The sequence below is a fragment of the Phodopus roborovskii genome, unplaced genomic scaffold (genome assembly GCF_943737965.1).
Source record: "Phodopus roborovskii unplaced genomic scaffold, PHOROB, whole genome shotgun sequence".
Classification (NCBI taxonomy): domain Eukaryota; kingdom Metazoa; phylum Chordata; class Mammalia; order Rodentia; family Cricetidae; genus Phodopus; species Phodopus roborovskii.
This window is the reverse complement of record NW_026125545.1, coordinates 3,304,178-3,376,018: the sequence shown is the minus strand read 5'-3', so window position 1 is coordinate 3,376,018 and position 71,841 is coordinate 3,304,178. Positions and strand designations below refer to the sequence as shown.

Here is a 71,841-nt window from a genome sequence, read left to right as displayed (position 1 = left end):
ATGAAATAACAAAAGATTTTTAAATTAAAATGTATTTATTAGTATTGACTATTTTGTGTGATGATTATGGGTGCATGTGTCCCTGTGTTCCACTTGTGTAAGGCAAGGAACAAATTGATTTTCTTCTCCCATGGTGGTATCAAATTGAGCTTGTCAAGTTTGGGTGGAAAATGATTTTTTTTTTTTTTTTTTTTTTTTTTTTTTTTTTTACTGCTTGAGCCATCTCACCTGCCCAAGAAGGAAGGAAGTATCTAGAGAGATTTATGAAGGATAAAGGTGTATATGTTCTGATTCCACCAGGACTCAACTTTCTCTGTAAGGCAGATCCTGCTACAAGGTTCCGTCCCTGTACCCACCTGCCTCAAGGTGTCACTTTCCTCCTCCTTACTCTGATTACATTCTATGATCCACCCATTATCATCTCCCCAGGCTCCTCCAATCCCTTTGCTCTCCTCTCACTGAACTGTGGGACTGGCAAAAAGTATCTATCCTTCCTGGCTAAATTAGGTAGAACAACCACCTGCCCCTTCCACAAGCAAATGTGACTAGAGAAACAATTCTGCTGGCTGGCCTGTTGCTGAAGGCATGCTTGCTACAGTTCCTACCCGCAAGCCTTCAAGCTGCCTGCATTGTGATGTGGCAGCTGTGGAGCTCGGTGGTAGAGCACCTTCCTATCAAGGCTAGTCCTGAGTTTAAGCCCCAGTCCCACGAAGTAAAATAAATGTTACTTATACAAAAAAGCAAAGACCAGGGAGTAAGGCTTTCATCTTGGACTCTATTCCTCTCTTGTTTACACTCTTCCACAACTCCTTACTTCTCCTCCTCTCTAGTTTCCTCGACATGCTGACTTTTTATCGTTCAGTTGCTTTCCGTTTCATCCAAACAGCGAAGCACTTTCAAACCCACAATCTCCTTCCCTCACTTCCCTACTCACCAGTACCAGTGTTCATTCTTTCCTTAATTGGACTTTGGATGGACTGCTGGACTGGAGCCCAGGCCAGTCTTCCCCCTGCCCTGTTTCATAAGTTCTCTCCTTTTTCTGAGCCGTTGCTAACTAGCATCGTATAAGGGCTGGAGAGTTGGCTCACTGGTTAAGAGCACTTGTTTTAGTGAAAGACCCAGGTTTGATTCCCAGCACCCACATGGAGGCTTACCACTTCCTCAAGTACCAAGCATGCAAGTGGTACACAGACATACATGCAGGCAAAGCACTCATTCATGACCAAAATAAATCTAATACATAATATATACATATATATTTCTTCACACAGTGAACCCCTTTATCCATTCATTTTTACATGCAGGCCTTCATCACAAAGAATCACTGGGCTGGTCCAAGGCCCCTGGCCTCTGCCACTAGGCCCTCACTGAGACTTTTCCTGGAAATCCCATTGCTTACCCTATGCCGTGGAGATCCTGTAGCCCTGTGAGTCCCCACCCCCATCCCCATGCTCCAGCAGATCACAGCTAGGGTGGGCTAACCCATAACCCTAGGTTCTGGGCCTGGGTAGTAGTAGTGTTGGTCATTCTGCCAGCTCTCCCCTGTCTTCACCCCAGGGTGAGCTCTTCAGTATTGCCCTAGCTAGTTCACCACTGCAGCGATAAACAAGGGGTGGGGCCATTTGTCTTGCATTCATATCCCTGGGGTGGGTTCTTCCACACCTATATGTTCAGGGTCAACTCTACTGTGCTGCCTAGGCATGGTGCCCTGGTGAGGGGCAGGTGTAAGGGGGAGGGCCAGCTTCCTCTCCCACAGGTGGCAGGGTAAGGGGAGGGAGGGCATCTTTCCCTCAACCTCACACCTCACTACCACATGGCAATGTGTGTGTGTGTGTGTGTGTGTGTGTGTGTGTGTGTGTGGTGCGTAGAAACATTTACCACTAAAGCCCAAAGACCTGAGTTTAATCCCTGGAACTCACAGCAGGAGAGAACTCACCCTGAGACTTGTTTTCTGAGTGTCATGCATTCTGTGGTGTGTATGTTAAGCTTCAAACCCAAGACAAATGTCTGAGATGCCTCTTTAACATATCAAAGGGGACCTGGCCTCCAGGTCCTCCCAGCATCCCTCAGTCCCTACCTGATATAGGGTGTGGTGGGCTTGTATGCTCTGCCCTCTACCCAGAACTCTCCAGCCCAGAGTCTCTTCACTATGTGATCCAGACCTGTTGATTACCCATCTCTTTTTGTACCTTTTGGTCTCCTGGCTGCTGCACCTGGTTCCCTCTCTCCTTTTCCCCTTCCCCTCTCCCCACATGGCCTAGCTTAGTATAGTCATGTCCACTCTGGACTCTGCCAGATGTCCCTGCCTCTTCCTATGCCTTCCCATATATCTACAATAAATTTTCTCCTCCACCATACCTAGGAGCAGTCATGTGTGCCTCTTGCTAACAAAATTCCTTGAAGAGGTTGTAGCTATGAATATCTGGTTATGTTGTGGTTGTGAAAATCTCCTTTCTATGAACACTCCATCAAAACTTTCCTGTTAAGGACAACCAAGGACCTCACCATGACAGTGTCAGTCTGATGTGTTAGAACTGTTTCCCTGTCTGTGGCGGTGCCTCTCCATCTCCAGCCTCATCCTAGAACACCTCGGGGCATAGGGCTCAGACCTTTTCTTTCTCCAACTCTCTGGTCACCTGTCATTCAAGTGACTTTGTTTATTTATTCATTCTGTGTTTTGTGAGATAAGGTCTTTCTCTGTAGCCCTGGCTATCCTGGCTGGAATTCTTGATGTAGACCAGACTGGTCTCAAACTCATAGAGATCCTTCTGCCCCTGCCTCATGATTGCTGAAATTACAGGTGTATGCCCCCAAATGTGGGAATTAAAGGTTCACCATCCCTGTCAGTCCAGGTTGGCATCTCCAGGCCACATGGTTCCTACCCTGAATTCCCATGTTGAAGCAAGAAGCTAGACTCCCTATTCCACTCTAGTTATGCTAAGTGGGTTTCTCTCTTATATCCTTACTTAATATCACAGTCTCCTTTAGGCCTGAAACCCTATATTGTTTTTGTTGGATGCTGAACCTTTAAATCACTAATTTCAAGTAAGAAATGACATCTGGCTGGGCAGTGGTGGTGCACACCTTTAATCCCAGCACTTGGGAGGCAGAGGCAGGAGGATCTCTGTGAGTTCGAGGCCAGCCTGATCTACAAAGAATTGCAGGACAGCCAGGGCTGTTACAAAGAGAAGCCCTGTGTCATAAAACCAAAAAACAAATAAAAGCACAGAAATAAACTTGATTGAGCAAAACCCCCTAAGTCTAGGAGATGGGTGCACTTCTCCTTTTCATCAGACATGTGGGAAGCAAAAGCCAAGCTTTAGAATCCTTCCCACCAAGCCAGAGCAATTTTCTTCAAAGCAAACATCTGAGCAAGTCACGCCGTTAAAACCACACATTGTTCTTATGAGACAAAATCCTCAACCTTCAGCCTCTGCCTTCCGTAGGAGAATCTGATAAGTAGGGACAAACTTCCATGGCTCAGATACTCCTCTACTTCCCACCTCTGCGGATTTATTCACTTGTATGTGCCATAGTTTCCTCTTCAGTCAAAAAGGAATAAAGATAGTGCTTATCTTATAGGATGAAAATTAGAGTCACCTGCTTCCAGTGGTGTTAGGCAACTACAGAGAACTCAATAAACATTATCTATTACTATCTGCAACCACTCGGGGCCAGCCACACCAGCTTCTTTCCATCCCTTAAATAGGCTACAACCCGAGATCTTGCCAGCATGGCTTCCAGACTGCACAATTATCCTGTCTGAAGTATTCCCCCTATCCGTTGTGCATCCTGCCTCTCAGCCCCGGGACTACTTACTCTGAGCCATAAGCCTGCATCTAAATTCTTCCTCTGCTTTGTATTTGCTTAAGCCATTCTTCTTATAGATCATCTATACTCTGGGGTACATTGACCCAGAGCAATGTAGGCCTTAGGTACCCCACCCTGATTTGCTCAAATGAACATTTAATTGTTGCTAGACTCAGCCTGGAGAGCCCTCAGCCAGGTCCCATACTCTGAGGACAAAGCTAGGAGAAAGTGACTCTCTCAACATGCCAGGGCTGACCAACCCCCTTCTGATTAACACATTCTTCATTCTTTCCTTGCATGTGCTAATGAGGCTGCCCAGGTTTCTAGGGCCGTAAGAAAACGTTGTGGGCTATGCTCCATTTCAGTCTATTGTTTCTTAGATTTTGCTCTCAAAGGGCCTCTGGTTTCACTTCTTCCTGGTTCGAGCAGGACTGGGGGTGCCTAAGGGTAGTTCCATTGTGTCTCTGTTGTTGACTTGCACCTGGACCAGCATTCTACCTGACAGTGGAGACACCTGGGGTTTGGGGTTTTGTATTTAGGTATTTGCTCACTTTTAAACTCCACTTTGCACTCTGAACTTCTATTTCAGTCTGAGTGGCATCTGGCTTCCCCCATAGGCCTCTCCTAGTCCTGTCAGGGTCCTCACAAAGACCCAACACAACTTTTAAAAATGCATTTTATTATTTTATGTGTATGGCTGGTTTATTTTATTTTATTGCCTGCCTGCTTGCCTGTTTGTCTGTGTGCTAAATGCATGAAGTGATCCAGGAGGTTAAGAAGAGGGTGTTGGGGGCTGGAGAGATGGCTCAGCCGTTAAAGGCTAGGCTCACAACCAAAAACATAAGAAGAGGGTGTTGGATCTCCTGGAGCAGGAGTTACAGATGGTTGTGAGCTTCCATGTGGGTGCTGGGAATCAAACCAAGCCCTCTGGAAGAGTATCCAGTGCTCTTCACCACTTAGCCATCTCCAGTAGCCACAAACATTCGTGTTTTGCCTATGATTCATTAAATAAATGCACAGCATTGCCCCCCCCCCCCGCCCCACCGTGAGGCGGGGCAGTATCAGTTTACCTGACAGAGAAAATTCAAACTGGTCCACAGATGAGAGTCCTAAACACAGAAAGTTATTCTTCAACAGTGTGGTGAGAGGCCTCTGATTCTTCCAAGTGAGTGACTTCTAGAGGTCCAATACTGCCTGCCCCTCTCTCAAAGGCTGGGTATCAGCAAGTAGAATCACACACCCTGCACGCATGGAAGTCTGCAAAAACATTGCTCAGGGCTTTCGTGCTGTTTTCTCCGTAGTGAAGACCAATAGTTTGGGCCAGAGATGTGTGAAGGTTCCGCAACCACATGGACAGTTCAACAGAAGGTAGTAGGAATACAAACTATGGGTGAAGAAAGTCTCTTCCTGGGGTATTTCTTGTTCTTTATTTTTACCCAGATCCCAGACTTGTGGTGACTTCAGATAAGCTCCTGACCTTTGTGGGTGATTATCCAAAGTCAACCTTCCTGTGTCTGGGGGGTCACCTGGAACTTATTAATCTCAGCCCAGTACTTTTTTGCAGGGATGTCTGTCCCATTTAAGATAGAAAACACCTATGCAGATAACATGGTGGGCTACCCACCTTCCATTCCTTGATTGCCAAGTTCAAATCAAACTCAATTCTGTGTGAGTCCGGATTACATTTTGATACATACCCTCTTCCCAGGAGCCCTTTGTCTAAGGGGCTTGAAATCTTAAAAGGATGTTGCAAACATCAGCATCCACCTCAGGGCCTATACAGGAGATGACAGGAAATAGAATGGACCGAAGGTTACTGGGTCAGGACTGGAGAGTAAAGGACTATTTGGGGAATATTCCTGAATGCATGTTTCTGAAGGTGTGAATAGGGTTTTTGCCATGGTCAGTACTCCTGAGAAGTACTAGGCTGATCTCACTCTTCCAAGGTGACAAGTTGCTTTGCTTGAAACCTTCCATGGTCATACTGTGCTGTTGGCATGGGGGTCAGAGTAGTGGTGCTAGCAAAGGGGGTGCAAACTGGACGAATATCTGTTTTGTGCTGTGGGTAGAGAGAACTAGGGCTGTCCAACTGCTCTATTTTATACTTGTAAGGGGCCTAACTATGGGCTTTGTGTGTGCTGTACCACAACCCCTTTAAATTTTTCATTTTTAAATTTTGTGTGTGTGTGTGTGTGTGTGTGTGTGTGTGTGTCGGTGAGTGTCTGTGTGTCTGTGTGAGTACATGTATGTGAGCACAGATGCCAGAAAGGCCAAAGGCCTGGAGCTGGGGTTAAGGAGGCAACAAGTACTCGAAACAGAATTGGGGTCCTTTGTGAGAACAGTACACGTTCTCCCTGCCCCCCCCCCCCCCTTGGTTTTTCAAGACAGAGTTTCTCTGTGTAGTCCTGGCTGTCCTGGAACTCACTCTGTAGACCAGGCTGGTTTTGAACTCACTGAGATCTGCCTACCTCTGCCCCCCCCCCAAGTACTGGGATTAAAGGTGCATGCCACCACTGTGGTTGCAGTACAGGTTCTTAACTGAACCATCTCTTGGGCCTCTTGTTTTATTTTTATTTATACTTCTAAGAATTATTTTATTTATATTAAATTTCACTTCCTCTTCAGTCAAGAACTACAAATGTACACCATCCAAGCAAGCAATCTGAAACATGGATTCTAGAAGATGATAACCAGACTTTTGAACCAACAAGGCTTAGCCTAACAGAGAGCACACTAGCTCTGGACTCAGGCTGAGCGAGGTTCTGAGCCTTCTGCCTTCTTAACCACTCCCAGCTTCTGTTTCAACAGCTGCAAGAGGGAAATAAGGAATTCACCCCCGCTGAGTTATGATAAGCAGTAGATGGGAAGAGGAGATGTAAACTGCACTGAACAGCGGCTGCTGGCACATTACAGGGACTCAAGAGGTGTCATTGGTTACGTCATTTCTCTGATTTATGCTATAAAAACCAGATGTATTAAAACCAAACAAAACCAGAAAGCTCTCTAGGGAACCCAGAGGAACACGTTGTTAGACGGAGACAGGCTGGTTCACCAACTTCCTACCCTTTCTTCTTGTTCAGATGCCACCTTTCCCTGCTGCTTCTAAATCCCAACAGCCAAAGTACTAGGATGGCTAGAGCAAGGACAGGACAGGACAGTGTGGATAAACACGCCTGGCCTAATTGTTTTATCCAACACCTCCGTTGGCATTGCTGCCAATGGCTCACTTGTCGATATTCAGTGCTAGCAGGGAAATCAATGCACAGAGAGAGCTGTTTCTTCTTTGTGAGGGAAGTACCCAAATGTTTACATCAACCATGTCCATGCTCTCTGGACCCATCGCCTGTGCTTTCACCACATTCTTGGGGTCTAAGAACCATTTCCAGAAGTCTTGTAGCCCCCACACCCCAAAGCAGTGTAAGAGTATTCACGGTAGTGAGGAGGCAGACTGAGAGATCTAAAGCCAACAACAACATCTGAGTCACACTGTGAAGCCGTGCCCGTGCGTGCCTTGCACTGCCAGCTTGCAATCCATTCTTTTAGAACTTGGGAATGACACGGATGCTCTGCCACTGTCCAGTTGGGAGGGCTTTAAAGAATTTGCACTCACTTCCTAGCTGGACTGCCTAGCAGAAAGGCCTTGGACGGGAGACAGCCCTGACCTCAAGTCTATCTGCTGTTGGTGTTGGTATCTATTGGGACTGATTTGTAAGGTTGAGGGTTTTTCCTTTTCTTAAGTTTTTTTTTTTTTTTTTTTTTTTTTTTAAAGCTGTGTGGTGATGCACACCTTTAACCCCAATACTCGGGAGGCAGAGGCAGGGGGATCTCTGAGCTTGAAACTAGCCCAGTCTACAGAAGGAGTTCCAGAACAGAATTTTTATTTTAACCGAAATAGAATAACATAGAAATTAAGTTACATTTATTCATTTGCATTTGTGGAGCCAGGACCTATGTGCTATGGGGGTGTGTTCTCACCTCCCACCAGGTGGGTCCTGACCACTGAATTCAGATTTTCAGGCTTTGACTAGACCCATGGAACCATCTTGCCAGTCCTAAGAAATTTTTTTCCTTCTTTGGTTTTGAAGGGTTTTGTTCTGTTTTTTTTTTTTTTTTTTTTTTTTTTTTTTGTTTTTTTTTGTTTTTGAGACAGGATTTTACTGTGTAACAGCTCTGGCTACCCTGGAATTCTCTTAGTAGACCAGGACCCATCCTCTGCGTTTGTAGGACACTGTGGCCCAGCCTAGCCCAAATTCCTTATTTAGCCAAGGATGGCCTTGAACTTCTACTCATTCTGTTTATGCCTCCTCCTAAATGCTGGGATTCTAGGCATGCACTACCATGCCTGGTTAGTTTTTTACAATTTCAAATAAGGGGGAAAAAATCAAAAGAAGGCTTACTTTCATACTACAAAAAATTACATGAAGTTCAAATTTCAGTGTTCAGGAATAAAATTATGAACAAGTGTTCATTAAAATAGTATTCATTCATCAGCCAGAGTTGACTAGACACAAGGTAACATACTATAATTTTTTTTTAAACAGAAAAGACTTTCCAACGTGTTCTGTAGCATCCTTTTAAAGTCTAAGGGACAGATAGAGGTGCAGGGTTTGAATTGGTTCTCCTTAGTTCGCTTTGACACTTCAAATTCCACAGTTCCAATCACGTATTTAAGAGCTTTCTCACATAGCTTGATTTCAATCAAGAAAAATATCCCATAACCAGGTGGTGGTGGCTCACAGCATACCTTTAGTCCCAGCACTCGGGAGGCAGAGGCAGGCAGAGCTCTGTGAGTTCGAGACCAGCCTGGTCTACATGAGCTAGTTCCAGGACAGCCTCCAAAACCATAGAGAAACCCAGTCTCAAAAAACTAATAAATAAATAAATAAATAAATAAATAAATAAATAATGAGGAGGAGGAAAAGGAGAAGGAAGAGAAGGAGGAGGAGGAGATCCCATTCATGGACAAAAAGAGCTGGGTGGTAATGGAGAGGTTGTGTTGCTGATGTTTCTGTGAATGTCTTCACAGCTGTATTTTCAATTGCAGCCCCTTGCTTCAACTCACTGCATGTGCTAATTGTAGACCAAGTTCCCTTTCCTAAAGCAGACTTTGTCTTTCCCCCAGCTTTTAGAGACAGTTCTTCCTATGGCCCAGACTGGCCTCAAACTCACCAGAAGCCAAGGGTGCACTTGAACCCCTGATCCTTTTGCCTCCACCTCCCAAATGCTGGGATGGCAGGCATGTACCACCACGTGCAGCTCTGCCTCCATCTTTCTGTGTCCTTTGCCCTCAGTCCATAGTTCAGTCCCCTGGTGTTTCCACACTAGACTTGTGCAGTCATGTCTGTCTTGTTTTCCTGCCTCCATACTCTTCCTTTCCCACCTCTTCTCATTAAAACAACATCTAAAAGCTAAGTAATTAAAAACTACATAGTTGATTCTAGTATTTAATTACATGGCTTTGTATTTGGAAGAAAACGGCAAGGGAAAAAAAAAAAAAAGGCAGTCACATGCAGGCAGTTTCTATGGCCCAAAGAACAAGTATGCAAACGTTGTAAGAGTGGTATTCTGTCTTTTGTAGAAGGAAAAGAACTTCATCAAAAAAAAAAAAAAAAAAGGAAGAGCATCAGTGATAATGCTTTGTTTTGTTTCTCTGTGTTTTTAAATTTGTTTTCTTATAGTATGGTGAATGTATGTCTGGTGTGTGTATGTGTGATGTGTGCATGTGTGTGGTGTGGGTACTTGCATGTGTTTCTTGTGTATCATGTGTTGGATGTGCTCCAATGCTCGAGTGCATTAGATGTATGTGTGATACATGCATGTGATGTGTGGATATATGTCATTTGTGCATGTGTATATGGTGTGTGTGTGTGTTATATGTGTGATGTGTGTCTATGTGAGGCAGGAATGTGGTAGGTGTGAGTGCCTGTGGCATCCCTGTAGAGATCAGAGGTCAACTTGTAGGAATCAGTTCTCTCCTTTAACCCCTTGGTCCCTGAGAACAAAATTCAGATCGCCTGTCTTTGAGGCAAGTGCTTCCACACACAGAGCCATCTTGCTAGCCCATTTTTGTCTTTTGTTTTTCAGTCAAAGCACATGAGCTTTATTTAAATCCTATTTCAAACAATTATGGAGGGATAATTGGCAAAAGCTGTGCATATTCCAGTTGTACATGGTGATGTTTCCATGCATGTGCACAGATGTTGTAAAATGACTTCACAGGAGGATTAATTAACATGACAACACCAGACCTAGCTGCCACTGAGGGTGACACTTAAGATCCACTCTCTTCCAAATTTCTAGTATACCATAAAGATTGCAACTACAGTCTTCATACTGTATGCATTAGTCAGGGTTATCTAGAGAAACAAAAGTTACAGCATGAATCTTTCTCTCTTTCTCTCCTTCTTTCTCTCTCTCCAGGTAGATAGATAGATAGATAGATAGATAGATAGATAGATAGATGTTTATAGGCTGTGGTCCAGCCAGTTCAATAATGGCTGACTACAAATGGAAGGTTCAAGAATCCAGAAGTTGCTCAGTCTACAAGGCTAGATGTCTCAGCTGGTCTTCAGTATATGGTGGGATCCTAACAAAGTAGGCTGTGATGCCAGTGAAGGAATTGACTTGCTAGCAAGTGGAGAACATACAGGCAAAGAGCAAATACTTCCTTCTTCCCTGTACTTAACATAGGCTTTCAGCAGAGGATGTGGCCCAGATCAAAGGTCTGTGTCCTCAAAGGTCTAGACTAGAAATAGATCCACCTACTCCAAGCCAAGCAGAAAATCCCTCATAGGTATGCCCTCCATTTCTGGATTCGAGTTAATTCCAGATAAAGTCAAGTTGACAACCAAGAGCCATCACATTGTGCATTAGGCTTTCCTGCAGAATTTAATCTGGTTATAACAAAAAACTTGCCCTCCTGCAGTCCTGCTCCTGTCTGTATGAATTCAAACTTTTTCCTTCCTTCCTTCTTTCCTTTCTTTCTTCTTTTTCTCTTTTACTTAGAAACACTTTATAGAACTCACTCTATCGTTGAAGATGATCTTGAACCTCTGATTCTCCCATCTTTACCTCTTCAAAACCAGGATTAACACATCCAGTTATGTGGAGCTAGAGATCGAACCCAGGGCTTTGTGCATTCCAGATACACACTCTACCAACTGAGCTACAGTCCCATCCCTGCTCCTATTTTTTTTTTTTTTTAATTTGTCCATTGATGGACAGCTGGTACAATGGACAATTGTACCTTGGTTAATATGAGCAATGCTGATGTCTCTTGCAGTTGACTCTCCCCTTTCCACTGGATGTACACCCCAAAGTTACATGGTAGTTTTTCCTTCTGTGTAATGCTGGAGGTCAAACTATTTTTAATTTTTGCTTTGTTTTGTTGAAATAGGATATTGCAGCTGGGTGTTGAACACCTTTAATCCCAACACTCCGGAGGCAGAGCCTGGTCTTACAGAGTGAGTTCCAGAACAGCCAAGGCTACAAAGAGAAACCCTATTTCAAAAGAAAGAAGGGAAGGAAGGAACAAAGGAAGGAAGGAAGGAAGGAAGGATCTCATGGTGAAGTAACCTAGAACTCAGGATCTCCTGACTTTGCCTACAAAGTGCTGACATTACAGGTATGAGCCACCTGGCATGGCTAGCCTCACTTTTTCTAGAAAACTCAGGAGAATTTCCCATGCTAATGTAACAATTAGCATGCCCACTGCCAGTGTGCAGGGTCCCTTTTCCCCATCCTCTTTGGCTTTTACCTCTTTTCTTTTCTACAGTAGCCATCTTGTGAGCCGTGAGGTAATAACTCATACAGTTTTGACCTTTCATTTCCTGATTGATGATGCTTAACATCTTTTAATCTGTTGGATACTTGTTTATCTTCTTTGGAAAATACCTATCCAGGGCTGTTTATCTTCTTTGGAAAATACCTATTCAGGGCTAGCAAGATGGCTGCCGAGTGTCTACAGGTGCTTGCTGCTAGATCTGACATCCTGAGTTCAACCCCCAGATCCTATATATTAGTAAAGAACCCACTCTGGTTGTCATCTGGCCTTCACATGTATGCTGTATCACACACAGACATGCAGACACACACTTAACTAATTAATTAAATGTAAAATAATTTGAGAGAGAAATATTTAATATTGTGATCCATTTCTCTTTTGAGGCATTTGATACATAATAAATTTAATACATATAAATAAAACAACATAAATATTCAAAGGGCCTGGGGTTGTAGCTCAGTGGTAGAATATTCATCTAGCATTTGTGAGACTGTAGGATTGATGCCCTGTGTAGAAAAGTAAAATAATAAATGAGAGAAAAACAAACAAAAGCCACCCAGATTCCAGAACAGAATCCAGACATGTAGTTTCCTAAAATTCTTCTAATGAATTTTATTTTCAAGCAGCTTGTTTGATAGTACTCAAGAAGTCACTGCACCTAAATAGGGAAGAACTATTTCCCTTGAAAGAAGGAAGAAATGGCAAGGAAATATTCATTAACAATCAAAGAACTGGGGCTGAGGAGATGACTCAGTGTTTAAGAGCACTGACAGCTCTTCCAGAGGACTGAGGTTCAATTCCCAGCACCCACATGGCATCTCACAACTGTCTGTAACTCCATTTCCAGGGGACCTGACACCCATGGCAAAACACCAATGCACATACAATAAAACAACAAGACAACTAAAAAAACGGTCATCAGCCTGCAGAGCTCAGTGGGAGAGTGCTTGTCTTCAAGGTGCAGTGCTCTGGGTCCTGTCTCCAGCCTGCAGAGCCTGAGGAAGGGGGAGATGGAACAGAGAAGAAACAAAATGGCCTGCACTAATTTGCACTTTCTAACTGGTAGAACCTGTTTCAAAGTCATGCAGATGGGAGAGTCCCATTGAGCTTGGCACAGGTCCTGCCAGTGCTGGAAATAAAAACAAACAACAACAAAAATAAACAAATATAAAAAAATTCAACTCCTCTTGATCCAATATTTTCACTTCTAGGAATTTATGGGAAAAATTATTCAACCAAATTATCGACAAATTTGCATGAAATAGGACATACAGGACATGTCTGAAAGCAAAAAGATTTCCACCCATCGGGATAAGCCTTATTGAGTCTAATTACAGCTTGCAGGTGCTAAGGCTATTTAAAACCACAGAAAAATATGTACTAGTTATTCAACTGTGTGCAGAGGTCAGAGGACAATTTTGGGCAGTTGGTCATATCATTCAACTGTGGAATCTGGTCACCAAACTCAGATTGTTATTCTAGAAGACATTCTTCAAATATTGAAGTAATTCCAAATTATACTCCTCAACTAAGATTTTATGTCTCACATTTCAGACCAAGGTGGGGGTTTTCTTTTTCCTTTTCTTTTTTCCCCCCATTTCTGTACAAACGTTCAAAAGAAAAACAAATGCTTTCCCACAACCTGGGACAGAATAGTGATGTCAGCCATGTTCAAAATATGTACTTTTATTTTTACATGGCATGCAGAATAATTATCGGGGGTTGGGACCAGAAGGTAATGTGTCTGTTGCATTTCATAATCCACAAAAAGAAAAAGAAGCTTACCTAGTGAGTTACACACACCCTAAGGCAATGGCAATGGCATGCAATGGCATCCAGGTTATTTAGCAAAGGTAACATCTTTTTTCAAAGATTTTATGTATTTATTTATTTATTTATTTATTTATTTATTTATCACACAGTGTTCTACCTGCATGCTAGAAGAAAACACTGGATCTCATTATAGATGGTTATGGCTCACCATGTGGTTGCTGGGACTTGAACTCTGAACCTCTGCAAGAGCAGCCAGTGCTCTTAACCATTGGGCCATCTCTCCAGCCCCCAAAGGGGACATCTTAAAAAAAAGAGCATTGTCAGGCATTGGAGTTGAGTACTGGGGTGTGAGGGTGACATATGCACAACTCTCTGCCTAACATACAGGCTTACAATGTGTTTCACCACTGATTTCAGGCCTTTTTCGCCTCATCATATTTGAGTGTGACTTTGAGCGTATGGGTAGACTGTCAACGAATGCATCCATTCTTAGGCACAGGGTTCTGGAAACCCCTCAGTCACAAACTCTCAACAGGTCAACAGGATGGACACCATCTGAACTCAGGGACATTCTGCTTCTTTCTAGATATAAACTCCAAGATTTCCTTTCATCTTCACCACAGGTTATTTCAAGATCCTGCAGACCCTTGCATCTCTTTACATATAGAAGAATTCTTCAACCAGGAGCTGACCAGAGAAGTAACCTGCTTGTGTAGATGTATTTTAGTGTACAAGGAGGCCTTGTACACTTAAAAGTTTAAATAATACTATATTCATTGCCATGCTTTGTTTTGTCTTGTTTTTTTAAACTTCAGCTACTGTAAGCTGTCAAATAAGTTTAAATGTGGATCTTTATCTGTGCTCAATGTCAAAGAAAGATATAATGCTTCAGTTGGATATTCAGACTCATACCTGTAACCTCAGCACTGGGAAAGCTGAGACAGGAGGATTGCTATGAGTCTGAGGCCAATCTTAGCTAAGGCCTGTTCAAAACAAAAGAAAACACACAAACAAAAGAGAGAGCCTGTTAATGTGTCTCTGTGCAGAGTGCTTACCTAGCAAGCGAAAAGCAGTAAGTCAAGATTCACACGGTTGCATAAAGTAGCCCTGGCTACAATTCTAGCACTGGGAAGGTAGAGCAGAAGACTCAGAAGGTCAAGGACATCTTCAGAAACAGTGAATTTGAAGTTAATTGGGGCTACATGAAAACCTAACTGAATACATAAAAAGATGCCTCAAAGCCAGTAATCAAGGGGTTGGGGTAGAGCACTTGCTTAGCACACGTGTCCCTGGGACTGAGTCCCTAACACCATAAAATAAGTAAGTAAATAAATAAATAAGAATAAAACCCAGTAAACAGGAATTTACCTCCAGGCATCATAATTAACAAGGCAGTAGGGTTAAAGCTCCCTATTATGGAAAAAGAGGGGTGGGGAGTGCTATACTCCTTTTGGACTAAATGGGGCATGTGGGGAGAGTGCACACCCCAATACTCTCCTCTTTAAAGTGAATGTCACTCAGATTACAAATTAAAATAATAACCTATTCCACCCAGGTGGATAATTGTTCTCACAGTTGTACTTCTCATTTGGTGTTTATGGGAAGCACTTTAGAATTACTTAATATGATTTTAATGGTGGTGGGAAAAGATGTTAGAACGCTCAAAGAAAGGAACAAAGGCAGAAGGAGGCCAGGAGCCACAGACACTGCTTCGAGTGGTGCTGAGCTCCTCTGCAGGTGCATGCAATGTGGCCAGAGGCTGAGACAGCCCTGCATGGGCTGGGAGTCACTCTTAGTGCCCTGCTTTTCAAAGGTGACTCAGAATGTGCCTTTCCCAACCCCTGTGTTTAAGCTATTTAAACAACCACATATACAGGGCTTGCAGAAATCAGAGTGAGAAAGGACTTACAACAAGCAGTCATCAAAAGTGTAAGGGGCAAGCCCAGGATTATGGGGTGTGCTTGTAATCCCAACAGTTGGGAGGTAAAGGCTGGAGGATGGGGAGTTCAAGGTCTTCTTCAGCTGTACAGCAAGTTCCCTACAAGAGACCCTGCCTCAAAACCAAATAGACAAAAAAAAAAAAAAAAAAAAAAAAAAAAAGTAAGTAGCTACTTAATATACTCTAACATTAAGAAGGAGCTGGGCATGGTAGCATTTGCATTTGCTTTTCATATCAGCACTTGGGAGGCAGAGGCAGGTGGATCTTTGAGTTTGAGGCCAGACTGGTCTACAGAGCAAGTCCAAGGACAGCCAGAGCTACAGAGAGAAACCCTGTCCCCAAACAAACAAAAACAAAACAAAATTAAAAAAAAAAAAAAAAGAGGAGGAGGAGAATAAAGAAGGGATCACTACCCCCAAGCACACTCATTTATTAATATACCAACATTTATGCAGTAGATATTGTATTGTTTGTATTGTAGCTCTGAGCCAGACATTAAACAAAGCTGGGATTATTTCAGTGAACAATGAACAGGCCCTGTCTCCACAGTGGGACTGTAAAAAAAAAACAGATTGTGAAGGTCAGTATAATTGACCATCCTACACACAGTTTTGAAGCACTGTAAACATATAGACCATCTCTTCATTTTTATGGCTTCCTCATTTGATTAAGATGGTTAGCAACGTCCTGCTATGAATTCATCCATATGCTTTAGAGGAGTGTACATCATTTGCCTCTTTTCAAATCTAGATGAGCTGTACACTGACTCACATGCTCCATAATTGGTGTTTGAGACTAGATCATTGCCAGAAAGTATCTTTCATTGCTATTGTCTAGACTGTGATCAATACTCAAAAAATGTTTTTATTTTTGTTTTCTCTGTTTGTTCTTTGACATAGGATTTCTGTATGTTGTACAAGGTAGCCTCAAATTTCTGAGCTTGTATGACTTTCCCACAGTCTAGAGCAGTTGGAACTACAGTGTACTCCTTTGACTGATAACCAAACATTCATTAAATTAATATTAACGAATTGATTGATTAATTCTAGGAATTTCCTCTGGATGTCACTCATGTTAGGCAATTATTATACTACTGAGCTACATGCCCAACCCTTTTTATTTTGACTTTTTGTCAATAAGTTGCTCTAGAACTCAGGGAGGTTTTGAACTTGCAATACACTTGCCTCAGTCTCTTGAGTAGCTGGAGTCACAGGCTTGCACCAACAGGCTCATGTTGAATGCATTTTTAAAATGAATGAACACACTTTAAGAATTACACATTCAGCACTCAGGATGCAGAGCCAGGGAAATCTCTGTGAGTTTGAGACCAGCTTACTCTACAGAGAAAATTCCAGGACAACCAGGGATACACAGAGAAGAGAAACCCTGTCTCAAAAAACAAACAAATAACAACAAAGAATTACACATTCTAGGCCACTCCTTTGGGGAAAAAAATCATTGCTTGTATGTGTGTGTGGCGGGGGGGGGGGGGGGGGGGGGGGGGGGGAGGTGTACACATGCCTTATGTGTAGAGGGGTTCTCTCCATCTACCATGTAGGTTCTAGGAATCAAACTCAGATCGTCCAGCTTGAGAGCAAGAGCATCCTTACCTTCTGTATCATCTTACAGGCCTTTTTGAACCCCAAATACCATCTGTTTTGGCACCTGGGCTGTTTTGAAGTTGCTTAAATATTTTGTGTGAACATCAAATGAAAGTAGATCGAGTTATATACTACCATTGCAGAACATACAATATGCAGTTAGCACTCCACAAAAACACTCAATAAAGAATTTCACAGGTGGATGAACACCGCAGTTCTCACTCAGGGTCCTAGGCATCTCCATCTCCGTGCCTGTCTAGGTTGTGTTCAGCCAATCAGATGAGGCCCCTCTGCTGCACTGTGTACTCCTCTGCCCATGCCCCTATTCCTGCTTTCTTCCTTGCTGTCCTCTCTGTCCTTCATAGCTCTCTGTGCTAATTTAGTTCATACTCATTAAGGCCCAACAAAGGAATTCCTTCTTCCTAGGAGTCACCCATCAAGGACAACACTTGTCATTTGGTACTGACATCTTTGGTATCAACCTACTTTGTGGCTAACTTCTTTCCATAAATGTTTCAAGACGGTGTTCTGGGAATGTCTTTTACCCTTTGAGGGCCATCCTTTATCTTTCTCCACTCTGCCCCATATGGTGGGATGCTGACCTTGTTAGATTCTGCCACTAGGTTCCCTTGCCACTGGCTGAACTTGGTCAGTGAAAACCACAAGCAAGGGTGTGAGAGTATGGGAGGAAGGCAATGCAGTGTTCACTCACCTCTGTGTCTGCCAGGACAAGCAGGGTCAGCCTCTATCCATGCAGCCATGGGCCCTGTCATGTCTTTTCCCTATTGCACAGCTGAAACTAGCTAGTCATGTTTCATTTTGACTTCCCTTAACTTCTTCAGTTTTTGGATTATAGTGTGTGTGTGTGTGTGTGTGTGTGTGCGCGCGTGTGTGTGTGTGTGTTTGTGTGCGTGCGCGCACGTGTGTTGGGGGGGTTGGCTCCCCAATGTTGCAGGCCCATTGTATTTCCCCATTCTCCATGCCTCCCCTTATCCTTGCCAACACATTTATAAGGAGTCTCTTCATTAAACTCTCCTTAATTACCATGCTGGACAGCACCTTATTCCTTGCCAGGACCCTGGCCGATAAAAGGCAGCAACTATAGGGTTGCCTCTATGTGTCCTCCCTTTGTAGCCCCCACAAATGTCTGGCTCTCTGTGGGTGCCCAGCAAACACTTGCTGGGGCAGGGTACAAAGCCAAGTATGAGCATCAGTACCTGAATTAACATTTTATAATTACCAAGAGGAGGAAATCTTTATGCACTCAATTAATAAGAAAATTCACCTTACTTGAAGTGATGGCTCATGCCTGTGATTCCAGTACTAAGAAGTTATGGGGAGGGGGTTCAAGGTCAGCCTGGGCTACATAGTGAAGCCCCATCTTAATACAAAATCAAATAAACCAAATACATACATACATACACACATACATATATGTATATATTAGAAGAACTAAGTAAAAGATTCATCTCTTCAGTACTTATAACAATACTTACAAATAATCAAATATGATACTGATAATTTCCCTATTCCCACACTCTCCAGTAACAGTAGTAACTGGGCTGCCTTTACAAGGCTCATATGTCTAAACACATTTATTCTTTTGGGTAAACTCAGTTAATTGAATTTGTTGCACTGAAACTTTTACTGTCTTCTTCATTCTCTTCTTTCAATTGTTTCTTAAAAGCCTTTCTTTGCTAATGGCTCCAGTACAACGTATGTGCCCCTCCTCACTCCCGGTTCTTTCTTTAGACTTTTTGGCTTTGCATATTTCAATCTGATTGGTAACAATTAAAGAAATCTGTTAAGTAGACAAGTGTCAATGCTTTGGAGATCTCTTTGTAGTGTGTATTTACCTCAAATACTGCCTGACATATGTGTATCACACATGGTTGAGAATAGAAGTGTGTTAATGCCATGAACTTCATAAAGACAGGTGTAACCAGAGAACACCACGAATAGCATAACCAACTCCCTGAGCAATGGTTTTCTCAGTGATGGAGTTCCCCTACACTTCCTGAGGGAAACACAGACACATTCATTCCCCATGGTCTGCTGTAACTTACGCCCAGGTTCTTCTGCCACCCCTAGAGTAATGGGATGGCCGCTGACTGTGGAGGGGAGCCATGCCATTCTCTGTGTGCATCCCCTTAGCATTTACTGTCCACTAAGATTAATGCCACAGTCTGTGAGTATTCACTAGCTATCCTTGAAGAAGTACTGTTTCAAAGTTACTAATCAATGAGGAGTAACAGCAGGCCGCTGGTACTGGGAATGGCAGCATCCTTCTATCTAAACTCCAAACAACAGTGGGTGTAGCTAGATTAAGAGTCAGATCAGTAACACTGATTGGAAAAAGGCAAATTTGTTTCAGCCAAATGAGTCATCATTTTCTTTCTTTTGGTGGTGGGGGAGTGGGTAAGAAGAGAATTGAAAATATTTTAATTAATTAACTAATTTATTGATTTATTTTTACATCCTGGCTGCAGTTTCCTTTCTCCTCTCCTTTCATCCCCATTAGTCATTATTTTAATCACTGTAGAAGTAAACCTATCAGGAAGACTCAGGCATCTACTTTTTTTTAATCTAAAAATTCAGAGAGAATGGGGGGAAGTGTATTATTGAACTAGTTCTAAATGTTTAATTTATTAAGAGAGATGTGGCTAGAGAGATAGATATCTTAGTAAAGTGCCTGTTGTGCTTGCACAGGAACTTCTAACACTTATGTTAAAAAAAAAAAAAAAAAACAAAAAACAAAAAACAAAAAGATATGACCAATCTAGAATCTGGCAATGAGAGATTCTGCTCCGCCCCCAACATGACACCCAAGGTTGACCTCTGTCTTCTTCATACACACATATGAAAGTGCACAGGCACCAACAGGAACACGCCCCTACAAATACACAGGAAGAAGAAATAGCTTGTTACTAATTAGTGGCAAAGAACTGCACACTGACTGTTATCTGGCAATGTATGTGGTATTGCTTCTGTTTTCCCAGGATAAAATTGTCGGGTAAAGCCAGGTGGGCTTTCTGAAGGTAAATATAAAACAAGCACTATAAAATGGAGAGGAGTTTAAGCCTCTCTAGTTTCTGACCTTTAATGAATTTCGACTATATTTGGAATTCAGATGGCCCTAGCCTTCCCACCCTCTAGACATAAGAAGTAAATAATCAAATGACCCAAATAAAATTTAGTACTAGAAATTAGGGGATGGAGTTGGCAGGCAGAAGATGAATGGTTCAGGAGCTGCAAGCTCACCCCCTGGCTTTGTGCTTGAGACATGCTGGCTTTCCCGATCCGTTCTTCTTTCCAATCCAACAGAGGACAACTGAGATGAAAACTAGTCTGAAGCCACTTCTTGACAAGCAAAGTGGTTTGAAAAGACAAGCAAAACAGATAAAGAAACATTTTACAAACCGAGCAACCGCAAGCAGCTCAGGTTCACATCAGAAATGGGGAAGTGTGGGCACAATTTCGACGCCCCGAGGAAGTCTTTGAGTTGAGTAATTGAATTAGAGAGAATCAGCACAATGTTGTGAAAGCAATACCTTGTGTACCTTACTAGCTGCAGTGCTTTAGAGGGCATTACTGTCTTAGGAAGAAAGTGGAACACAATGGATTTCATATCATTGTCAAAAAGCTATTGGATGCTTTAACAATGAAGATTGTTGGCTGAGACCACATCTATTGTGTCAGGTAAAATAGCTTGTTGGATTAAAAACTTGTTCAAAACCTGAAAAAGTGAGTGAATGTTAATGGTAATTTTTTTTTAGAATGGTTATCAGTAAGGGTGAAATAATAGCTTTGAAAGCGTATGACTCAAATTGGAAAAATACATACAACTCAACCTCATTACATTGGACTATTATAATTTCTGCTCTAACACCACATACTAAAGTTCCAGGTATTGTAAAGCCTATTATATTTACTGTCTTATAATAACCAGCTTTTCTGAAGAAAAGATGGAAAGAAATGGGGTATTTAACAGAATACCACTCGGTGTGTCGGTTGTGATTACTGAAACACAAAGCCTTGGCTCTTTTTTTTCTCCCAAATTCAGCAATTACAAAATTACGCATAAACATTTCATCTGTCTATAAGGATAGCTCTATAAGGATAGCATAACCAGAGGCTGATGAGATGGCTCAGCAGGTAAAGGTGCTTGTTGCCAAGCCTATGACCTGAGTTTGATCCCCAGGATCTAGGTAGTAGAGGGAGAGGACCAACTCTTGCAAGTGTCCCCTCACCTGCATACTAACACACAACAGCACGAGTGAATATACACAACAAACTAACACATAAGAAAGAAGGAAGGAAGGCTGGAGAGATGCTGGGCACTGCTCCTGCCGATGCCAAGTTCAGTTCCACATCAGGCAGCTCATAACCACCTGTAACTCTAGATCTGGTGTCTCCCTCCAGCCTCTGCAGACACTTGGTAAGCTCACACCCACACACAACATGTAACTAATCATAATAATAACAGCGAATATTTCTAAAAGAAGTATATAGAATTTTTAAAACGTAAGACAGCATAACCAATAGACAGTACTGTGTGGTGATATATTATTTATGGTTTATTAAAGCTTGCCTGAGGGTACAGAAAGCAAAGCTAGCTACAAACCATAGAGCCAGGCAATGGTGATACACACCTTTAATCCCAGCAGCCATACTAGCAAGCCATAGAGCCAGGAGGTGGTGGCACACACCTTTAATCCCAGGGCTCAAGAGACCAGCAGTTCTCTGCTAGTTCAAGGTCACACTGAGCTACACGGAATTATTTCAGTCTTACAGAGAAACAGCTCACACAAAGTTTATCTCAGCACTTGGGATTTCACGCCTTCAATCTCATGATTTGAGAAGTATAAAAAGAAGAAGCAAAGGCAGATTTAAAGAATTAGTCTCCAGCTATGCTGAGGAGAGCATAGCAGTCTGCATTGCACTCTGAGGAATCATGGAGACAGAATCACTGATTTCGGCCTGAGGTAGAGGTAAGAGCTGGTGGCTGGCTGCTTTGCTTCTCTGCTCTTCAGTTTGGAGCTTGAACCCCAATGTGAATCTTTGGGTCTTTCATTATGTGTGTTACAGTACCATTTTACCTATATTACCTTTCATTATCTATATAAACTCAGTGTTTGGCAAATCACTAACAATGTTCTTTATCAGCAAACATGTAAGCAGCAAATTCTATGTTGCTAATAGATCTGAGTCACCATGGACTGTCATAAAGATGCTGCATATGATATTAATTCCTAGCTGAAACTTCCTGCAAGTGAGAATGACCAAAACCTTTAAGTATCCAACTCAGTATCAAACTGTACATAGAATTTCCAAATCCATAATTCTTACCCTGACAATAGTATTATTATTAGTGTATTTTGAGCATAGTAAGGTAAAGGTAAGACTGTTTTGATGACTTAAGGCAGGACATATTTTCTTCAGTCTTTCCTAAGCAACTTAGTATGTAAAACAGGTTAGCCTTGAATTCACAGAGATCCACTTGCTTCTGCTTCTCTAGTGGTGGAATGAAAGGAGATCATTACCACAACCGGCTCTTTTCCTAAGGAGCCTTTTTATTAAATTGAATTTATTATTTATTGTGTGCATGTATGTGTGTACATGTGTGTGTGTACATGTGGTCAGAGGATGATTTACAGGGGTCAATTCCCCCCCCCCATGTGGGTCTAGGGAAGGGAACTCAGCTCGTCAGGCTCCAGGCCAAGGGTCTTTAGACACTAAATCATCTCTCTGCCATTCTTGAGCAAGTCTTAAAGAAAACAGACAGACAGACAGACTTTACCCAGGGCAGATTCCATGACAAATGAATGAATGAAAATATGTTGCTATATCTTGTTATAAAGCCATGACATAGCTTAAATTATAATTTAAAATCTTATGATTTCAAAGTTAGGTAAAACTGCTATTCATTGGATGTGGTGGTTCATGCCTTTAATCCCAGCACTTGTTAGTTTGATATAGGAGGATCATGAGTTCAAGGTCAGCCTACATTAGAGGCCCGTTTTTCTGTTGTTATTGTTTATTGAGCTGTTGATTGGTTTCATTTATTGTTTTGTTTTGTTTTGATACATGGTCTTGTTATGTATCTCTGGCTGCCCTAGAACTCCCTATATAAACCAGACTAGCCTCCAACTGATCAGCCTCCCAAGTGCTGGGATTAAATGTATGCCAACCACACCTGGTCACATACCCATACCCTGTCTTTAAACGAACAAACTGAAAAGGCTTCCATTATTATCTAGTAATTATTACTATTATCTTGATAACAAAAAACTTTAAAATTCATTTGATTATAATAGGTCTGGTTCAGCAACCTAAATCTTTTGAGAATCAATAAACTAAATGTGCTAGGCATTGGTGGTGCACGCTTTTAATCCTAGCACTCAGGAGGCAGAAGCAGGAGGATCTCTGTGAGTTCAAGGCCAGCCTGGTCTACAAAGTGAGTTCCAAGACAACCAGGGCTGTTACATAAAGAAAGCCTGTCTTGAAAAGGGGGAAAATAAAGTAAAACCCTATTTTCTTCTTTTTATCTATTTTTTATCTATTTTAATTATTATTAATTTATTCAATTTTTTGAGATAGGGCCTCATTGTATAGCCCTGATTATCCTGGTACTTACTACTACTTTGGGGGACCAGTCCCTGTAGCTCTGCTGGGCACAGCCCATGTCTTAGTTCTCAGCTTAGGGATGACAAGCCTGTACTCATCCTTTTCCCTGGTGGCTCTATAGATGTGCAGTAATGAGAGTGTTTTATGGACACTGCCCAGTTGGGGATCCTCTGTAGTAGCCCTGTTCCACCATTCTTTCGACTTCCATAGGATCTGTAGCCACACCCCCATAGGTTTGGTCAATTCGCACATGCTGGACCAGGGCTTACCAGAGCCACACTGGAATGGCTGAAGAACACGGGAGTTTGAAGAAAGAGCCAGCCATGGAGGATGGAACCGGACACCAACAGTCCTGTCTTTTTCTTTTTAAATCTAATTGTCTGTGTATGATGGGTGATACGTGTCATGGTGTGCATGGGGGGGCCACAGGGTGACTTTGTGGATATGGTCCTCCCCTTCCACCTTCATGTGGTCATCAGGCCTGGATGGCAACTGCTTCCACCCACTGAGCCATCTCACTGGCCCCTTCTTTGAAATCCCTCTGCTCTCGAGGTTTTACACTCTAGACTTGTAACTAGGGGGTGGGTAGCACCATAACTTCCGACATGACTTTGATGGTCACCTCTCCCTGTCTTGTCTCGAACAATCAATCATTCATTGTTTCTGGGTCTAGATGGCTGATTAATACTACTGCTGTTTTGACAATGCTAGCTTCTTTTGAGACACTCTCCACATGAAGGAGGACGCTAGCCCCAGGAGAGAAAATCCTATGTATGGGGCAGATGTTGGCACTACCCAGTAAGACTCTCTCAAGGCAGATGGCTTCAATTTAGTACAACCGCACACAATCTTACACAGAAGAAGGAAATACAGGAGGACGAGCAAATTCACGCATACCAAGGGAGTGGGGGACTGAGAAGAAAAATGAAAACTTCATTTCCACTTTTCACTTGCTGTCAAGATGAGTTTAGATCATGAAAATTTAACTATGATGAGATACTTTGTTAAACTGTATTTGTTCCAACAGTAAGAAACCCGTAACTATAAACACAGATTTGAGTTTAAAGCAATATGTTAAGATGGTAGGATTATAAATTGTCTCATTTTTCCCTTTCATGAGACTATATATCTTCCAAATTTTCTGAAAACAGATCCTTTTCCTGTTGTCTGTCTGTCTGTCTGTCTGGTTGGTTGGTTGCATGGATTTGCTTTGTTTTGAGACAGGATCTCTCTATGCAGCTTTGGCTGTTCTAGAACTTGCTATGTAGACAAGACAGGTCTTGAACTCACAGAAATCTGTCTATCTGTCTACCTCTTTCTCTACAGTATTGAGATCGAAGATGTGTGCCATCAGGCCTGGCCAAAAATACCTCTAAAAGACAAAAAATTAAAAACAAAACCTTTTTTTTTTTTCCTTCCAGACAGGGTTTCTCTGTGGCTTTGGAGGCTGTCCTAGAACTAGCTCTTGTAGACCAGGCTGGCCTCAAACTCACAGAGATCCGCCTGCCTCTGCCTCCTGAGTGCTGGAATTAAAGGCGAGTGCCACCACCACCCAGTTTAAATAAACAACATCTTTTTTCCCTCTCTGATTTGGTATCATATTAATAAAGCAGGAATATAATAACTTAAAGTTGCTCCAATCGGTTAAACTGTAGCTAACTATATGATGCAACAACAGCTGAAGTAAGGATGAGAAACATACTGTACAAAGCTGAGTCTTTGTCAAATCAGGCTCATATCTATAATCCCAGCAGCTGGAAGCAGAGACAAGAGGATTGGGAAAACAAAATCCGCCTCAGCCTCAGCCACAGCCACAGTGTGAGTTCAAGGCCACCCTGAGCTACCTGAGATTTTTGTCTCTAAAAAGAAAATCATTACACTTGATACTGCTAAAATGGGCCAAGAACCTGATACTAGATAGGTACTGGTCTAGGGGAAAACCTAATACTATTATTCTGCCAAAGGAACAGAGCAGTAAAATGACTCCAGTGACTTACGTGCATAGAGCAGTGCCTCACTCAACCTTTATCAGAGAAATCTTCGTGCATTACGATGCCTTCATCATAACCCTCCCCTAAAGCACAGGGATCTATGCAGAAGAGGAAGCCCAAAGATAAAAAGAGCCAGAGGCTCCAAGAAAATAGTGTCCTCTGGACATAATGGGACTGACACATGTATGAACTCACAGAGATTGGCAGCACACACAGGATCTTCACAGATTCGAGTCTGTTGGGGTCCCAGAACTGAGAGGGAAAAGTGGACATGATGTCCCATCCCTAACCAAAAAGCTATTTGCAATTGATACCTGCTGGCAAAATAAAAATCTGATTTCGCCAAAGAATGTCATGGGTATATCAACTGTACCTCAAGGCAGGCCCCACACCCAGGAGTTGTTGGTTGACCAACATTAAAACAAGCTCCACATTTTTTGTTGTTTAATGAGTGAGAGGAAGACCATAAAGCTGGGTGGGTAAGGAGATCGGGAGGATCTGTGATGATCAAAATATACTATATGAAAAAATTAATAAAAAGCATATAAAGAAATTCACAGCTGGGCATGAATGCCTTTAATCCCAACACCCAAGGGGCAGAGGGAGGCAGATCTCTGAGTTCAAGGCTAGTCTAGTCTACAGAGCAAGTTCCAGGACAGACAGGGCTACACAGAGAAACCCTGTCTCAAAATACAATGAAAAAAAAATTTACCAAGAATAAATAAAAATATTTTTGAAAGAAAATTGTCATATAAAGTAACAATTTTAATTTTAATGTGTTGGTTTTATGATCCTAAACATGAAGAAAATTTTAAAATAAATGAATGAGAATTTTTTTTAAAAAACTGAATTATTGATACCATTTGTATATTGATTATCATATCATTTTTACAATATTAGTAATATTTTATCTGTTATCTGCTTCCCATCATCAGAATTTCTCTGCCTGGACACTGTTGTCAATTAGGCCAGTGATTCTCTGCCGTTGAGAGCTCTCCTCTGTGTAACAGGCTATGAAGCAGCATCTTTACCCAGTAGATGACAGTTGTGGCAACCAAAAATGTCTCCAGACACTGCCAAAGATTCCCTGGGAGGCAAATCACCCCCAGTTGAGAAACACTGCTCGATAGTAAGTTACTGCTATCCAAATATTTTGATTATGTTTTTAACTATTGCCTACTACTCTGGCTGCATTAATCATGCCATGATTTACATTGATCACAATGATTAAAGAAATTACACATTCACTCAGGCACTCAGGCACTTACTATCAGCCTATTAGGTAAAGTCGGGAATATTCAGGGAAGAAATTCCTATAATTAGAAAAAAAATAAACGATTACATGAAAAGTATAGATTTTAGTTGTAGATGGGGATCAAATTACATTCATTTGTTGAAGTGGGGCCAAATGACTCAAAGATAGCGGTTATTATTTATCCCACTGCAACACAGCAGACACTAACATGAGTTTGGGAAGGGATATGCTTCCTGTGAATTTACTTGTGATTCAGAAAAAGAGATGCCACACACTGATCAGCCAATGCTTTTTTCTCTTTGTTGCCAATAATCTAATTTTCTTATTGCCTTTAAAAAAAAAAAAATCTAAACCACATCTCAGTGGTACCCACAACCAAAATATCATTGTGAAGCTAACATTAAATAAAACTTAAAAGTGGCCATTCAATATCATAAACTATAAAAAGTTTTGTGTACCACTGCTCCTCTAGAATGCAGTAGTTGTTACCTCATCTCTGTGGATGGTAGATGGTCTTTGTCTTTAAATGTCCCAGTTCTTGTGGGAAAAGATAATTAAACACAACCCATAAGTAACACTAAGTTTTTAGAGGACTCAATTTTCTAAATACATGGCCTTGATTTGACTATAGTCTCCAATTTTTCTTTTTAATTTTAGAGAACTAAAAATGTGACTTTTCAAACTTACTTAATTTAAAATGGCTCCAAAAAAGAAAAGAAAGAAAAAAACCACCCCACTATAGTAGGATGCTGGGATTGCATTCATCCCAGCATGCCCCATCCACCACTGCCCTTTGGATGGCAATCACAGGACCCAGACATCAAGCTGTGGAAGAGATTCTTCCAAGCAACAGCATCTGGCTCTTTGGCAAATGGAACAGGCAGTTGCCCTGGTGGCTTTAGAGTTGCCTCTGGGTCTGTCACAGGGTATGGCTGCTGATGGAAGATCTGGATTCTTGTCTCCTTTTCATTTTGCCATCTCTTTTGTATACCTTTTGGGCATCAGAAGCTTCACTCTTTTCCATAAGGAAATTCTGCCCTCTGGAAGTCTGATGGCTCTTTCCATGGACCCTACTGTACTTTAGTAAGCATTCCTTCCCCTTCTTACATCCCTACAGACATATAAAAACAGCCAAGCATCCTGGCATCCGAAACTCGAGCATTCTACTTCATACCCCACCTGCAGAGAGAATCAGAAATTCATGTTCTATTCTCAGACCTGAATATCCTGAGCCTGTATTTTCACCATCTTTACTCCCACTAGATGTCTTTGCCAGTTAAATTTGATAGATTTGTATTTTTAATTAGAATACCTACCTAATCTCAGGGGACTTTTCCTTTTTCATTTTGATGATCTAAGCTGATAAGGTGGTCTAAGATCATAGGGTCTTAGTTTAAGGGATTCATGAGCAACTGTAAGTGAAGCCCTTGGAAAAAACATGTACCTTGACCAAGGAGCTCTCAAACCCTCTTGGCTTTGAAGAAAACATAAGGCCAAGACTGAAAAATAAAGAATAAGGGTTTTGTTTTGCTTTTGGATGCTTTAGGGGCAAACCAACCAAAAGTCCTCAACCTTCTGGCTAATTTGCATGAAGATGAAGAGCTTTCATCAATGGACTTCATGCAGCCCACAGACTCTGCCTGGGTGCTTCAACCAAAAGATAATGTAGTTATGAGGAATGACACAGCCCCAAGATTGCTCTAGAAGAGACAAGGCGGGGGGCGGGGGGATGTTATAACACTGGCTACCTCTAAAAAGACTTGATCACCATATTCAATAACTCCATCAGCCCCCTAAGGAATGATCATTATCATTATATATGTTTTATAGACAGGAAACAAAACAGGAAGGAGAAGAAAGATAGGATAAAAAAAAAACTATATCTGAATATAAGTTGTTACATGGGAAGTCCTAAATTTAAAAGGACATAAAATGCATCTGTTTCCAAAATTGCCAAGTAGGTAAAGGTAAAAGAACCCTAACAAATAAATATGTAATAACCATTTCTGAGATAGGAAATTTTAGAAAATCACCATTGTTATTTTTGAATAATTTTTGCATTTGTTAAAAAAAATAAGACTATAATGGTGGTATAGACATATGTTGGATCCATAATCGCTAAAAACAACACACAGTTAAATCTAAGGTTTGTTTTTAGTCCTAACCAAAAAATAACAATTCTTTTGTTAAGGAGCACACACTCTCTCTGTACAAATACATACTCAGTTGTCCTGACTTTAGGTTTTAAAATGCATGCTATCTGCAGAGTAAGGGCCAGGCACCTTCCTGACCTCCTGTAAACCTCTGCAGCTTTCCCTGGGGGCACTGCTGTGAGCAAAGAGCACAAGCCACCACCACCTCAGACCACTATACCTCACTGCTTCATCTAAAAGAAATAGGTGATAGAAAATGTTAGACCCAATGTTCATTGTTACTACTTGCTTATTCGCAGGAAAGAAAAACAAAACAAGAAACCTCAGTTTTCCAGACCTGAGCCTAATAATGTCTGTGAACATTATCAGTTCTTGAAAACAGGAGTTGGTGACTTGGCTAGCAAGCACAAGGTCCTGGGTTCAGTTCCCTGCACTGGAAAAAATAACAAGCAATTCTTGACAGTTATCTAATATGTAGTAGGCTCCCAATTATGCTTGTTGAGTGAATAAATGTGAATTTGTATTATAATCCCTTTAAAAATATGTGCCTTGGAGACTTCTTAGATTGATAATCACCATCTTTAGATAAGTTAGAGATTTCAGTAGAAATTATTGCATGTGAAAAATAAATATGTTCAATCTACCAAGTGTGAATACATTTTTTATTGAGCCAATCTCACTTAAAGACTTTATGGAGAGCTGGCAAGGTGACTGGGAGGGTAAAGGTGACTGCTGCCAAGCCTGAGTTTAATACCCAGGACCCACATGAAAGAAGGAAAGAACCAACTCCCACCAAGTTGTCTTCTGACCTGCAAACATGACACACAGGTGCCTATACACATACACCATGCATTCCCAGTTTTGTAAAAGTAATAATAATTATAGTGAAGATGTTGCAGAGTCAAATGTAGTGTTTGCATGTGACCTCAGTACTAGGGAGACTAAGGAGAACTGTTGTGAATTCAAGGTCAACCTGAGATATATAGAAAGACTCTATCTCACAAAGCTAAGAAAGAAGGAGAAAGGAATACTAAAAAAGAAAAGATTGCATAGCCTTAATGTTGTGTTTGGGGCATCATTTGGAGTCTACAAATGACCAAAGTTGTATCTACACAGTGCCAACTACCAAAACATTTAAACACACTTCTGAAACCTTGAGCATAATGGGATGATTTGATATATCTTAGAGAAGAAAAATAAATAAATAAAGCAGTGCCCACAGATTGTTTTTGTTAGGGAAACTTACATCCAAACCTTTGCTATTTCTGTTTTGTTCTTGAAACCCTGGAAAAGTAACTGAAGTCCAAGATCATACTGACTGACGTGCAACATCTCCAGACCAGCCTCTTTCGTCTGCATTTCTCTGACATGTCTTGTGCATCAGGGCAAGAGAGCAGAACTAAAAGGAAGCTGCTGTTCTAAGAAGCACCCAAAATATAGCATCTACACTTTGTGTGAACTGTGTGTTCCTTCAGTGATGCCTCTAATGTTCATGTTTGGGAACTGAGAACTGGGAGGAATTTTACTTTTCACTCTTTTGTTTGTTCATTAGTTGAATAAGCTGCCAGGAAACTGCCATTTAGGCTACGAGTTACTGTCTGTTGCTGAACTAGCTTAAATGGCATTTCAGAAATTATTTAGGGATGTTATTATGAGTAGCTATCCAAAGTGAGATGCATATTAATAAAGATGCCTTCAAGCATCCATACGTTAAATGCCAAGAGTCTGTCTATTGTACTTGGGTTGTTGTGTGAGTAATACTGAGGATTCAAACAGTCCCCTAAAAGAGAAGCATTGCTCACTAGCTGAGGAGGCCCTAGTTTCCTCTTCAATACCCAGGTGGCTCACATGGCCTCCTCAAAAGCAGATACTAGGGCTGGGTTGACAAGTAGTAACTGACAGAGGACTTTCACTTGAACCACATGAAAAAATGAATTTGAAAGGATGAGGGGACAGTTCTGGACACATTGTGTGGGAAGAGAGGCTGTTCATAGATTGATGTGGGGAAGGAGGTAAGAAGGTTCCTGTGTAGTTGATAACAGGCTTTCACTTAAATCTCGTGATAATGCTGAGTCCCACCTGCCCAGCCTAAGAGAGTGGCTTGGGCACTGGGCTGGAGGAAGCAAGGAGGGAATCCAGGCCTGACTGTCTTTAAAGGCTCCGAGAAGCTCCCTAACCCATGACCAAAATAAAGTCTGCGGGAATGAGAATTGATAGAGACTAGAGGGGAAGTGGAACTCGGTGGATGGAGAGACACAGAGAGCAGCATATATTTAAAAGGAGAGTGTCCTTGCAAGGGAAGAGGCTGTATCCTGTTGGGCTTTGGAGAATGGTCCCTGGCTTCTCCCTGAGGCTGGATGTGTACAAGTGCCTTGGGAGCAGCTTCAGAAGTCTGTCCGCAACCCTCCACCCCCCCCAAACACTTTCGAAGGACTCAAGCCCCAGAGCCCTCTCCCCTATACTGCAAGTGGCTGCTGGAAGTCAGAAGCCTAGGAACTGCCACCAAAGATTCAGGCTGTTCAGCAGATCTTTGGTTGGGGAAATGATGGCTTGGCTGCTTCTAAGGCCTGCGCCCTGGTACCCACTGGGAGAGCAGCGGAAGTTGGGGGGATCATTGATGGGCGCTGCCTCCCCATCTGCCTAAGCCCGAGCTGCAAGGCTGTGCTTGAAAAGGAATTTGGGGCAGGGTTGGGCTGGATTCTCTGGTTATAGGACGCCAAGCAGTAAGGGTCTCCAGAGAACATAAATTCAAAGTCTGCTCCTTACCCTAACTGTACCCTGTACCCTGCCGAAGGGCCCCGGGCCTGAGAATACAGCTTGACTCCTCCTGTACCCGATTAGGAACGCTGGTGGCAGCGGTCCCGGGACCCTGACTTAGCGTCGTGTTCATTCCACGCAGAACTCGCCAGCCAGGGTTCTCTTTCTGCTCTGGCTCCTGGAGACTCACCGCCCTGGCTCCTCAGTAGGCCTCCCTTCGTTCTCTAAAGCAAAGCTCAGAGCGTGTTGCGTTTTGCTAGCCCAGAATGTGGACGTGCCAGAGTCTGGATAGGTTGCGACCCTCCCCGCAAAGAAACCCACGCGCGACCGAGAGCGCACAAGCAGACACGAAGAGCCAGGCACATCCACACATACACGCATGCTTTGCTCCCCACACCGGGGCGCAAAATTGGCTGCTTTGGCCGGGTGATCGTGTACGCTCAGACCTTTCTCACCTAACACGACCTCGGGTGGACAAGATTTCCCCCCTAACTTCTCAACTCAGAAAGCAGCCCAGTCTACTTGGTTGAACTTCTCAAAGTGTACTAGGTGGCTTTTTGCCTCCCAACTCCCGCAGCTCGCTTAGCTGGCAGCCGCCCTAACCCAGCTCTAAGGGCAGGCGCAAGGTTTGCGCCACGCTCGGACACCCGAGTGTCTATCCCGGAGGCGCTGCCCGGTACCCAGAGACACCCGGGCAGGGGCTCCCGCCGCCGCGCCACACAATCTGGAAAAGAAAGAAAGAAAGAAAGAAAGAAAGAAAGAAAGAAAGAAAGAAAGAAAGAAAGAAAGAAAGAAAGAAAGAAAGAAAGAAAGAAAGAAAGAAAGAAAGAAAGAAAGAAAAGAAAAAAGGAAGGAAGGAAGGAAGGAAGGAAGGAAGGAAGAAAAGAAAACCCGCCAAACCGAAGCCGAACCTGGGGCAGTGCACCTTAAGAAACCCCAAGTAAGGGATGGGTGAAGTGGGGAAGGAGGGAGTCTGGGGAGTTTGCCGTGAGTGCCTCAGGTAGGAGCCCTTCTCCCTGACTCTGATGCGACTGCATTAGAGTAAATGGCAGCCGCCTGCTTCTCATTATTAATTGTCTTTGTGTTTGGATAAAGTATGTAATCTTCTTCCTGACCACACCATTAAAATAGGTTGCCTTTTCAATTAAGGACTATCGTGAGCACAGCAGCCAGTTTTGCTAATGAAGACGCATTATATTTTCCCTTAAAAAATTGAAAGGAAGAAAATCCCAGTTTTTCATTAGGCGCGATTATGGATAAATACATGAAGGTTTCCCTAAAATTCGTGCGAACATGTAGTGCATTAAACAGCAGGCTTTTAAATAAATTGAAATTTCTGCAGATAAAAGAAAAACGTGGCTAGCAAACATTCCCAAGCCTACTTCTTCGTTCAGATTTGTGAAAGCAAATACTATGAGTCTTTTTTTTTTTTTTTTTTTTGTGCACTAAAAACATAAACAAAGCAAGTACAGCGGCTATCTGAAAATACATCCGTAAACTTTGGGGGGGGAGTGCCCTCCTAGTTTACAGATGAGTTCTCAAACTGAAGCTGCGAATTCTGAAAGTGTGTCCTGCACTTTTAGGTCTGCTGTATACCTCAGCTCAGTCACTTGCGAGTAAAGTGCATTGACTATGCCCTACAATGAGTTTTTGCTTGCTTCCTTCCTTTCTTACCCACCCCCGCCCTTCTTAAAGGCAAATTGAAAGCTAATAACCATGATGGAACTGCTTAAAATTCTATGCGTTTGTAATAAGCAAGTTCTCCAGTGTTGTAAAACATTAAAAGTGGCAAAGTTCTAAACCTGAAGTTTTAACATGAATTGGACATTTGCCTCCACTGATGTGAGGGTACAAAGTTTGGATCCTTGAAAAATGCAGTGTGTGTCGGAGATTAGTGTGTTACTCACTAATCTCCAAGTTGGGGAATATGCAAAGAAAAGGACCTATTAAGAGCTATGTGTTCTTAGCTGATTTTTAAAAATAGGTTAATTTTTGCTTGTGGAATTACTGTTTTAAATAAATAAGCCTTTGCCTCATCATTCACTATGAGATGCCAGATAGGAACCACATTGTCTAGAATTTGACAAACAAACAAACAAACAAAACCCAAAAACTCACACCAGATTCTTCTAAGTAGAAGAAAGAAGTTCCTACCAGCAGCGGGGTTTTCCTTTGCAAGGGCAACATCAGTGGTTTCTTGCACACATGATTTTTTTCCAGGTTTGGGGTGTTATGTCTTTTAAATATTGAACTCTCTCTCTCTTTTTAATCATCTAGCTCCTTAAAATGATCTGCAAAGAGTGGGAAATTAGATTTTCGATTAAAACCTTATCCCATCTCGAAGGATTACTTTATATTGATTCTTAAATATGGCTACAATTGATGGGCTCTAATTAAAAATCCAAAGAAAAAGTCTGCCATGCCCATTTAAAAGAAGCTTTTCATATAGGGAAATAAAACTTGTAAAAGGTTACAAATAAAAGATTAGAGTTTTATCCAAACTAGTAAAGCTTCATGTGGTCTTCTTCTTCTTCTTCTTCTTCTTCTTCTTCTTCTTCTTCTTCTTCTTCTTCATCTTCTGTTTCCTTTCTTACAAAACCATTCCTGGGTCTTCCCCCTTACCCCCCCCCCCCAGTTTTAAATAAAGTTTGCAAACAGGCAAGATATTGGAGTGTTTTGCATCAGCGCTATAGCTCAAGGCTGCTGCCTGCAGTAGAACTGACTTCAATGAAACTTTAAGACAAGCAGATGAAAATTATGTAAACTGACTGCCACCATTCTTTATCATTCTATCCAACACACACACACACACACACACACACACACACACACACACACACGCCTTACTCTCCCTCACCCTAACCCTGCCCTGCACATCCCCTACCGTTGGTCCTCATACTCCCTGGGACAGGCACATAGCTCCTAGCTCACAGTCAGCTCACAAATGTCTCACAGCCCACATCTCCCACTTGTCACACAATCTTAATCCGTTACATTCCGGAACGGAACAACATGCTACTCTTTTCCTTTCTCTCTCTCTCTCTCTCTCTCTCTCTCTCTCTCTCTCTCTCTCTCTCTCTCATTTGGAGTTTGGCTCCTGCTTTTTTATCAACATCACACACAATTCTATCTTTGAAGTTTTTTTTTGTTTTTGTTTTTGTTTTTTTTCTTTTCTTTTACCTTCTTTCCTGAAGCAACTGAAGTACAGGGTCTGAATGACCCAAGCTTAATGCATAAATGGTCAGCTGCCTTATATCCCCCCCACCCTGCCCACATTGCCAATCTTAAATCCTGTTAAAAATAATCAGAATTACGCTTGGCAAGTTTTAAAGTAAAGTCATACTTAAAAACTAATGGAGAATTAATTACTTCTTTTTCATAGGTGATGTTTCTCAGGCAAAATGCAGTTTGTGCTCCCCCTCCAACTGTCCACTGAATTGCTGGAAAGATTTGAAATTAACCTTCATATTTCGGAAGTTGGTGTTAGGGAGTCTAGCCACCCCCCCCCACTGTGCTCTTGTGGGATATGGGTTTTTTCTTTTTTTAATTAGCCTGTAAGACTCCAGAGATGGCTCCCCTCCTCTCCCCCCACCCCACCAACTTCCATAGTTAATAAACTTGGGGGAAAGTTTGGAATATCTTAAACTAGCTCAGCATTTTTGAATGAAGAAAAAAATAAGCCCAGTTAGTGATATACATGAATCCAGATTTGAAAACATGAATATCAGCCATAGTCTGGTGACTGCATACAAGCCTTGACAAATAATTTGATTACCCGTGCACTGCTTCTTTTCATTTGGCTTCTGAGTCCTTTATATCTCATCTGCCTAGCAAGGTAACTGTACACATGGCAATTAAACCCACCCACTTGTTTTTGAGACAAGGTAACTGTACACATGGCAATTAAACCCCCCCCACTTGTTTATGAGAATTATTGAAAAACACAAAGCATACTTAAGAAAGGTTTTGTTTTTTAATGGGAGAAAAGTTAGATTCTGGATAAAGGAAATACAATGAATAGTAAGTATATCGGAGTCTCAAGAACTTACTGAAAACCAAGAGATATTGCCATCCAAGGAGTCTTTTTCTCCATCAAGCTTCTAAGGTTTTCTGTGAAACAGCCCAACCCAACCCCCCTTCCCCCAAAGCCAGTGGCTTTTGTCCTGACCTAGAATAGAGTTTGTGGAAACGGTACCTGAGCCGGGCTGTCTGCAATTTCCAAATTGACAAGAAGAGACTGGAAGATAAAGAGCGTGTTCTTACAGGTGAAGAGCAATTTTGCAACTTTTCCAGGCGACACAGGAGAAAGCTTGCCTGCTACCAACTGCTGGAGAGTCTGGGCAGAATTCCTCTAGAAAGAAAAAGAAAAGTCTTTTTTCCCCCTTCCCTCCCTTGTCTACATTTCTGTCTCTGGCTCTCTTTCCCCTCTGTCTCTATGTTTTTCAGATCCAATCTTTTCAGAGCTGCAAGCACATTGCTAAGCTAAAGGGAAATTCTCTTTGATAAAGCGGTGTTTCCAGCTTCGGGGTTTTAAAACCTAAATCTATATTCAAATCTGGCTGAAGGTGTGTTCTGGGATTTATGAAAGCCTCTTAAAGGGGTAAATTTACCAAACCGTGACAAAATCATCACAATCTTACTTTAGACATCTGAAGTGGATGAGAATTTTAAAGAGACCCTTGTTTATTTAACACTGTCCATTTCCAACTGGTGGTTTATTGGCCCTGTATTTCTGCGAAGTTATTAGACTAGAGGGCAAGGGAAAAGCGGGGGTTGTGTGCTGCCAGCCGCTAAAGGGGAAAGCCCTCCCACGCTGAATCCAGCTGAAATCCTCTGTCGAGAGCACTCCGGAATTTTCAAGGAGGTTCGGCTGCTTTGGGTCGTCTCAGACGACAGCCCAAACCTTTGCTTGGGACTTGAGGTGTTCACAGGTCTCTGGACCCTACTGCAGATGGATCTCTCTCCGATTTTTTTTCACTTACTTGGAGAGACTAACAAGCTCTCCCATTTCTTTATCGCACCCCACCTCCACTGTCCCCGAGGCCTTGCTCTGCCACATCCACAAGGTTCATTTTTGTTTTTCACCCTTTGATGCTTTCTACATCGTTATGACCAAATTGGGAATAACTCTTTTCTCAGGATGGGAAATAAACTCTTCTCCAAGAGATTCGGCGAACTTGCCCTTCTGTCATCCAAAGCACGGTGACTCGGACTGAGAGCCAGGACCAGCCTTCCCATAGCCCGCGCGACGCGAGTCAACCGCCTGGGACATTCTCCCTCCTAAAGGAAGAGCCTTAGGGACAGTCGCCAGGTGTTTCAACACAGTGGGGGCGGGGTAGCAGAAAGGTCCGTACTCAACACTCCCCACCCCCGCTCCCAGCATAGGCCCCCACAAAGTCGTGACTCCAGGGTACGCCGCAGTCAGGAGTTTTCTTCATAGCGGAGCTGCTACGGAGGAGCCAGGAGTACTGGACAGGCCCGTGAGCTCTCCGAGGTTCGTGGAGCCGCCAAGACCCAAAGCTCTTAAGACACACCTGCAAGTCTGCAGCAGCAGCGGAGTGACCAGCCTAAGGCCGAGCCGGAGTCGAGCCTAGCCGGGCTGCCGAGAGCTTGCAGCCTCGTGCGCACTCCCGTAATTCGCTAATTGCTGTAAATCCCAAGGACAGCCACATTTGATTACACATACAGTATAAGAACCGACAACAAAGCGACGAATTAATTACCGACTTCATTAACATAGGTCCCCAAATTAAAGGCAACGAGCTGTTTCTTTGGGCCCACTAGCAGTGGTGTCGACGGTGATTGAGGAAGTAAGGGGGTGCTGGGGATTATGGTGGTTGTTGTGTGTGTGGTTTTGGTCCCCCCCCCCCTTCAGCGTTGGGAGTTGTGAGGGAAAAGCTGTCTTCCCCAATCACTCCCACGCCTATCCTCCATTCACACACATTCAGCAAGCAGTTGCGTTTGCCCCCCATCCCCTAGTACTCCGTCCGATCTCTTTCTGCTCTAAAACTCAGTGAAAGCTGTCCGGTCCTCGATCTGAACCTGACAAATTGAGCTTGTTTCCTGGTCCTGAAGCATCCCAGCTCCCGGGTTTCGGCCTCAGGCTCGGGCGGCTCCATCCCTGTTTGCTCCAGGCCCTATAGCATCAGGAATTTGTTCTTATGTAGAAACTGTTTCCACAGGGGGCTTTTGCCACCCTGCATTCACGCCCGAGAGATTTGAGATAGCCCCTCCTTGGCCCAAAACCAGCCCCGGGGGTAGATTTGGGAGTTCACGGATTCCCCCCCCCCCCCTTCTTGTTCTGGGCTTCTCACACTGAAAAATCAAGCGCGGAAACCCAGCGTTCAGAGACTAGGAGTTACTCGTAAGGGGTTGAAGAGCAGCGAGGACGCTGAGGTTTTCAAATAATTAGTTCACAGCCTTGTGAATTTATCTCTCTCTTCACTGCATGTCCACACCTCAGTCCTGGCTTTCTTCCTTCACTGACTACTCTCAGCGCCGTCTGGCCCTGTTAAAGGGGACATGGTCGTGTTTTTAAGCGTGAGTCTGGGTTTGAGTTCTGCCTGACCCACACATTCTTTGCGAATGTTGGAATCGAAAACCCAGTTATTCCCCCCTCCCACTCTTCTCCAGCTTTGATTTAAATATTTTCATTCTCCAGTCTTGTTTTGGTGTCCTTTCCCTAACATAAAAAACAAAAAAGGAGAGGACAAGAAAGGGGTGTGAAGGAAAAAGAAAAGACCGAAGGGGGAGGCCTTCCTGTCCATCATTTTAATTATACAATTAGTTCACATGCTCCGGCCCATAATGTATATTTTAAGCGAAGCCCAGTGTTTCTAAGAACATTCTGGTAGTGTCGGAGGCCTGGATTTGTTGCCTGCCCTTTCCCCGGTGCAGCAGCGGCCTGTTTTCCTCCCCCTGTTGTGTGTTTTTATTATTTTCCCTCTGGCTTAGATGTGTCAATCATTCTCTCCCTGCCATTGGTTGGAGAGTTTGCGTCAAAAAGTTGCCAGAGAGGCGCTTTCTCAGCAAATCTCCTTGAGAGCGGAACCTTGCTCAGCTCCAACTCAGCCTGCACTGTTATTAAAAATAAAAATCGCTAGAGCAATCTGGTGGCCACATCTGCTTTGTATGTATCGTCGACGGACACAGATGGTTTACAACCCTGGCCACTTCATTTTCTGTTCTCTAAAAAAAAGGGATTTTTTTTCTTTTTGCTTATGTTTGACTTTTTGTGGAAGGGTGAAGACTACAAGGTTTTTTTGTTTGTTTGTTTCTTTATTTTGTTTTGTTTTTTAACTGAATACTCTTGATTTCTTTTAGGATAACTGGCTGTTTGGAATCTTGAAGGATATTTTTTTTTTCTTTTCTAACCTCCAATGCGGCTGTAAGGTAAGTGTCTGTCTGTCTTGTCTATGGCGATATCTTTGTGTTCCCCAGTCTGCAGTGACCCACGCACCTCCAATAGACGTTCTCGTGCAACTCTGTGGACGTGGAGCTCCTCTGGGACTGATGTATTTTTTTTTTCCTAGTGAGAATTTTGAGGCGAAATAATGACCATTAGGAAAATTAAACGATCTGTGGAAAAGGGCGGGAGTGGGAGGGAGCGAGAGCGCGTGCTCCTGGGGGTCGCCGCTGCGGCGAACGTCCTGGAAATCTTACGAGTCTAATCTGGGGTGTTGGGGAGGGGTTTTGTTCTTATGCTCACCCTATTCATGGCTTCTCCTCGCGAGCTTTGTATTTGGGCCCCTAGGTTTAGCTGGAGTCCTTAGGCTTGATCCCAAGGACGTGTTTAGTGTCTGTGACAAAAAAAAAAAAAAATGTTTGTGCACGTACCTAGGTTTGTAAATTCAAACAATGATAATAAACTGGGGAGGGGGGCTTCCGAAGGCCTGTGCGCCGGAAGCCCGGCTCTCCGTCAGTGGGCTGGGACCGCGCGGGTTGCCTCTCGAGCCCCCCGCTTTGCAACGGGAGCCGAAACCCAAGCTGATGACCGAGGAGGCGCAATTGCCGACGTCTGGTTACTCCTGCGCCGCCTGGTCTCCCTTTTTCGTCTTCTCTCTCTAGCCTAGAGCAGTTCTGCGACCCACCTCGTCTCAAAGCTTCTCGAGCTCCTCAGTTTACATCACGCCCTCCGCATCCCTAGGGGTGTAGTTCCCCCACCCCTGGCGCTGCTCGCGGTGGTCGCAGTCCCGGGGACAGATCACCAGGGCGAGGCCGCTAGTGAGACGGGTTTAAATGCGACTTTGCTCAGGGCACGCGCGCGCCGCAGCCTCCGCGCGCACTTGGGGTGGTCAGAAGTAGGGGTGAACGCCTGGCTGCTCCCGGTCAGGAACTCCGGAATTCCTCCTTTGGGACTGGGGCTTTTCAGTCGTTCTGGGTCTGGGGGGTATAGCATCGAGGCCCCCTGCGCATTCATGTACTGCCTTCTCAGGCTCGGGGACAATGACGTGTCGTGGGTCAAGGCCTGACTAGGAACCATCAGAAGGTCCTCTCTAACATTGGGCCTGGGCGATGACGGGTCGCGCTGCAAACTCCGAAGAAGAGGCGGTGTTGGTGCGTTCAAGTGATTATTGTGAGCCAGTGTCCGATTTCACACGTTTTTCTGGAAACCCTAGAGCCCCGATCCGAATTTGTACTTTACAGAGAGAAGAGGTGTCGTTGAGAGAAGGCCCAGCAGCGTGGACCTGAGGTGGTACACCACTTAGGGAGGGGACCGGGAGAGGAGTTGCTCTCGCGTTGAAAGGATGTCCTCCATCCCAGGGCTCTGAGGGTCAGGATTTCGCCTGTTCACCTCGACTTTTTCCCGGTCATCAAAAGTTATTAGCACAAGGGTAGAGTTGTGCAAACTCCTCCAAAGTAAGGCCTCCCCTTCCAGACCTAGCATCCAGGCTTCTCCAAACTATAATTAATAGTCAAGACCAACCCTTTTGGCACATTTCTTTCTCCCTCCCTCGCGGGTGGTGGAGTTGATTCCCTGAGGCCAGAAACTTTCACTCGAGTTAGCGGGGCAGAGGCCAGCGCCGGCTGTTTTCCAAGTGCCCGCGTACCTCTTTTCTCTCTTCCTCCGGCTCTCGTCCTCTTCCCTGCTGCAGGCCAGTCGCCAGTCCACGTAGTTTTGTTTCCTCTCCATCATGCAGAAAATTAATCAGCCAGGACGAGAAGCAGAGCTGAGCACGACGGCCTGTAATTAAGGGACGTGTGCCCCTCGGATTATCTCGTTAGTTTATCAAGAAAACATTTATTATAATTAATTCTCGGACGAGGTAATTATTATTGAGCGAGAGCTAGGACACAGCAACTGGTAGATGGGCTTCTTGGAAGAAAAAAAAAAAAACACCAAGGAGGGGGGTTTGGAGGGGGAAGCGACAGATTGCACGAATTGACCGTTAGATATAAGGCTGCGCAGGCCAGTGCAGGCAGTGGAGGAGGGACCGTGGGTGTCTGGGCAGCTAGCTGATCTGCGGGCCTGCAGGGAAAGGACGCCGGACCCAGTCGCTTGCGCCTAGAGGTGAGGGCACTCGGGGACTTGACACGCTACCGCCGTTTCCTCCTAGGTATGAGCTCTCAGAAGCCACCTCTCTTCGAGAGCGGTCACATGAAGCCTTATGTCTTCGAAAGGGCATCCCCACCCCCTTTGTATTGTGCGTGGAGAGGAAGCTGGGTGAAATCCTTACCCGGCTGTGAAAGTTAGATGGAAGGGCCCTCAGCCTTCTTCTTCTGTCAGGGTTTATTATCTAGGCTATTTGGAGGAGTAAGTCCCTGTGGTTTGGGTCTCTCTTTTTTTTTCCCCCCTACGAGGAAAAATGAAAATAGGTTACCCCGAGATTTTTGAGCCATTTTAACTCTCCAAGAAGGATCTCTCCCCGAATGTTTTATTATTGTTCTTTATGGTGGAACATGTTGCATTTATCAAATGATGTTCTTAGGCATTTCTAAGGGTGAAAGCTAGACTAGTAAATACATTCCCCCATCTTAACATTAGATGTGGTTTTTAGTTCCGATAAAACAGTTCAGAACTTTTCAAGGGGGTAAGAATATATTGTCAAAGAACTCCCCTTCAGAGGTTATCTAAATAAGCAATGACTTTTTTAAAATATTGTTATTTTCACAGCCCCAAATAGGAGGATCTTGGGAGAAGGAATACAGAACCTAAAAAGAGCAACCAGTTTTACTAGTTAATAATCCAGTTTTTAAAAAAGGACGTTTAAAAAATCCACATCTTAGGGTGGGGAAAACATTACTTGTGTTCTGAATTTAAAGCAGGAAGTCGTCATTCATAGTTGTTGAGTTCTTTCTGAGAAACTTTTGCCTTGCTTGGTCTCTTAAGCAAGGTAAATATGAAAACCTACAATCCTTAATTTCATTAACAAAATTTCATTATGAAGGTGAAAGAAAACTCACAATCTTGTATCCGCCATTTTGAGGAAGTTTCTAAGAGTGTCAAAGTTTCCGAGCAAAGATCTTGGCAAGATAGGTGCCGAATTTTAAGATAATAAAAGCCAGCCTTGAATGCTGCCTGCCTATATTAACATAGCTCTGGGGGAGGGGACTCCACCGAGGAACAGAAAGAATTGTTTCTTTTCTTCCTCCAACCTCTTTTTGCTGTGTAATTATAGGAAATTTGGAAGGTAGAAAGAGTTCCTATTAGTTTCATGTTCATTAGTTAGATGCTTACCTACTTCAAACCTAAAATGTGGGAAAGACAGCTCCAGTAAACAGAAATCCGGGGCAGCCTTTGAGAACCCCAAGCCCCCAAAATCTGCCTCCCCCAGGATTTGCAGTCTCATCAAACCATCAAGGAAGCAACTTGCTCTGCAAATGCATTCCCCACTTGCAAAATGTGGGGGCCTGCCTTTTTTCTGATTGGTGGAATTCTAACTTCAACATTTCTGGCAAGTCCCTGTGCCAATCTTGAAGACTTTTTTTTCAATATGTTTAAATTAAATATTTGATGGGTGTCGCTTAAAAGTTAAATACTTGTTTGTTTAGCCATAGTTCTTTAGACACATATAATCAAGGTCCTACAAAACCCTAATAAATCTGTTACTTACCTCGAAATCTAATTATCCAGACTACTAATTAGGTGAAAATGATTACTGGAAATGACTTCAAATGTGGAATAATAGTGGTTGGGCAGTTTTCTCAAGTTTGTTGTTCAGCAAGTTTGTATTTTAAATGTTAAATGCATTTACATTTCAGTTTCACAGCAGTCGAAAGTGGTAATAAAAAAAAAGCTAAGATAATTAAAATCTCTGCCAGGGAAAGGCTACAGTCTGGGAAGAGGTAGATTTCTTGAATTGTTTCTTTGTTTCTCACCAATGGGCTTTGTTATCAGCATTATTTATTTAGCCAAAGAGTTCTTTGTCTCTGCAAATGGCCCCAATCAAGTTTTGTTTGAGACAATTAGCTAGTGCCAGCCAATGAGTCCTATGCAAATGTTGGGATAGGAATGTAATGTGTGCATTAGGAGGCGTGGGGTTTTGTTCTAGGGGAAGGCAGATTGTAATTGCTTTCCTCGGGTCTTTTTTTTTTTTTTAAGTTTAGGGTGGGGGTGGGGAAGACAGGTTTATCTGGTCTCGCTCCATCCCCTCTAGTTTTGGAGCTGCTGGAGGTTGAGGGGACGGCGGGGGGCGCATCTGCAAGTCCTTTAAAAGCCTGTGTCTAGCGTCACTCTGGCTCTCTTTAGTTAGTGATGGAACGTGGAGAAAGCTGCTCCCTCAGAAGCAGTAAACCAGCATCTCTGTTTGTGTGCTTGCTTTAACTTTAGTTCATCACTCCAAACCCACCCACCAAGGACACTGACCCTGTCCACTCCAGGCGAATCGCGACCGTCCGGCTGGGTTTCCCCAATTTGGGCCGACTTTGCGCCTCCAAACAACCTTAGCATGATGTCTTATCTAAAGCAACCGCCTTACGCAGTCAATGGGCTGAGTCTGACCACTTCGGGTATGGACTTGCTACATCCCTCAGTGGGCTACCCGGGTAAGTGAATTACACCGCATTCTCAACGCCCTTCCCCATCCTCGCCCCTCAGGAGCTCCGAGGTTGGAGGGCTCACTGCCCTCACCCTAGCTCCAGACGGGGTCCCCACCGTGTTTTTCTTGTCACGAAGTATCCTAGAGCCACTGGGCATTTACTGACCCAGGAGGGAACAAGAGGCTGGGAAGAGACGAGTCTGGGGTCTGCAGCAGTCACAGAAAATCACACCGCTCCATTCTTAATTAGAGTGGCTTGGGGAACACTCACTGGGCAGGGTCTTGGAAGGTTGTTGACCTTGTCACTTGAACATGCTTTCGCTAGTCTCCACGCCCAATTTCTAACTACTACCACCCTAAGAGTGTTCAAATTTTCTCCAGTACTGTCCTCTACAGTTCTCCGGCTTTGCCAGGGGCTTCCGGTGCCTCCAGGCCCGGCCCTTTAATCCTTAGAGGCGTGGCTTCCTTCCAGATTCTAGGCACCTTCCCCCACACCCCGCCATCACATCTCTCCCCCCCCCCACACCAAATACTCATAAAAGTCTGAACTATTGTTATATTTTAAAGATGCAAGGACAAAGGTCCTTGCGGTGCTAAAATACCGTGGGAACTGGCTGCACGTCCGCCCAGTCATTTCTATCTAGCCTCTGGTCCTTGCAAAGCCTCTTAACTTTACCAAACAGCCTTTTCTGTCGGTAGTGTGGTCTGGCTGCTTCCAAAAATGGGCATGGGGGTGGGAATTGTCTGTAGGTTTACTTTGTTAGCGCTATAGTAATGCTCTGTATTCCAAGGGGGACACTTGGGATGGGAGGTGGTGTGTCATGGGAGGTTCCGGAGGTGATGGGGATCCTCAGCAGGAACGCGGTGGGAGGTGGGGGAGTCGTGAACCGAGGCAAAAGTCCTGTGACTGAGAAACTGCTCCCCCACCCTAAAGGGCCCTGGGCTTCTTGTCCTGCAGCCACTCCCCGGAAACAGCGGCGGGAGAGGACTACATTCACCAGGGCACAACTTGACGTTTTGGAAGCTCTGTTTGCCAAGACCCGGTACCCAGACATTTTTATGCGGGAGGAGGTGGCGCTGAAAATCAACTTGCCCGAGTCCAGGGTACAGGTAGGAGAGATGTAGACACGCCCTCTCTAAAGTTTGGTGTATACTCGCTCTCCAACCAAAAAGGGCTTGAAATTCTAAACATTTTGGAGCCAATGAACCATTCTTCTGCTTTCTATCTCTCCTTAATCCTGTGAACCAGGGCTTCTGTCCTGGTTGCAAGGTTGAGTAGCAATTCAACTCCAGACACAAAGTACTAGAGTCTCTGGGTCTCAAGAGTCCCTGCAGGTGGAGATATCCAGTTGAGGGCAAATTTCAACGATAGTCACGTGGTCCTCTCCGTGAGCTTTGTGTGTGGGAAACGGGCGTGGAGTCTAGCTCCTGGACAGTCCAAAAAAATTTTTTTAAAGCACACGAAGAAATAAAGCAAGTTATTTGGAGTCAGAAACGGTGCTTTTTATCAAATAACTTGATACAGTAAGTGTGTATAGCTTATTGAGGACAGAACTCAGTTTTCTAGTTGCTATTTAACGGATATTTTTTTATTCTCAATGTCTGTAAAGATATCCCCCTTTCTTGCTCTAAATTCCCCCACACTTTACCCTGAAAGGGAGAAAACTCAGCTCCCTCTTGACTGGAGAGCAAACCCATATGGAGTTAGTGTTTGGCACCTCATCTGCGCCTACATGGCACTCTCCTTTGGGCAGGACATGTTTTTGAAAGTGCCAGACATCACTGTGAGCCACAAAGCAGAAAACGGGATTTTTCAAAGTGGGTTGGAAAAAGTTTTAGCATTTGTAATTCTTGACTCAAAGCCCTAAATTATAAACAAAATGGCTTAGGACATCAGGGGTGCTGAGCTTGGCCTTGGGGCATTACAGTTATCACATCCAAATAGAGAACACCTTCAATAGAGGAGTCAATGACCCTGAAGCCAGTGTCACACTTTCAGTCCCAGCACTAGGGAGACAGAGACAGGCCGATTTCTTTGAGTTTCAGGCCAGGCTGGTCTACAGATCTATCGAGTTCTAGGACAACCAGCTGTATGAAGAGGCTCTGTCTGCCCCCTCCCCTCCAAACAAAAAAAAAAAAAAAAAAAAACGACCTGTAGTTAGGACATATGTCAGTAGTTTCTATTCTAAGTTCCTGCATTGCAGAGGATGTACAAGGCTGGTAAAGAGAATTTTCAGAGTGGCAGGCAGAGTTTTGTTTGTTTGTTTGTAAGGTAGCAAATCAGTAAATCAGTATAGCGAACAGTATGCCGTGCACGAATCTGAAGGCACAAACTTGAGTCTTGAAGACTGGTATGGAGGTCTGCCTTTATGCTTGAAGCAGCAGCCACACAAGTCATCTCATTCACTACAAAGTGTCTTTCAGCAGACACTGGCTCAGATCTCCTCTCCACAGGAGCGTGTCTTCTTGGAGATTTCTTTTGTGAGTCTAGGAGAGACAAAACGTTAGGTCGTGGAGCCAGCCTCAGTATTAGCTGTTCCTTCCTGGACAGCACAATGTACACTGTTTGAACTCAGTCTGCTCTTGGTGGTATGCAGCAGCAGAATACTTCCCTCTAAAAGACACAGATAAAGTCTTTTGAGGACATCCCAAAATACAGTGAGGACTCTGTATGTAGGAGAGATAACATGGGAAAGCAAGGTAGAGAAGTTTGACCTTATAATTAGTGTGACTACCTTAAATGTTCTTGTCATGAACTGGACATAAGGTGGACTTAACTTACAACTGGGGAGATGTAAGGGGAAGAGCCTTGTGAATAGTCTATCAGCAAAAGACATTGTCTGGTCATCTGGCCATGCAATTTCGGACCACTCTTGCCTTTATGGAGTTACTTTGACCACGGTAAAAAGTTTCTTTCCCTTTCAAGGTATGGTTTAAGAACCGAAGAGCTAAGTGCCGCCAACAACAGCAGCAACAACAGAATGGAGGTCAAAATAAAGTGAGACCTGCCAAAAAGAAGACCTCTCCAGCACGGGAAGTGAGTTCAGAGAGTGGAACAAGTGGCCAGTTCACTCCCCCCTCTAGTACCTCAGTCCCAACCATTGCCAGCAGCAGCGCTCCTGTGTCTATCTGGAGCCCAGCTTCTATTTCCCCACTGTCAGATCCCTTGTCCACCTCCTCCTCCTGCATGCAGAGGTCCTATCCTATGACCTATACTCAGGCTTCAGGTTATAGTCAAGGATATGCTGGCTCAACTTCCTACTTTGGGGGCATGGACTGTGGATCTTATTTGACCCCTATGCATCACCAGCTTCCTGGACCGGGGGCCACACTCAGTCCCATGGGTACCAATGCAGTTACCAGCCATCTCAATCAGTCCCCAGCTTCTCTTTCCACCCAGGGATACGGAGCTTCAAGCTTGGGTTTTAACTCAACCACTGATTGCTTGGATTATAAGGACCAAACTGCCTCCTGGAAGCTTAACTTCAATGCTGACTGCTTGGATTATAAAGATCAGACATCCTCATGGAAATTCCAGGTTTTGTGAAGACCTGTAGAACCTATTTTTGTGGGTGATTTTTAAATATGCTGGGATGGACATTCCAGTTTTAGCCAGGCATTGGTTAAAAGAGTTAGGCAGGGTGATGCTCAGCTCCTCTGATCAAAGTTTCCAAGAGGCATAGAAGGAAAAATGAAAGGCCTTAGAGGGGCCTGCCAACCAGCAACCTGAAATGGACAAACCAATCTTAAGATTCTGTCATAGTTCTAGATCATTGGTTTTCTGATTTGCAAATGATTGATCAAATATTCTAGTCACATGCAACCAAACACCACTCAAAATAAAGATCAAACACAACTAAGTTGAGAGGTCATACTCTTCGAAGCAGAGGTGATCCGGTGTTTTAGCCAATCCTTGGTTGAATCTTAGGAATGGACAGTGCCCCAAGCTCATTAACGTTTCATGACCAACTGGTAGTTGGCACTGAAAAACTTTTCAGGGCTGTGTGAATTGTGCGACTGATTGTCCTAGATGCACTACTTTATTTAAAAAAAATAATGTTCATAAGGAGTCAATATGTAGTTTAAGAGACAATCAGTGTGTGTCTTATATAAATGGTACATCTGTGGTTTTTAATCTGTGCTAGACTTCAAAACTGTGATCTCCTGTTATTGTATGCAACCTTGAACTCCATCTATGCAGGGGTTCTTCTGTGATTAAATAGGTTATAATTATAAGCAAAATTCAGAGCAACTGAATACTTATGTGGAAAGATTAACTTTGGCTGGAGGTGAGCTGTCCTGCCGTCTCTGGTCAAGGATGGAGAAGAAGCAAAGGACCCTAACTCATCCATAATTTCTTGTTGGTAAGCCTGGCAGTGGAAACCCATTGGTCACTGCTCTGATCCTGGTGAATCTTAAACTGAGATCATTGTCATTTATGCTTGCAGATGTTAACTGGAAGTTATATATGCATAAACCCTTTCTTCCTGGATTTGGCAGATATGTATAATTATATTAAAATGGTTCTAGCACAACGCTGGGTCTAGTTTAATTTTATACCATTACTTGTAAATGGAAAGCCTATAGTCAGCCTCACTTTTCCCCACCACAAGTGATTTTATTCCTTATGTTTTTACCTTTTCTTTTGCTGATCTATAAAGGGCAGTGATTTGTAAAGTTCTGTGACTTCCTTCAGGATTGCTCCAAATTGAGTTACATTTCCCAGTCAGCTTTTATCAGCCTTTTCTTCCCTGCTCAAGCTTGACTCCATTATTAGGCACTTTGTTAGTATGTTTGGTTTTGTTTTTTAAGATTGATCAGGTGTGTGTATGTTTAGGGGAAAATGAGTATTTCAAAAAATGAGAATGGCAAGAATTTGATTCAGTTATCTCTGAGCTTTTTTTTTTCTTAAAAAGAAAGTTGAGGTAAACTTGAGAGGGAGTGTAATCAGAATCTGAAAGCAATTCATGCAGAAATGATTTCTGAACAAAAGAGTTTCAGAAAACTTTAAAAACCTATAATTTCAGTAGTTGAAATAAGGCATCCTGATGAGTGCTGTGTGTCTGTGTGTGTGTTTTGAGGAAAGGAGAGTCTTGGTTGTAGGACTTACTAGAAAAGACAAATGGCCAATGCTTATGGTGCTCCTCGGGTAAAAACTATTTAATTTCATCTTAAATTTCTTATGTTCTTAAATTTGACCAAATTCAATGACTCTTGATTGTAACTCTGTAAATGAAGATTAGCAGTTGCAACCATTTTGTTTTCTAATGAGTAAAGTTGTTTCACTGCTAAATAAAACTCAATGCTTTACAGCTATCACCAAGTACAGAGCTCGATGGCTGTATCTCCCTGGACCTGAAGCGGACTCATCGTCTGTAGTCTTCTCTGAAGTGACATGGGGGCCCCAGGGTCTTTAGCTTTTCCCAGATCTAATTTTTTTAGTCCTGCCTTTTTTTTTTTTTTTTTTTTTTTTTACTGTGCAATAGTTAAATAACTCCTAAATAACCTGTTTCTCACACTACCTTTGATTTTCAGGGAACCTTAGCAAGGACAGAGCCGGTACCTTAAAAAACAAGAGTATTTGACAACTTTAGGGCTACTCAGCAAATGACTTGGTTTCTTCAGGGTCTGAAAACGAAGTTAAAGGAGGTCTCTAAGACCAATTTTTTTTTTCACTTTTGCACAACTTCGTTTAACTGAAACCACACAGTTCAATTGCTTTGAATGGATGCCCAAAGTAGAAAGGATTTCCTACCATCAAAGGCAAAGAGGAGGGGGTGGGAAGCTAGCATTGGCTTAAAAGACATGCAGAGTTCTGATCGCCACTACTAATCAAGATTGGATTTGATGAAGTTTAAAAGTCCCATACTGCCTGATATTTGGTACTGAAATGACTCGTCTCCAAACGAGTCTTGGAGATGTTTAACCGGAAGCGAGCCTGCAATATAATCTTCGTTTGGGAGGGCAGAGGTGAGGTGTGGGGATTTCACCGTGGGAGTGTTCCCTTCATATATCTGAAGAGAAATTCAATCAAACCAAGTAAGTTCTGGTTTTCGAAACCTCCAGGTTTAGTTTAGTTTTCTCAACTCCCAGTTCGGTTAATTTCATTTGTGTGTGCCAGTACCTATCTGCCTCTACACTCAAATACCCAGAAAGAACAGCTGCAGAGGCCGGACGCAACTTTGAGAAAAGAGCCTGGTTGGTCAAGGTAGCCCAAGAAAGGCCTCAGACCCTCTTTTCTTCACGGCTGCCCTTCCTAGCAACTATCTTGCTAGGAAAGTGGTCCCAGCCGTGTCCCGGGATTGGGAGCTGTGGCAGAGCTGCAGGCGGTTGTGCAGTCAGTGCCTCCTGGACGCTGCCAGTGGAGATGCAGGCCCTGACCTAGCCTGGTGGCTCTTTTTAGTAGGGCTCGGTTCTAGCATGTCCCTTCCGCCCTGTCCCCTGACCTGGAGCCATCGTAGTCAGGGCCGAGTGCCACCCTGCCCTGCCACGGCCGCAGCCACTGAGCCCGAGTGAGGGTGGGTATCGTTCGGACATTTCAGGCTCAGAGAGTCCAGGGGTCAAGTCAATTTCGGGGTTTAGAAAGCGAGTTGGGAGGCAAGCTTCCTGCGTCCCAGCGGCCTGAAGCACCCCAGAGGCCGGCGAGCCGCATGCATCCGACCAGTGCTGAGAAAGCAGACCTGGAGGAGACGGCTGGCTTTGCTGGGTTCTGGGGGGTGCGCCGCAGGCGGCTTGGGAGGGGACAGCTGCTCCCGGAAGCTTGGGGAAGCGGGTCACTCAGCTTGAGGGCTCCTAATGCTCCTCGAACCGGGGCGCCCAGCTGGGCCTGCCCTTGGGTACTTTCAAGGACAGCCAGGTGCTTAGGTAGTGACTTCACCGAGTCGGGTCCTCTGCTGGGAGCCGGATACTGACTCGGAGCAACCCACTGGCACTCATCAGCCTCGTTTATCCCCTTTCTGCCACCACACCCCACACCCTGCATTTCGTTTCCCCACGAGTCTGGTTTTGGTTTGGATCCGGTGCAGCAGCCCAGAAGGTGAGCAAGTTCTGGAATGGAGAAACGGCTCCTTTTGGTGTCCAGAGTGTCGCCTGGTTGCCAAATCATCCCTTTCCAGTACCTGCAGTGCAGAGGCCTCACATAAGTGCGAGTCTCCATTTAATCAGAAGCCGCCAGACATCACAACACAAGTTCGAAGCCGAGAGCCTCACGCCTGGTGAGAAACTCGCTATTGTTATTAAGACGACGCTGTAACCCAAAACCGGGTATGCTGATGTTAGGTGGGGTCCCTTGCATGCAGAGTTGTGTCTTAATCATGCAAAAGACTACACAAAGAAGCCGGGCAGGTAACCGACTCATCCCATACCGTCAGAAGCAAACAGGACGGGAAGGCGCTATGATCTATTTATTGGTCCATGGCCTGTGTCTGAATTTTTGCCTTCCTCTTCAACCATTAGGAAGGACAACAACCCCCTTTGTGCTCATATCAAGGCATCTGCATACTCATATCTGCAAGCAGGGCTCTGGACACCCGTGCTTTTCTTTTGTAATTCTCCCTCACCCTGTCAGAGCAGGTTGCACTGATAAACCTAATTATCCCCCAAAAACAGTATTTCTGCCCTTGGGTTAGCGGAACAAAAAAAGACCAAAGACGGTCTACTCCTGCAAGGGGGAGAGCAAAATCCCTAAGGGGAGCTACCCCGATATTTTGGGGGAATTGGCCGTACAACTACACGTATTATAGGGTTTGTCTCAGAATTAACATTACACGTGAAGCTGTAGTAGACCAGTGTGTTGAGAGACGTTGTGTGGTATTGCTTGGAGCTTCTCTTTCCAACTGCTTGCTAATAGTAATGTGACTTGGAGTAGTGTTTTTAAAAATTGTTTTATGCTCAATTCGAGCAGGGTGCATACACTATTTGGAAAAGGTGGTTTTTCTGATGGAAGTGCTTAGAAGGAAACGGAAGCTAGAAACTTGTGTATGGGGAAATGGTTGGAGAGGAGGAAGCAGGTAATGCATTTGAAAGGCCTTCTACTATGCAACAGTCCTCGTAACCAAAGGAGGTCCCTCCCAAATGCTAAAGAGAAGCAGCCAGACTTCCCCTCCTGCCAGCACTATGTTTTATGTTTAAAAACCAACCCGCTGTTGACTGCAAACAAACAATAAGCAGATTCAAATAAAGGAGCCCCACCAGGTCCAATCCATTTAGTCAAAGACGACTGTGGGTGCCAGGGCAGCCACACCATCATCAGGGAAGGATATCTTCAAAATTTGTTTTTCTCCTAGAGGGAAAGTCTAACAGCATGAGGTCTAGGACTTATTTTTATTCCTCAACCTCCTCCACCCTTTACCTCTGATTCTTAGTGGAAACAGTATTTTGAAGAAAACAAATAAACAAGTCGAATAAAAAAGAATCCCATAGCAAACATACTGGTAAGCTGGTGAGGTTTGAATTGACCTATGTTGGTTCCAGGAGGGAAAAGGATGTTCCAAAATCAGGCGGAATCTCCTGCCACCCTCCCTCTACTGTCATAGTCTTATTTAACTTGCCTACTTGCAAGGATGGGAAAGGCAATTTCCTGTTAAGGATTTCTTAGTCTGCTTGATATCCCTCAGAGCCATTTCCAGCCTAAGGGCTTCCTTAAAAACTAGGTGCCCATTCCTACCAGGCATTTGGTTGCTGGTTACTTCCCACATCCCCCCACCACCTTGGACAGCTAGTGAAGGAACCAACTTGGGAAATACTGTCTATGAGCCTTTGTTCCCACGTTTTCAAGTCAAGGCAAGAGGGTAGGTACTTAGAGACCTAAGTATTCAATTCAGTGAACACCCTCCTTTAGGCCCAGACCCAATCTCACAACGTTAACCTCCAGAAGCCTTAGACCTCATTATAACCAGAAGATCAAAATTCAGAGTTATTAAAATGTTTCCAGAAACCACCAGTCATATTTTAGGATCATGAACTATTAATAAAAATCTCCTTAACATTCAAATGGCTGTAAAAACGTGTTGATAGCGGATTACTGGGGTCTAATGGGTGTTATGTGATAACATGGTCCCCAATAGTGAGGTTGGGGAATGGGTGTCTGACCACAGCTACTCCATTATCAGCTTACAGCTAAAGCTTTTTTTTTTTTTTTTTTTTTTTTTTTTACTTTCAATGCTCTTAGGAAAAGGCATTGTTCCCAGCAAAGCCTGGAACTTATGTTCATCATTTAACCTCTGAACAACTGAGTACTGCTCTGGAAAGAGGAAGAGAAAAACTTGACTGTGGGCATAAGGTCACCTTCAGATATAAGGAGGTGACTTCCGAGCCACTGTCCCTCCCTTCCCTGGTCTTTTTGTTTTAATGTGTAACACTTCCTGAATCTGCTTGTCATCCTTGCCCTGGGGCCATGCTAATCTCTGTGTAGTTCCAATTTTAGTATATGTGCTGCCAAAGCGAGCGAGCACCCTATCCCTGCTTTTAATGGGGCTCTCCCTGAAAAGCTGTGGTTTTGGAAGTTCCAGGCCCTTGCTGGGCAGCAGGTAATACCAGGCAGTGAGTGTCCAAGATCCCCAGGGCTCTTCAGAGGGCTGAGGAGGCTCTCTGAACACTGCTGAGAGCATCAGTGACCTGATGGAAGAGTCTCCAAGGAGTGGGTTTGAGGAATATCTGGCAAAAACACCGCTTTTCTTTTCTCGACCCCCACCTTTCACTCAACAAGCACAGAAAGCTAGGTCACCTCTGGCTGCAAAGTGCATGCTTTAAATCTCCTGGGGATGGCCCCTTCCCCTGCGAACGGTGCTCAGGTCATTTGGAGGGTGTAGAGACCTTACCCGGAGAGAGAATACTTTAGTGTCTGAGGGGCAGTTTTCTAGTCAGTTGTTTGGGACACTGAAAGTATGACCCACCGAACCAGAGTTGGCACCTCTGAGAAAAGGACCTCGAAACGCTGGCTACCCAAATCCCTCTGGCTGCTGCACATGGTCCCGCTGCCAGCACCCCAGCGGGGTGGACATTCGTGCTGTCCCGACAGAGTAGAGTCGGAGATGCTGCTCTTCCAGGGAGTCCCAGAGAACCAGGGACCAGGATGATCCGAGGGCATTGGCATGGGGGTGACAGTCGGATGTGGCCATCTCATCCTCCCACTTGGGCCCTGACCCTTCGCACACACAGCCCCAGGCCGGTTGGCTAAGGCCAGGTTTCCTCCCTCGGCTCCCCGCCGTGAACAGATGTAGGAGCTGGGTTTCAGGGCTCCAGGCCTCCCAGTGTTCCAAGGAGGGGGAAGATAGTCAGAGACTGTCCTTAGTCCTTGAGGAAGTGCTTCCAGCCCAGCACTGCTGACGGTGGCTTCCGGTTCCAGCTCAGACGCCTTACCAGCTGGTGTATGGAGAGACCTGATATTCAGTGCCAGGACCCATTTAGACGGCTGGTTTAACGAATTGGCCTAAAATGAAATTTGAGTTACTATTTGAACAACACCTGATGCATACACAGGCCCATTGCTTTTCCACTGATAATCCAAGTACATTTGGTCACCTTTGAATTCTTTTTGGTTCCAGAGTTCCAAAAATTTTTATTGTTTAGTAGAAGGAAAATTTTAATATGGGACAGAGATATTTGGGCAACAATGTGATATGTTAGGTGTTTGTGTTCATAAAAACATTTCAGCTGAGGCTGTAGCTCAGTTGTAGAACATCTGTCTTGCATCCATGAAATCCTAGAGGTTCAATTCCCAGTACTGCCGGGAAAAATAAGAAAAAAGAAAGATAGTTTAAAAGTAAAGTCTAGGGGCTTTAGAGATGGCCCAGTGTTTAAAAGCACTGGCTGCTCTTCCAGTTGAACCTGGGTTCAATTCCCAGCACCCACATGACAGCCCACAACTCCAGTTCCAGTAGATCTGACACTTTCACACATGAAGATAATGGAAACTGTAAGCGAGCCCCCTCAATTAAATGTTTTCACTTGTAAGAGTTGCTGTGGTAATGGTGTCTCTTCACAGCAATAAAAACCTAAGTCAGATTTAAACAGGAGTGAATTTTGTTAGTATTTCCAAATAAAATGTAAAGTAGAAAATTTGGGCTGGGGTGTAGCACAGTGGTAGAGCACTTGCAAAGTTCTATGTACAATCTGCTACAACCACACACACACACACACACACACATACACACACACACACACACACACACACACACAGAGTATTTTCATTTGACCATAAAGTCTGATTAAACAAAATAACCAAATAATAGTCTCTTGTCTCTATTCCTCTACCCATCTCTTTCCCTCTTCCCTTCCTCAAACTTAGTAGCCATTCCTCAGTTCCTTATTTTTCATTTGTTTGTTAATTTAGTTTTCTTGAGACTTCTTAAGACAGTATCTCTCAGTGTATCCTTGCCTGGCTTATGATTTACCGGGATGGAAATTAGTATGATTCTTCTGCCTTGTCTTCTTAAACATTAGGATTAGAGACATGCTTTGCTATGCCCAGCTCTGTTGAAAGTTTATTTCATTTAAAGCCTGATGTTTGTTACTTTAGACAAAGCGATAGGTAAAGGATGTGAGTCAGGAAGAAGATATGGCTATACCATTGGAATGAGAGAGATCCAAGATGAGATGGGGACCCAGGGTGGAATTAAACACTCACAGGCCAGATGTTCTTAATCTATACACCTTGCCTGTTTTTCCAGACCCTAACTCCCTAGCTTACTGCTGTCCTTGTCTGACAGGCTATCTTCCATTAGTGCAAGAAGAAGTATAATCTGTAGGTTTATTTAGCATTTGATCCCTTTGCAGAGGTTTCCATTTAGAGTCAACTATTTCAGCCAAGATTTGGATCTGGTCCTAAAATAGTCTGAACCAGGTGACCTCAGGCAAGGAGACACAAGATACTAGCAATTTATTTCATATCAGCTCCCAAGCCATCATCAGATGATAGCAACCCTTGGACACTGTTAATCTCTGCTTGATTCAAGCTGGTGACTGGAAGGTCAAAGGCGAGGGCGTTATCTCTGAGAGACTCATGTGGCCTTCCATAGATTGCCAGTTAGACCAGCACAATTGAAGCGTCTTCTTCAGCAGTTACTTTAAAATTTTTGTATCCAAAGTCTTTGGTCTTTGTTGGACTAAAAGGTAGAAGGGCTTTATCGAATAAAATGCCCAAGAACTAAGATGTGGGAGTTTAGAATCCAATACAAATTTAAAAGGCTGCAAAGGTGATTGTATGTTCTCTACCCAATAAACTGAACAACATACCTGTAACTAGAAAAAGTATGTTGGTTTTTGCCTATATATATATATACACACACACACACACACACACACACACACACACACACACACACATATATATATAGTGTGTACACACACACATATATCTTAAAATGTAAAAAGCAAGTCTAGAACTAGAACTGTTTTTATTGCTTTGGAAATGGCTTAATGTTTGCAAGTGGCAGGCAGGGTCATTACAGACAGTCATAAACTAATTTGGCATCAGTCAGGGCTAAACAATGGGGAAGTGAGGGAAGCAATAAAAAATAAAATAAAGGCTGTTTTTGTCAATAAAAAATGCCCTGTGTGGTGGTGCCCAAAGGGAGAAGGCTAAGTGACCTATGGTGAGGCACTTTTCACATATGTAGAAGAATCTGCATCAGCTGAATATCCTATGGTTCCTGGCTTTAGTTTGCAAACCTAGAAACATACTTTCACTGTTCTGAAGGAATTTTCCTCCATCTCCTATCCCAATATCCTCATTAAATGGTTGTTTGATTCTGCTAGATTTCTCTAGAGTAGACTAATAGACTGAAAAAAATAATTGAGCTGGGCAGTGGTGGTACACACCTTTGATCTCAGCACTTGGGAGGCAGAGGCAGGCAGATCTCTGTGAGTCTGAGGCCAGCCTGGTCTACAGAGCAAGTTCCAGGACAGGCTCCAAAGTTACAGAGAAACCTTGCTTTAAAAAAAAAAAAAAAAAAAAAACCAACAACAAAAAACAAAGAAAAAAAATTGAAGTGGTCTCAAAATAATGAAGACATTTTTAATAATCTGCTTTAATTAAAAAAAATTAGTTTGTTTGGCAGGTGTATGGAGGTCAGAGAACAAGTTATAGAACTCATTTTCTCCCACTACATAGGTTTCCAGGATTGCACTCAAGTCTTGAGCCTTGGCCCCAAGCACCATACCTAATGAATCATCTTGTAATCTAATAAGTTTATTAAGTTCTATGTGTTGGTGGTGGTAAAAGCAAAAATGTTATTTTAGGTATTTTAGCAGTGAGTGGGCTTGGAGAAGATGAAATAGCAACACAATTTATGTAGGATTGCTGTTCCCAGCAACCAATGTCAGATAAAACATGGCGGCCTCCCACAGGGTCATTCCATCTTTCATGTATGGTCTCACTTTTTAAAAAATTAATTGATATTTGCAATTCACTGTCTGGTATCTTCTCCTCCAAAATGATACTGCAAATAAATACACACTGTAATTACTAATGAGGAAACAAAGATGGGCACATTGTATCTGGCTTTTAAAGATACAATTTAAAGTGGTGCATTTTAGAACACTGTGCAATCCTGTATGATTGTGTATGATTGTGGCAAAGTAGCACATGAAACAAATATTGAAATATTGCTGCTGTTGAAGACTGATCTTGTCTGCCATGTCTTGATAATACAAGCTTCAGACATTATAAAGAGAGTCACAGCATTTTTCTCAGTGAATAAAGGACAAGTCATTGTGGTGAGACTGTATCAGTGGTTCTCAACCCTTTCACAGGGTTGACAAGCCATTGTGGTGAGACTATATTAGTTCTCAACCCTTTCAGTTACCCTGTATATCAGACATTTACATGACAATGTATAATAGTAGCAAAATTACAGTTATAAAGTAGCAATGAATATAGCATATAACTTTTTTTTTTTTTTTTTAGACATGTTCTTTGCAGCCCTGGCTACCTGGAACTTGCTCCATAGATCAGGTTGGCCTGGAACTCACAGAGGTCCACCTGCCTTTGCCTCCTGAGTGCTGGGATTAAAAGCATGTGCCATCACTGCCTTGCCAACAAAATTAATTGTATATTCAGGGGTCACCACAACACGAGGAACTGTATTAAAGGATGGCAGGATTAGGAAGATTGCAAACCACTGGACTATATAGACTGTAATTCCAGGATTCTCATTCATACTGTGTCTGTTTATTCCACAAGAGATGGTTTGTGTAGAGTCCAGAAGAAAGGAGATGGGAGATAAGCCTCTCTTGGCCTACTGCAACATCTTCATCCAGATCAAGGAAGGGATGATGCTGATGATTTTTTTTTTTTAATAACATCTTACTATGTACCCCTGATTGGCCTGGAACTTAGTATGTAGACCAGGATGGCCCTAAACTCACAGGGCCGCATCTGCCTCAATCTCCTGTGATTAAAGGTATGTGCTATCAAATCTTGGCTCACATAGATCTTAAACTAGTGATTTCGCCTCTCTTTTAAGACCTAGCCAAGGGCTAGAGAGATGTCCAATAGTTGATACTCTTGCTGAGACTTCAGATTTGGTTCCTACCACCCACATGGGGATGGCTCACAACCACCTGTAAGTCTAGTTCCAAGGAACCCAATACCCTTTCCTAGCCTCCTCAGGTAGCCACATACCTGTACATATGAAGTATAAAATACATTCAAGTCCATATTGGTACATACAGAATAAAATAAAAACAAATCTGAGATCAGTGAGAGAGGCTGGGATGGGTTTTCAATTCAGGTCTCTCTTCCGTCTGTGTTTCATTGCTCACTGGACACATTTGGGGACAAAGGAAGCCTGTGCTTCCCCTGTACACATGTAGTCATCTTATTCTGCTGTATTCCTGAAGATTCATAATTTTTCCTGAGTTTTGGTTAATTTTCCACAACCTTATCTGCAAGTTGATTTGGGGGAGGGCATCTAATCTCTAGGCTCCCAACATTGTAAAAACCTTAATCTAACATAATCTAATAATGAGCTCCACAAGGTGGGAGGTTCCTGCCTGTAATCCCAACATTTTAGGGATTTGCTACAGTTTGAAGTTAGCCTTGGCTACAGGGTAAACTCTGTCTCAAAAACAAAACAAAACAACAACAACAAAAAACAAAATACAAAGTGGGGGGGACCCACCTTCTCTCACAGTGTGATGGTTAGTGTTGGTTGTCTGGTTGAAAGGAAATTGAATTACTAGGAGATAAACGTTGGTTCACACCTTGCAGGATTATCTAGATTAGGTTGGCCTCTGCATGTGTTTGTGAGGGATTATCTAGATATTAGATAATCTCTGGGCATGCCCGTGAGGGATTATCATTATTAGGTTGGTCTCTGGGCATACCAGTGAAAGATTATTTAGGTAGGTTAAATTGAAGTGGGAAGACCTACCTTAATTTTGGGTGGCACCATTCCATGGGCTGGAGTTCTGGACTGAATGAAAAGAGGTAAAAACTATGAAGTAGTAGGCTCATCCCTTTCTGCTTCCTGACTGCAGATACAGTGTAAGCAGCTGCTTCAGGATCACCACATGGAGTGCCCTGTCATGAAGGACTGACAATACCCACAACCTGTGAGCCAAAATAGACCCCTGCCCTTGAGTTACCTTTGTTGGTTATTTTTATTGAGGCAACTTGAAAAAACGATACAACAAAGCAACAGTTTCTAGATGTGTTAGAAAATGTAATATTGATCTCACATTATGATGATGATGATGATTGGCCCTGAGTTCAAACAGGGCGAATGTCAGGATAGCCATTCAGCAGTCACCTCTGGATTTGGATGCTCTTGGTTAAATCCAAGCTTCTCTATAACACAATAGATCTTTTAGGCTTGAAGAGTAAAGTATTCAGCGCAGTGTCTTCCATAAACGTTTCCTGTCATGCCTAAAATGGTGGCACATGCCTTTAATCCCAGCACTCTGGGAGGCAGAGGCAGGTGGATCTCTGTGAGTTCAAGGTCAGCCTGGTCTACAGAGTGCCAGGATAGCCAGGGCTGTTACACAGCGAAAACTTGTCTCAAAACAAACAAAAGGTTTCCTGTTAGCATAATTATCATGACTACTGTTGACATCCCTTGACCAGCAAAACCATCAACAGCTCCGAGCTGATACTGACTGCAGTCATTTCACCACAGGACAGGAATATGGATGCAATGAGAAAAATTCAAGAAAAACTATAAAACATGTTACATATATATGGTATAGAGAGGTACAGACAATGTAGCCACATGAATGGGTTCATTTTTAATTGTATGTGTGCCTTCCACCAAAAGTCTATTTCTTTTGCTCAGCAATCACACAGACTGTGAGGGTTTTAATCCACAAATACATTTGGAAAGAAAGAACAACAAAGGTGGAGCTGGCACTGGGGGTTCAGTTGTAGTGAAACAAATCACCCTATTGTTTTAAATAGTACTTTTAGTCCTCTCCATCTTAGACTTAAAATATTTCTCCATCAGTGCAAGTGGTTTATTTCTCAGCTTCAAGCATTCCAAATGTCCACCTGTGTTCACCATCCTTGAGAATGATACTGGCATCTTATATATGATGTGGGTTAATTCATCTCTAGAAATACTGTCCCAACATGGTTTTAATTTCCTTCTAACTATGGCTCACACAGAGCTCCCAATCCACTCCACACTCCCCCAAACACTGGCAACATTTAATAGGAAAATGAGATACACTAGTTTGGTAATAGAATAATAAAGAGCTTATAAATTGTGCTCTTGGTTTTAAAAAGAAGTAAGCAAATAACTGGGAAAAAAAAAAGACTATGCCAATCAACTAATATTGATGGGGACAGAAAGAGAAGAGAATTTGGTGATGAATTGGTTCAAATAAATTTGCTGAGTATGTCAATTTAGCTCTCTAAGGAATATCAGAGAAAATGAGTAAGTCAATTGAAGGGCTGGTGTTTCAAGAAACCTGACTATGCAAAAAGGGCCATATCTACAAAAAGAGAAGCATCTCTTCAGCACATAGGTCTTGCAAGCAAGCAATTTAAGACTACATAGCCACAATATATCTCAGGATGCAAGCAGGGATGTTCTTTGTAAGGTCTCCCATGGGGCAAGGACCGGAAACAACATACTGGTGTCTAAAGAGGTTTAACCTGCCTGACAGGCAGGAGTTGGGTTGGGTTGGATCATCAAAAAGACTAATTTCAGTTAAAGGGCATGCAAATAAGAAATATCTCAGTCATGAGAGGACTGTATAAGAGCATCCCCTCTCCTTCAAGGAATGTGGGAGATGTTCAGTTTAAACCTTATAAAGCTGGCCTGGGGAGATTGTTCATTACTTGCCACTCAAGCCTAGCACCCATCTAAAATTTGGGTACAGTAAGTGGTCATTGTCTGTAATCACAATGTGTGGGAATTCAAAGGACACCATGTATTCAATGCCCATTAACCCTCCAGTGAATGGAACTGATTTCTTTCCCTTTTTTGGGAACTGAATACAGGGCCTCTTAATGAAAGGGAGGGGCAGGCACTGGTGAATCCCGGAGATAATTGTTTAGCCAGTGGCCAGCATGACAGAGAAAGATGCTTGATTTCAAACTCTGGCCTCTATGTGCACACACACACACACACACACACACATACACACACACACACCAAAGCATGTAAAGCTAGGGAAGGAAGAATACTTACTCTTTATACAGCTGAGACCAGCCTTGAACTTCTGATCCTCCTGCCTCCATGCTGGGACTAGGGGCACAGTACCACATCCGGTCTCTCAACATCTTGTCCAGCCCAGAGTGGTCTCAAGTTCTTTGCCAATCCTTTCCCCATCTTTTCTCAAAATGGAGGCTAAAAGTATGTGCCACCATCTAGCCCTCTCTCTCTCTGCTTGGCAGTCACACCATGCAGGAACCTTAGCAGGTTCAAGCAGATCTGCTTTATTCTACAAGAAATGAAGTTATTGAAGAGGAAGTATTCCCTTTGCCATCTTTGCCATGTCAGCTTGCTTTTTTTTTTTTTTTTTTTTTTTTGGTTTTTCAAACAGGGTTTCTCTGTGTAGCGCTGCTGTCCTGGAACTTGCTCTGCAGGCTGGCCCCCAACTCACTGTGATCTCCCAGCCCCTGCCTCCTGAATGTTGGAGTTAAAGGCATGCACCACCACTGTCTGGCCATGTCAGCTTTCTTAGGAGAAGGAAAGGACAGCAAGCACAACGCCAGTGTCTTATGTCTCTGTGCATCTCTTCAAACAACAGATACTGACAGTATGCTAGCAATCAACAAATTAAACACACACACACACACACACACACACACACACACACACAAATGAGGTTTTGTGGCTTTAGAGGTTTTAGAGTGTAACTTAGAATGGCCACAGGATTTTCCAGGATATAACTTAGCCAAAATTAAGGTTTCCTGTAAACTTTATTTTGGATTTAGGAACTAGATCCGAGGCTAGCTTAAATGGTAGAGTGCTTGCCTACTACATAAACCAGACTTGGTAATACATACCTGTAATAGTACCATTCTGAAAGTGGGCATGGGGGATTAAACGTCCAGTGTTATCCTCAGCTGCATAATGAGTTTGGGGCCAGCCTGGCCCTGTTTCACAACCCCACTACCGAAGAGGAAGAAGAGGATAGGAAGGAGGAGAGAAAGAGAAGGGTGGGAATCACAAAGATAGTTTCTTCAGATAATGAAGGGGCTTCTCTGTTCCTGCCCTCTCCTGGATCTGGCATGCAGAGCTTCTACACAGCTCACATTTATATTAAGGGGGGAACATGATGATAGCAGGCAGTCCAGGCACAGGAAGACACTGGTGGGTATAAAAAGGTGTGTGGGATTTGAAAGGACCCCCAGTTCATTGTCAGCACTCCAGTTAATGGACATGCTCTTTCTCCTTTTTTGGTTCTGGGGACTGAGCACAGGGCCTCATGCTTGCTAGGCAAGTGCTCTACCACTGAGCTAAAGTCCTTCACCACCCCCTACCAAACTCTTTCAAATACATTTGCACTGAGCATTCTGATGCACAAATGTGCCTTTTGTGATAGTCTGGCTGTGCTGGGTGTGGAGAGAGCGCATAACAGTGCTTTGCCCTGAGCACACACATGGGTCTTCAAGCCGGTGGCTGCTGAAGCTCCATATGGTGTCATGTGTCCTGGCCCTGTTGTGTGAAGGTTGCTGCCAACAAGCTTGGCTTTGCTTTGAATGTCTTCAAAACTACCCCCTTCCATACCAATAGCTTCAAAATTCTCAGGGAAGTGTGTGTAGGGGCGGGGGTAGGAATAGGGTTGTTACAGGAATTGGGCAAAGTGTAACTGAAATGGGCAAAAGCAATTAATGTTTTGGACAGACGTACTGATTGTAAATTAAAGAAAGGCCATTTTGGAAAAGACAGTCCATTAAGAAACCACTTAATGTTTAATTACAAGTGTTTGGAAATTCTGCAGTGGAGCAGCCTAGCCAAATAGGTCATCAAAATCTAAGCAGACACAGTGGCTGATGCAGTTTCCCTTTGAGCGCCAGGTAGACACATGCAAACACAGAGCAGTGTATTCTCACACTCCTAGGCACTGGACCACATAATTACTACTGTCCCTGTGGTGAAACGTGATCTTGGAAAATGACATAAAAGAATTCCTCCCAAGTGTTTGTTTCTTTACTCTTCCTCCTCCTCCCCAGTTTCCATTTCTTGGCTCTGTTCTTTCTTGTAGTAGCTTTTCTCTCTCTTCCCTGCCTCAAGTGGTATTGTAAGGTTGAATTCACCAGGTGCGCAAACTTCCTCTCTCATCTGACACTTCTTTGGCAGAAAGCACAGGTAGCCCAGCAGGTATTGTCAGGGTCAAGTTAAAAAATAACAAAACCTGCCAATGCAGATTTCCTTCTAGTGGCGCCCGGCATGAATGGGTTCTCAAAAAGGCTGCTGTGGCTTTAATATTTCCCTTTTTGCAGCTGGCATAAAGTTGGCAGTCCACGCTTAGCTCACTGCCTTCCTTCTCCATCTTTCTCGGGAGCCAAGGATGGCCAAACCTTTTTCTCCACCAGTTCAGGCAGATGAGGGCAAGAGCAGAAGGAATGATTTTGTTTTGCTTAGAAAACATTCATTGGAAAATACACTGGTTTTCGGACTCAATTTCACCTCAGAAGTGATCTTTGTAAAATATTAAAGATGTCTGAACTAGAAGAAACTGTGATGCTGTCAGTACTAGGGTATAAGGAAACAGCAAGGCTCTTATCTGCTTGCTATTTAACCTGGAAACTAGTCAATTTTGAGAATAGGATCAGCAGTTCTTTTTTTTTTCCCCCTTTAATTTTTGTGGCCTAGTAGCAAATTCTGCTGGTAAACCCTAGCAAATTCTGCTGGTGATAATATTACTAGGGGAAAAATGTGAAAAAATAGCATGATTGCTATTGAATTTGGAAGGTTTGTGTAGTTTCCAAAGCCAATCTGGACTTTGTCTCACAATGGGCGATTAGAATGACTGATACTCCTGACACGCTGTATTGTAGCAGTGAGATGGTATGTTCCAAACCAATCATAATTTCTAGCTACAAGTTCTGATTTTCTGCTATAAAAAGTATGGGAGGAAGGGTTTTAGTTTTTATTTTTGTTTGTTTTTGTTTTGTTTTGAGAGAGGGTCTCTTACATAGCCCTGGCTGTCCTGAGTCTCATTATGTAGATCAGGCTGGCCTGGACTCACAGAGATCTGCCTGTTTCTGTCTCCTAAGTGCTGGGATTATAGGCATGTACCACCACACCTAGCTTTTATTTTTGTTGTTGTTGTTCGCTTGTTTTTGTTTTTCAAGATAGGGTTTCTCTGTGTAGCCCTGGCTGTCCTGGAACTCATTATGTAGACCAGGTTGGCTTTGAACTCAAAAAGATCTACCTGCCTCTGCCTCCCAAGTGCTGGGATTAAAGTCTCCTACCACCATGGCCAGCTCAGTTTTGTTTTAGGATAGGCTCTTACATGTCTTAGGCTGTCCTCAAATTATGTGTAGCCAGTATGATTTTAGCTTTCTGGTTCTACTTGCCTTTGCCTCCCAAGGGATTATTGCCATGCATCACTATGTCTGGTTTTTGTGATACAAAAGATGCAGACCAGAACTCACTTTGTAGACCAGACTAGCCTTGAACTCACAGAAATCCTCCTGCCTCTGCCTCCTACATACTGGGATTAAAGAGGCATGTGCCACCACTGCCAGCCATAACTATTCTTTCAAAAAGTATTTTTGTTTCATGGGTATTCGTGTTTGTTTGTGTATGTGTATGGATACCATGTGCTAGAAGGTCAGAAAGGGTGTAACCTGGAGTTACAGGTGATTGTGAGCCAGTGAAGATGCTGGGAACTGAATCCATGTCCTGTGCTGAAGAAGCAAGTACTCTTAACCACTGAGCCATCCCTCTAACCCTCTAGTAAATAGTTGTAATATTAACAGAGAAGAAACTGCCTTCATCCAACCTTCACTATTTTGCAGTATGGGGGATTGAACTCAGGGCCTGTGCATGTTAGACAAATGCCTGGCTAATGATCTGTACCCTGCACTTTCTCCCATGACACAAGGTAACGACTCAGTGTCTTACCCTGCTGTTTAGGGTTCACATCAGGGTTTGTCAGACCCCTGCAAATGCATGAACACCTGGGAATTTCGTGAATACAGATTCTGAACCAGTAGGGTTGGGGGCTACTTGTTCCAGACAACAGTTTTAGCAATATTGCTGGAACCATATTTAGAGCGGCATTTTGTGCTTTGTTTTGTTTTTGTTTTTATAATACTTGGCCTAGCCTAGACGTTAAAAGCAGTTTAGCTCTGTGCATGTTTTACTTCCCACCCCACACTCTACATTCTAACAAAGATCTTTCTCAGCGTTCCCTGGCAGTGTTCTGCAGTATGCTCAGATTCACCTTCTATTCTTTCTGCCTGTGAAACCATTGTTCATCCTTCCAGACAGCTCAGGTATCACCATCTCTATGAGTCCCGCCCGTCCACCTAGCTGCCCTGCCTCTTTGGCTAACTAATCCTCCTGTCTCCCCAGTTCTCACAGCTCTTTGCAAGTACTGATGTTTAGCACTTATTACAAGTTATCATAATTGTTTGTTTACATGATTGTCTTTCCAGCCAGACCATGAGCTACACAGGGCAGGGGGCCAGGCCTTATCCATCTTCTAATCTCACCCCCCAGTATATGACAGAGCATACAATGGTTTCTTAATAAACAGTGTTAGGTTGAACTAATCTCTCATGACCAGTCCTTTGCAGAATTCTTTCTTTTTTTCCAGTGTGAGAGTCCAAAATTAGGGCCCTCACTCTGTCACTGAGCTGTATCTCTAGCCCTAGCAGAAGAATTTTAATGGCAAGTGTTTTTAGATAAACATATTATCTTAGGGGAAGTCTGTTTCTTCTGCCCAGTTTTATTGTGACCCTAAAACTGATCTGAAAATAAAGCCTCTTATGAAGAATTCAACCATAATCTTGGGAGAGTTGACATTTCAAAACTCAAGAATGTTTTGAGCACCAAAATCATGTCACAGGTATAATATTTCATACTCTGTTCCTGTATAAGCAAAAAACTTTCAGACTGTGTATTGGGTATAAATGAAACATAAATAAATGTTGTGTTTAGACCTGAGTTCTGTCCTAAGATTTCATATATATATACATACATATATATTTGTGTATGTATGTATGTATATATGTATATATATATACATGTATAAGCAAATATTTCAAAATCTGGAAAAATCCAAGTTCAGAAATACTTCTGGTCCCCAGCATTTTGGACAAGAAATGATCAACTCATGATATACCACTCACTATAATAATTAATTATAATTATCATTAATAATATCTATTACTTGTCTGGAGAATGCCTACTGTATAGGAGGCACTTTGATAATCATATTTTGTTTTTAAAGTTCATTTAATTTTTATAACCACTGCATGTGATGGCACCCACCTGTAACCGTAACATTTGGAAAATGGAGGCAGGAGGATTTCTACAAGCTTGAGCGTGAGGTCAGCCTGGGCTATAGAGTAAGATTCTGTCTCGACATGCCTACCCCCAAAAACATCACAGCCACTTAATTTTTCAGATAAAGGAGGATTCAGACTTTAGAGTTAGGTCTAGTACTATATCCCTTGGAAATGAAAGAGTGAGGATCCGAAAGCTGACCCTCAGGTCCAGCCCAGGATCTTAGCCACTCCTAATGCTAGGAGAAGAGGCTCTGGTCTGTGGATCTGCTAAATGAGCCTCTTACTAATGACGTTCACCAATCATGAGTATTCCAGCTCATCCGGAGCCATAACATAGTGTCGGTGATAGTCTGGTGAGGTTTCTAGACTCTTCAGAGTTATGTTCTTAACCTAACTGTACAGGAATATAAGAATAAGTGTAATAAAATTGTAATACGGTACTGTGATTTAAGACATTTATTTATTGTACATTTATGTGTATGAATGTATGCCTACAAGAGCTTATGTGCACTGCCTTCAGGCGAGTGACCTTGGGAATCCAAAAATAGCACTGAATCCACTATAGGCCATTGTGAGCTGAGCTGCCATGTGTGTGATAGGCACTAAACTTGAGTCCTCTGCAAGAGCAGTAAGTATGCTTTTCTTTCTTTTTTGTGAGACAGGGTCTTGCTATGTAGCCATAGCTGTCCTGGAACTCACTCTGTAGGCCAGGCTGGACTTGAGCTCTGAAATCTATCTGCCTGCTCTGCCTCCTGAGTGCTGGGATTAAAGCGGTGTGTCACCACTGCTGGGCAAGAGCAGTAAATATTCTGAAGGGCTAATCCCATTATGTGCCTTTTAACCCGAAATTTCAATCCTAACCCCTAGTAGAAAGTCTGCCAAGTTGAATTTTGAAGCACTGAGAAATGTATACAGCATGTATGTTTTTGAGACCGAAGTCTCTGACTCTCTGAACCCTCACCCCTATGTAGCCTGGTCTATTGGGCAAGTTCTAGGACAGGCTCAAAAACAAGAGAGAAAGCCTGTCTCAAAAAAACAAAAGAAAAAATATTTTTAGTTTATTTTGCCTGCATATGGGTGCTGACAACTGAACTCAAATCTTCTAGAAAAGTTATTACTACTCAGATCTTGGAATAAGCCCAGTGGTAAATTACTTGGCAAGCATGTGCAAGACTCTAGGTTCATCCCCAAGACTACAAAATATTAAAAAATAAATAAATAAATAAATAAATAAGGTAAAGAAGACACTAATGTTTGTTTCCTATGTTCACCGTGGAATAAAATGCTAAATTTCCCTAAAAGGTTAATGAATTATTAATGTTATTTTTAATTTTTTATCCAAATTCACAGATCCCAGAATTCGTGTGAAGAGCATGGGTGGATGCAGGGGTTGTAGACGGCAGCGGAGCTCTGTGAAGTGAGTTTGTCGTACCCTTCTGGAGATGTCCACGGTGGATAGAAATCAGTCAGGAATAGGTAGGCATCATGTGACAGAAATGCCACAAAGCCAGCAGCAGAAGTGGTACAAAAGGAAGGCACATAGTATAGGAGAAGGGGGGGGGGGACACTGACTGGATCTCCTGCCCCAGCCTCTCAAGCACTGGGATGCCTGGGATGAGCCACCATGTTCTGCTGGCTACATGGTAGAAGGGATTTTCATAGTCTATAGAAAGAGGCTGAACTACAGGGTATTGACAATACCATCCTGCTTGAAAATTCCCAGTTCTCCTCCAAAGAAGCCTCTCTTTCAGCCTTCTCTGTTTAGGATGCCCTGGAACCTTCTTTGCTTCACCATTGTCACAGAGGGAAAGGAACCATTGGATGGCTCTCTCTTCAAGTCTATGTATGTACGTGTAACTCTGCAAGTTTATCGTCTAGCAGGTTGTCTAGCACAGAACATTAGTGTTCAACAATGTTTGTTGAAAACTGAATAAACAAATAGAGGTAATTTAGGTCCAACTGGTATAAGATTTTGGTTCAAGGTACTAACAGTGGGAATGTCATTTTGTAAAGTTGCCTTTAGTGGGAAAATTGACTCAGGAAAAAAAAAGTTCTTGTTCCTTTTCCAGTCAACCTCACTTATCAGGAATATAAGGGAATTAAATTATAATTGAAGTCATCTTATCTGTAAAGTCAGAACATGCTTTTAGGGCAGCAAAAAAAAAATCAAGAGACTTCAAAGTTTCATTTGCTTTTTATTTCATTAATAAAAAACACAAACAGACAAAACACCAGTGGCTATGAACTATTTAATAGCTAAAATCCTAAAATATACATATGGGAAAGAACAGCATGGAGTCAATTTGCATAGCTTGTGAGCTGGTGGAACATCACGTGATCCCACATTCCTAGGAATCGTCTGACATCCGCAGGTGGTTCTCCCAAAAGATCCAATTTCTCACCTATGTCTTGATAGTATTTGCACACTGATTACAATGTCCGTTGTCAGTCTACATTAAGACAAACTTGCTGAAGTTTCATGGAGCTGACATGTACAGTTCCCCAGGTGGGGAATGCTCCAAACATGGCTAAAGCTAATGGGGTCAAGAGAATTCATTTGGAAGAAGATAATTGGTTCATCTTCAAAAGTCCATGAAAAAAACTTCAACTCAGACAGCTCTTTCTGTGTGGCCCCTGTCTACATGTGAGTTTAAGGCTGTGTTCTAACTTAAGAGTCATGTTGCAGTCAGTAAAGAAATACATTGGCTTAGAGCAGTGGTTTTCAACCTGTGGGACATGACCCTTTGGGGTCACATATCGGATACCGTGTGTGTGTGTGTGTGTGTGTGTGTGTGTGTGTGTGTGTGTGTGTGTGTTTGAGGGATGTGTTAACCATGTGAGACATGGTCTTATAGCTCCAGTTTCAAAACACTGAAGGTTACATAAACCAAAGAGGATAAATACTACAGCAGCTAAAGCATTTACCACGAGTGTGCTTAGTGGTTTTCACCTGTGAAGCCAAAACAAGCACCAGTGTTGATTGGAGTTTGCATTCTCCTGCTCCTGTGTTTTCCCTCTGCACTCAGGCTCTACCCCGTTTGCTTCAAATCCACGTGTGTACAGATAGGACAAGGGCAAACTGGATCCCACCCAAGGCCTTCCCCTTCATGCCTGCCTCCTTGGACATTAAGCCGTTTCAGAAAGCAGGAATGCTTGTTTCCTTGCCTTCTTCCCTTCCAATTTTCCTCTCCCCCTTCCTTTTCCCCTTCCTGCCTTTTCTCTTTTCTTCCTTCCATCCGTCCTAGTACTGGCAGTCCAGCCAAGGGCCTTGTGCTTACACTAAGTAAGCTAAATCCCTAGAGCTTTTTAGTCTGTTTTGTATTTTTGTTTTTCCAAAATAGAGTCTAAGCCAGGCACAGGCAGAGCTCTGATTTCAAGATCAGCCTGGGCTACATAGTGAGTTCCAGGACAGCCAGGGCTGCAGAAAATGTCTCATTTAAATGTGGCTGGCTTTGAACTCCCAGTCATCCTCCATCTTCTGTCTCCCAAGTGCTGACTGAACAGATATGAACTACCTTCCAGTAAACAGGAACACCCTCTGTTATGAATAAGGCACAGATGGGACTTTTGGCCGATCCCATTGCAGGTGAAGGACAAATGGCAGGTGAGAGACAAATATGCCATCAGGCAGGACTTATGTGGAAAGTTTATTGGGAGAAGGTAAAGGAGTAAGGGAAGGAAAGAGAGGAGAGAGAGAGAGAGAGAGAGAGAGAGAGAGAGAGAGAGAGAGAGAGAGAGAGAGAGAGAGAGAGAGAGAAGTCTGCCTCCTCAGAAAGGGCAGAAAGAGAAAAGAGGAATTAGGCAGAGCTTGTCTCTTAAAGGGACCTCTGCACCTGTGTACAGAGCCAGGGTACTGCCTGACATGTATGCCTGTTCCCCAGGGGGTGGAGCCAGGTTTGTATTTGCCTAGATGGCACCCTCCCCCAAGACTTACCTTGTTTTTAAGTGTGTATGTGTGTGTGTGTGTGTGTGTGTGTGACTGTGGAGGCAGGGGCATCAGATCCCCCTGAAGCTAGAGTTACAGGAAGTTGTGAGCCATCTATATGGGTGTTGGGAACTGACCCTCTGCCACACAGTCTATACTCTTCACTGCTGAGTCATCTCCCCAGCCCCTATTAGCAACATTTCCTATTGGGTATCAGGATAGTCACCTACCTCATCCAAGTGGTTAATAGTGAACTCTATGAAGAGATTAGATTTTGAAAAGTAAGGACCAAACACATTGTGATTCTTTTTCTGATAAATTTCAGAAGATATTTACAAATCTAATGACTAATTTTCATTGAAACTGTCTGTGGCTGTGTGGGATGGCAAAGAACGTGATGGTTACTTTTCATTGTCCACTTGACACGACCTAGAGTCACCTGGCAGGACAGTCTCACTGAGGAACTGTCTAGAGCGGGTTTGCCCTGGGCATGTTTGTATGGGATTGTCTTGAATGCCTCCGTTGATGTGGAAAGATCGGCCTGAGAGTGGGTGGCACCATTTGCCAGGTCTGGGCCTCTGGGCTGTATCAGAGTAGAGAAAGCTGAACACTGCATGCCTGTGCTCTTACTGTAGATATGACTAGCTGCTTCAGTTTCCTGCCTTGGCTTCCCCACAAGAATGGTCTACCTAGAATTGTGACCTAAATCCAACACTTTCTCCCTAAGTTGCTTTTGTCTCCAGCAACAGAAAAGGAACCAGGATGGGTGTGGTCCTGCCATAGTTACCTCACTCAGCTTGTGTGGGTGGGGGCCTTAGAAACTGAGCCTGCAGTTCTTGAGCTTATTTTCTGTGTCTGTGCCTGTATTTATGTGTCTTCCACATGAACACAGGTTCCATGGAGGCCAAAAGATGGTGCCAGATTCCCTGGAGCTGGAGTTAAGGGTAGTTATGAACTGACTGGAGTGAAAGCTGGGAACTGAACCGGTGTTGTCTGGAAGAGCAGCTGCTCTCAACTACTGAGCCATTCTTTAGCTCACAAAGTTGTGTGTCTTACAAGTCAGGAAATACAATCTGTAGCAACACACACACACACACACACACACACACACACACCCCACCACCACCACCACCACCACCACCGCTTGAAGCTAATACTTACAGTATTTTATCGCTTATTCTTTACAGCTCTGAGACAACCACATCCCACGTAAGTTTGAAGAATTCCTGGGAAACTGACAGGTTATAGTAAACCTGCTATAGTTGTACTATGAGCCCACCCCCCAATATGTACTGGGAACAGTTCTCAGTACAACACTGGTGGGAGGCGGGACC

The 71,841-nt window shown here is 43.3% G+C and overlaps 1 protein-coding gene and 1 non-coding gene across 3 annotated transcripts; one reads left to right on the top strand and one right to left on the bottom strand.

The window, feature by feature from the left end:
- Positions 1-38,978: 38,978 nt before the first annotated feature.
- Positions 38,979-47,536, top strand: Otx2 (orthodenticle homeobox 2). 2 transcript variants are annotated; one of them, XM_051177104.1, is made up of 4 exons: positions 38,979-39,081; positions 43,460-43,674; positions 44,626-44,777; positions 46,594-47,536. In XM_051177104.1, exons 2-4 carry the CDS (start codon positions 43,578-43,580, stop codon positions 47,212-47,214), a joined length of 870 nt encoding a protein of 289 aa, XP_051033061.1. In that variant the 5' UTR covers positions 38,979-39,081; positions 43,460-43,577; the 3' UTR covers positions 47,215-47,536. The 2 variants fall into 2 exon arrangements, with proteins under 2 accessions (XP_051033061.1, XP_051033062.1); XM_051177105.1 differs by lacking the exon at positions 38,979-39,081 and adding an exon at positions 41,050-41,200.
- A 5,475-nt stretch (positions 47,537-53,011) lies between these two features.
- LOC127216443 (U6 spliceosomal RNA) lies at positions 53,012-53,119 on the bottom strand. The gene has a single exon (XR_007834023.1). It is a non-coding gene; the product is annotated as a U6 spliceosomal RNA (small nuclear RNA).
- Between the last annotated feature and the right edge of the window lie 18,722 nt (positions 53,120-71,841).

Excerpts from the sequence above, each read along its gene's own strand:
- Otx2 (XM_051177104.1), top strand. The coding sequence starts at position 43,578 with ATGATGTCTTATCTAAAGCAACCGCCTTACGCAGTCAATGGGCTGAGT. Across the intron at positions 43,675-44,625 it reads TCCCTCAGTGGGCTACCCGG|CCACTCCCCGGAAACAGCGG; the intron begins GTAAGTGAATTA and ends CTTGTCCTGCAG. Across the intron at positions 44,778-46,593 it reads TGCCCGAGTCCAGGGTACAG|GTATGGTTTAAGAACCGAAG; the intron begins GTAGGAGAGATG and ends TTCCCTTTCAAG.